The 72089-nt window shown below is 42.1% G+C and overlaps 1 protein-coding gene and 3 long non-coding RNA genes across 5 annotated transcripts in view; 3 read left to right on the top strand and 1 right to left on the bottom strand.

Annotated features, from left to right (window-relative positions):
- Positions 1-16151, top strand: part of LOC310675379 (uncharacterized protein) — a 148479-nt gene extending 132328 nt beyond the window's left edge. The window contains exon 4 of the transcript XR_014510077.1: positions 16085-16151. The gene's annotated coding sequence lies outside the window, so the exon portion shown is untranslated. The remainder of the gene's footprint in view (positions 1-16084) is intronic.
- A 29435-nt stretch (positions 16152-45586) lies between these two features.
- Positions 45587-52254, top strand: LOC310675392. The gene is made up of 2 exons (XR_014510095.1): positions 45587-45842; positions 51675-52254. It is a non-coding gene; the product is annotated as an uncharacterized lncRNA (long non-coding RNA).
- Positions 52255-60750: 8496 nt separating this feature from the next.
- On the bottom strand, positions 60751-62900 carry LOC310675395. The gene is made up of 2 exons (XR_014510102.1): positions 62717-62900; positions 60751-61031 (listed from the first exon to the last, which is right to left on the bottom strand). It is a non-coding gene; the product is annotated as an uncharacterized lncRNA (long non-coding RNA).
- A 47-nt stretch (positions 62901-62947) lies between these two features.
- On the top strand, positions 62948-68601 carry LOC310675390. Of its 2 annotated transcripts, XR_014510092.1 has the most exons (4): positions 62948-63031; positions 63643-63718; positions 65693-65789; positions 66644-68601. It is a non-coding gene; the product is annotated as an uncharacterized lncRNA (long non-coding RNA). The 2 variants fall into 2 exon arrangements; XR_014510093.1 differs by lacking the exon at positions 65693-65789 and having other exon boundaries at positions 62950-63031.
- The last annotated feature ends 3488 nt before the right edge of the window (positions 68602-72089 follow it).

The raw sequence follows: 72089 nt of genomic DNA, 5'->3' as shown, positions 1-72089 counted from the left end.
AATTTGTTTAATGCAGGATTGGGAAATAATGAAAATTGTAGTCCACTCACACCTGCAGGGTTACAGGTTCCCCACCCCTTTTTCATGATTTATGATTTTGCTATTTATGTATTTCTAAGTGTGGGCTATTTATTTTCTCTGAACTACTTTGAGCACAAATTTGTGAAACATGCAGAATATAAATGAATGGACTAGTTGAGAAGCTGTACAAATAAATACCTACCCTGCATGTAAAGAACTTATTTGGGTTCACGTCAGGGAAAGCCCACATCACCAAGCATCTCAGGGCTAAACTACATGTTACTTCAATCACATAGTTTCCCCTCAGGAAATTGCCAGTGTTGCCTTCACCCACTCCTGATCTGGAATGGGACCCTAGTGTGGAGGACAGATAGTTTTGGCCCAGGTCCAGGTGACCTCACTGCACCTGCTATTTGGGTGAGGGAAAGCCCACAATTTGGTCCAATTGTTTCCAGCACACAAATAATAAACACAAATAGTCAAAGAGAAATCAGTGTTCCTCTCGTCCAGTGTGCACGATGCCTTAACTTTAATAACAGTGTCTCCGAAAAATCTTACACATCACTTGGGAAGACAGGCGAACAAATATCTGTGTACTGGATGAAGCAAAGATCACCAGTGTTGAAGCAATGATTCTTCAACATCAACTTCATTGGACTGGTCATGTTGTGCGGATGCCTGATGATCCTCTTCCAAAGCAACTGCTCTATTCCAAACTTTAAAATGGAAAGTGTAATGCTGCTGGTCAACAAAAGAGTTTTAAAGACTGTCTCAAAGCAAATCTAAAAAAATATACTATAAACACCAACAACTGGGAAACACTGGCCTGCAAGCGCTCCAGTTGGAGAACAGTCTTTACCAAAGGTGTCATGGTCTTTGAAGACACTTGAACTCAGAACGCAAGGGAGAAACATGCCAAGAGGAAGGCACACTTGGCAAACCCTCACCATGATCAACTCCCGCCCGGAAACCTATGTCCCCACTGTGGTAGGATGTGTGGATCCAGAATTGGCCTCCACAGTCACTTATGGACTGTTTGTTAAAACCGTGTTTATGGAAGACAATCTTACTCAGCTACGAGTGATCGCCAAAGAAGAAGAAGAAGAAGAACTTTAATACAAAAAACATCATTGTTGGATTCCAAATTAATCAGTCAAGAAGAACTACAGCTACTCAATTAGATAGTCACTATCAAAGCCATGGATTCGTAGAGGGACCGGGACCTGCATGCTTCTGGGCCAAATCCAGCTAATTGGGGGGTGGGGCAATGCATGATCTCCCCACTTGCCAAAAGAATGAAAAGGGGCTATGGAGGGAATAGCAGACTCAGGAGTGCTAGCTAGCCATTTTGGAGGATTGGAATTAGGGCCTGTCCTCCCCGCCGACCTTAGTTTCTTATCAGGAGGTGAGGATGGCCCCATGAACAGGGCGATTAGAGAGCATTTAGAGTTAACTAATCTATTCAATTTAAAAGACTATGTACCCTTGTGATAATTCTGATGTGAGGCTGTAGCTTATAACCATTGATCAGCTGGGGTAACTTAACCCCTGTATTTTAAAAAAGAGACACCTCCCCCAGTGTATGGATGCTTCATACCATGACACATTCAAGCACGAAATTTCACCTTTTTTGTTTCCTGTAATCTTTTTCGCACCGTTTGGACTGAATATTGTCTTTTAGAGCACTGCCTTGCAAGCCTCCTGCTGATTTCTTACTTTGGCGCTAAAGCAAAAGCAAATGTCAAGCAACCCAAGTCATAAACTTGTAGATGTCGCAGTATTTATATACTAATGCCTAGACGATAGGATTCAATTATCGACATTTGGAAGAGGCATCCTTTTTGCTGCCACATAATACTACTCTCAAAAAAATGTTAGGTCCGAGAAAGCGGGGGTGGGGGGCATTACGGGTCTGAACTTCATAGTAATTAGTAGTAGCAATTGCTATCTTCCCACTCTCCACCTGTGAAAAGTCTCTATAGGGTACATGAATTTGATTAATGTAAAGTTGAGAACATTTGTTCCTTTTTCGGTATACAAAATCACCATCTGTGCAAAGAAGCAAAGACCTCTGTTAACAGATTTCAATCTAGGATGCCAACTTTTTTTAATTTTAATAGGATCGGAGGGGGGCAATTGCTACCCTGTACCACCCCTGGTGGAGTATACAGGGTTCTGGGGGCGGGGCAGAGTGGGCGGGGCATAGATCCAATAAATCACATGGTAGAAAGGGTTAAACGGCCATTCATTTAGCACACCCAATGAGTGACCATCTGTAGCTGGTGGGATCCATTCAGCATTCTGGGTGACAGGTGGTCCCGGCCTGGTTTCTTATCTTGTCATATGAACAATCACCCGCTTCCCTTTTCTAATATGGTGCAAGTACTCAGAGCTCTGTCACATTTCCTTCCATCGGGATAATTGCATTTGCCAAGCTTTTTACTACACTTCTCCATTCTATTTCCCAAAGTGTGCGTCTGGGAAATCAAGCGGAAACAGAAATGTTATTATTGGTAAACCATTATAATACTGACACCATGTAAAAAGAAGCTGCTCTGAATAGCAGGGTGATGTCGCTGGAAGTCGAAGGGGTGGGGAACTGAGATGCTGCCTGATGCGCCAGCCTGACAGAAAATGATACTGTTTTAAACCACGGCCCTAATTCTACCAAGTTCACTCAGAGTCCCACATGAAGTGAACCAGAGGGTGTTACTATTCAAAAGATGAAAACCCATCAAGTTTGAGAGAGGAGGTGGAACGTTCCTCTTAGACATGGGTAGGCAAACTAAGGCCCAGGGGCTGGATCCAGCCCAATCGCCTTTTAAATGCGGCCCATGGACGGTCCGGGAATCAGCGTGTTTTTACATGAGTAGAATGTGTCTTTTTATTTAAAATGCATCTCTGGGTTATTTGTGGGGCATAGGAATTTGTTCATTTTTTCCCCTTCAAAATATAGTCCGGCCCCCCACAAGGTCTGAGGGACTGTGGGGCCCCTGCTGAAAAAGTTTGCTGACCCCTGCATCTTAGATTAGGCTCCTGGCTTTTTGTTTGTTTGTTTGTGTGTGTGTTTGTGTGTGTGTATTGGGGGGCGGCAGTGGAAATTCAACACATTGAATTGTGCTCAGAAATGTACTGTGAGCAAATGTAGGTCTTATGTGGTCTCGGCGGCCGCTCCCAGTCACCAGTCTAGCTGCCACATTCTGGATTAGTTGTAGTTTCCAAGTCACCTTCAAAGGTAGCCCCACGTAGAGCGCATTGCAGTAGTCCAAGCGGGAGATAACTAGAGCATTCACCACTAAGGTGAGACAGTCTGCAGGCAGATAGGGTCTCAGCCTACGTACCAGATGGAGCTGGTAGACAGCTGCCCTGGACACAGAATTGACCTGGGCCTCCATGGACAGCTGTGAGTCCAAAATGACTCCCAGGCTGCACACCTGGTCCGTCAGGGGCACAGTTACCCCATTCAGGACCAGGGAGTCCCCACACTCACCCGCCCCCTGTCTCCCAAAAACAGTACTTCTGTCTTGTCAGGATTCAACCTCAATCTGTTAGAACCTGCTGTTAGTCTGCAAATTTCTAGGTGACCCCTGTAATCATGGCAGATTTCTTATTGTCCTCTTTTATTATTTGATTTGAACACCAATTGAGGAAAATTACTTTTATTTTTAGTTTAGCTGGAGGCAATGTATGCTAATTGTAAGAGCAATCAACTGGGAGATGAATACCTATTTAATTTTTGCTAGTGTGTTACTATGGAACCTAGTTTAAGGGGGCAATACTATGGCAAGATCTGCCGGCATGAGCAGCTTAGGGCACAACAAATCTCCAGCTCAGGTGACCCATTCCAAGCTCAGCCAGCATTAAGTCCACAACCCCAGCTCAGCCTAAGGCGTAACTTGCTCAGCCAAAACGGCAGCTCACAGTAAGCCCCCCAAAAGTGGTGTTCCAGGGTAATTGGGGGTGGGGGAAGTTTGGCTAGATTCAAACGTGTTTAGTTCAATCACGTGATCTGGCAACCACATAAAACACTATTTTAAAAGCTTCCTTTCCTTCTACCAGGTTTAAGGAGAAAAGTATGAGGAGCCCCACAGCAAAACCTTGTAACCTGGTGTTCTGGTATTAAGTTAAACCCCATATTTAAGCTAGTGTTGTGCCTATGTTCTGCCAAGCGATCACATCACGGTGAAATGTTGGGGTTATGTCACACAAATCATCAGAGCCCTCTTTCCCATTGGGCTTAGTGGTTCAATGTGCCAGGGCGCCGGCCTCTCTGGGGGGCCCCTGAGAGTGGGGGAGCTGCGTGGCTTTGCCGGTGGCCTCCCCTTTCCTTGCACGCCCGCCAGCTGTGCCCCGCCAACCATATGGCTGGGGGGCATGCAGCTTGCCTCCCAAGTCCCTGGGGGTTTCGCTCTCCTCCCGCGGAGGCTTGGGAAGGAAGCTGCATGCCTGCCAGCCATATAGTTGGAAGGGTGCAGCTTCCTTCCCAAGCCTCCGTGGGAGGAGAGTGATCCCCACAGAGGCTTGGGGAAAGGTCAACAACTCTGGGAAACGGGGGGTGGGGCGCCGGAGGGATCTTTGCACCACGGCGCCGGATATGCTTAAGAAGGCCCTGCAAAACATCACCCTGTGTCATGACTTCACTTCTTTTGTAACTTTCACAGATTTTGCAGCTCACAGAAAATCTTATTGCAGTGCATTAACTTCATAAAACTTAGGGAAGTGCTGGGTGAGATCCCATGGACAGTAATACTAAAAGGAAAGGGAGTTCATGATGGCTGGGAGTTTGTTAAGAGGGAGATAGTAAAAGTAAAAGCACAACTTCAGGCAATACCAATGAGACGGAAACATGGAAGGTGCCTAAAGAAGCCAGGGTGGCTATCTAAAGAACTTTTAACTGAGTTAAGATTAAAAAAGGATGTGTACAAAAAATGGAAAAGGGGGGAAACCACCAAAGAGGAATTCAAACAAATAGCCAGCACGTGTAGACACAAAGTCAGAAAAGCTAAAGCACAGAATGAACTCAGGCTTGCTAGAGAGGTTAAAAGCAACAAAAAAGGCTTCTATGGGTATGTTCGTATGTTCTATGGGTATGTTCGTAGCAAAAGGAAGAACAAAGAAACAGTGGGGTCACTCAGAGGAGAAGATGGTGAAATGCAAACAGGGGACACAGAAAGGGCTGAACTCCTCAATGCCTTCTTTGCCTCAGTCTTCTCCGATAAAGAAAACAATGCCCGACCTGAAGAATTTGGAGGAAATGATTCAGCAGAGAAAACACAGCCCAGAATAACTAAGGAGATAGTACAAGAATACTTGGCTAGTTTAGATGTATTCAAGTCTCCAGGGCCAGATGAACTGCATCCAAGAGTATTAAAAGAACTGGCAGATGTGATCTCAGAACCACTGGCAATCATCTTTGAGAATTCCTGGAGAACAGGCGAAGTCCCAGCAGACTGGAGGAGGGCAAATGTTGTCCCTATTTTCAAAAAGGGGAAAAGAGAGGACCCAAATAATTACCGCCCAGTCAGTCTGACATCAATACCAGGGAAGATTCTGGAGCAGATCATTAAGCGAACAGTCTGTGAGCACCTAGAAAGGAATGCTGTGATCACCAATAGTCAGCATGGATTTCTGAAAAATAAGTCATGTCAGACGAACCTGATCTCATTTTTTGACAGAATTACAAGCCTGGTAGATGAAGGGAACGCAGTGGATGTAGTCTACCTTGATTTCAGCAAGGCATTTGACAAGGTGCCCCATGATATTCTTGTAAAGAAGCTGGTAAAATGCGGTCTTGACTCTGCTACCACTCAATGGATTTGTAACTGGCTGACTGACCGGACCCAAAGGGTGCTCATCAATGGTTCCTCTTCATCCTGGAGAAGAGTGACTAGTGGGGTGCCACAGGGTTCTGTCTTGGGCCCAGTCTTATTCAACATCTTTATCAACGACTTGGATGATGGACTCAAGGGCATCCTGATCAAATTTGCAGATGACACCAAACTGGGAGGGGTGGCTAACACCCCAGAGGACAGGATCACACTTCAAAATGACCTTGACAGATTAGAGAACTGGGCCAAAACAAACAAGATGAATTTTAACAGGGAGAAATGTAAAGTATTGCACTTGGGCAAAAAAAATGAGAGGCACAAATACAAGATGGGTGACACCTGGCTTGAGAGCAGTACATGTGAAAAGGATCTAGGAGTCTTGGTTGACCACAAACTTGACATGAGCCAACAGTGTGACGCGGCAGCTAAAAAAGCCAATGCAATTCTGGGCTGCATCAATAGGAGTATAGCATCTAGATCAAGGGAAGTTATAGTGCCACTGTATTCTGCTCTGGTCAGACCTCACCTGGAGTACTGTGTCCAGTTCTGGGCACCACAGTTCAAGAAGGACACTGACAAACTGGAACGTGTCCAGAGGAGGGCAACCAAAATGGTCAAAGGCCTGGAAACGATGCCTTATGAGGAACGGCTAAGGGAGCTGGGCATGTTTAGCCTGGAGAAGAGGAGGTTAAGGGGTGATATGATAGCCATGTTCAAATATATAAAAGGATGTCACATAGAGGAGGGAGAAAGGTTGTTTTCTGCTGCTCCAGAGAAGCGGACACGGAGCAATGGATCCAAACTACAAGAAAGAAGATTCCACCTAAACATTAGGAAGAACTTCCTGACAGTAAGAGCTGTTCGACAGTGGAATTTGCTGCCAAGGAGTGTGGTGGAGTCTCCTTCTTTGGAGGTCTTTAAGCAGAGGCTTGACAACCATATGTCAGGAGTGCTCTGATGGTGTTTCCTGCTTGGCAGGGGGTTGGACTCGATGGCCCTTGTGGTCTCTTCCAACTCTATGATTCTATGATTCTATGATTCTATGATTCTATGATTCTAATTTCCCCCACATTGCCTGAAGAGCAACACAAGTGCCCTTCTCTTCCTCAAAACCAGACAGCCAAGCACCAGAGATCATAAAACCCACTGACAAATACCCCTTCCTCTTGGTTCATGTGGGAACCAATGACACTGCAAGCAATAGCCTCCAGAAGATCAAAAGAGACTACGAGGCTCTGGGCAGGAAATTGAAGCAATTAAATGCACAAATCGTCATCTCATCTGTCCTCCCAGTTGAACGACGTGGCCCAGGGAGAGAGAGGAAAATAGTGGAAGTAAACAGCTGGCTTCGCAAATGGTGTAAACAGGAACGGTTTGGATTCTTAGATCACGGACTGCAGTTTCTTGAGGATGGACTTCTGGCAAGCGATGGGCTGCACCTCACAACGGTTGGGAGGAATGTTTTTGCCAAAAAACTCAGAAACCTCATCAGGAGGGCTTTAAACTGACTAATGTGGGGGAGGGAGACAGTGCTCCTGAAGGTAGGAGTCTATTAATTGATGAAGATGATCATCCAAATGTCATAGACCAAATGGAGCAAACAGCAAGCAGACCTAGTGGTGGGAGGAAAAAATCCTTAAATAAGAGACACGGGGGAATGACTAATGGACTTCAATGTCTGTACACTAATGCACAAAGCATGGGAAATAAACAAGATGAGCTTGAGCTCTTGGTACAGCAAACTAAATATGACATAATAGGCATCACTGAAACCTGGTGGGATAAGTCCCACGATTGGAATGTAAAAATGGAGGGATACAATCTATTTCAGAGAAACAGACCAGACAAGAAAGGAGGAGGAGTGGCGTTATATGTCAGGGATGTGTATACCTGTGAAGAGATCCAAGATTTAGAACCTCAAAGCCAAAGTGAGAGCATTTGGGTCAAAATTAAGGGAGAGAAGAATAATAGTGACCTCATTGTGGGAGTTTACTATAGATCCCCAAGCCAAACGGAGGACATAGATGATGCCTTCCTGGAACAGATGGCCAAGCATGCAAAAGGAAGGGAGATAGTAGTAATGGGGGACTTCAATTACCCAGATATTTGTTGGATGTCAAACTCAGCCAAGAGCATAAGGTCAAACAGATTCCTCACTGGCCTTGCAGACAACTTCATTGTCCAGAAAGTGGGAGAAGCAACAAGAGGAACAGCCATTTTAGATCTGGTCCTAACCAATGTCGATGACCTGGTTAATGGGGTAGAAGTGGAAGGATCATTAGGCGCAAGTGATCATGCTCTTCTGAAGTTTACTATACAACGGAAAGGAGCAGCCAAGCATACTAGGACTCAATTTCTTGACTTTAAGAAAGCCGACTTCATAAAACTTAGGGAAGTGCTGGGTGAGATCCCATGGACAGTAATACTAAAAGGAAAGGGAGTTCATGATGGCTGGGAGTTTGTTAAGAGGGAGATAGTAAAAGCACAACTTCAGGCAATACCAATGAGACGGAAACATGGAAGGTGCCTAAAGAAGCCAGGGTGGCTATCTAAAGAACTTTTAACTGAGTTAAGATTAAAAAAGGATGTGTACAAAAAATGGAAAAGGGGGGAAACCACCAAAGAGGAATTCAAACAAATAGCCAGCACGTGTAGACACAAAGTCAGAAAAGCTAAAGCACAGAATGAACTCAGGCTTGCTAGAGAGGTTAAAAGCAACAAAAAAGGCTTCTATGGGTATGTTCGTAGCAAAAGGAAGAACAAAGAAACAGTGGGGTCACTCAGAGGAGAAGATGGTGAAATGCAAACAGGGGACACAGAAAGGGCTGAACTCCTCAATGCCTTCTTTGCCTCAGTCTTCTCCGATAAAGAAAACAATGCCCGACCTGAAGAATTTGGAGGAAATGATTCAGCAGAGGAAACACAGCCCAGAATAACTAAGGAGATAGTACAAGAATACTTGGCTAGTTTAGATGTATTCAAGTCTCCAGGGCCAGATGAACTGCATCCAAGAGTATTAAAAGAACTGGCAGATGTGATCTCAGAACCACTGGCAGTCATCTTTGAGAATTCCTGGAGAACAGGCGAAGTCCCGGCAGACTGGAGGAGGGCAAATGTTGTCCCTATTTTCAAAAAGGGGAAAAGAGAGGACCCAAATAATTACCGCCCAGTCAGTCTAACATCAATACCAGGGAAGATTCTGGAGCAGATCATTAAGCAAACAATCTGTGAGCACCTAGAAAGGAATGCTGTGATCACCAATAGTCAGCATGGATTTCTGAAAAATAAGTCATGTCAGACTAACCTGATCTCATTTTTTGACAGAATTACAAGCCTGGTAGATGAAGGGAACGCAGTGGATGTAGTCTACCTTGATTTCAGCAAGGCATTTGACAAGGTGCCCCATGATATTCTTGTAAAGAAGCTGGTAAAATGCGGTCTTGACTATGCTACCACTCAGTGGATTTGTAACTGGCTGACTGACCGGACCCAAAGGGTGCTCATCAATGGTTCCTCTTCATCCTGGAGAAGAGTGACTAGTGGGGTGCCACAGGGTTCTGTCTTGGGCCCGGTCTTATTCAACATCTTTATCAACGACTTGGATGATGGACTCAAGGGCATCCTGATCAAATTTGCAGATGACACCAAACTGGGAGGGGTGGCTAACACCCCAGAAGACAGGATCACACTTCAAAACGACCTTGACAGATTAGAGAACTGGGCCAAAACAAACAAGATGAATTTTAACAGGGAGAAATGTAAAGTATTGCACTTGGGCAAAAAAAATGAGAGGCACAAATACAAGATGGGTGACACCTGGCTTGAGAGCAGTACATGTGAAAAGGATCTAGGAGTCTTGGTTGACCACAAACTTAACATGAGCCAACAGTGTGACGCGGCAGCTAAAAAAGCCAATGCAATTCTGGGCTGCATCAATAGGAGTATAGCATCTAGATCAAGGGAAGTTATAGTGCCACTGTATTCTGCTCTGGTCAGACCTCACCTGGAGTACTGTGTCCAGTTCTGGGCACCACAGTTCAAGAAGGACACTGACAAACTAGAACGTGTACAGAGGAGGGCAACCAAAATGGTCAAAGGCCTGGAAACGATGCCTTATGAGGATCGGCTAAGGGAGCTGGGCATGTTTAGCCTGGAGAAGAGGAGGTTAAGGGGTGATATGATAGCCATGTTCAAATATATAAAAGGTTGTCACATAGAGGAGGGAGAAAGGTTGTTTTCTGCTGCTCCAGAGAAGCGGACACGGAGCAATGGATCCAAACTACAAGAAAGAAGATTCCACCTAAACATTAGGAAGAACTTCCTGACAGTAAGAGCTGTTCGACAGTGGAATTTGCTGCCAAGGAGTGTGGTGGAGTCTCCTTCTTTGGAGGTCTTTAAGCAGAGGCTTGACAACCATATGTCAGGAGTGCTCTGATGGTGTTTCCTGCTTGGCAGGGGGTTGGACTCGATGACCCTTGTGGTCTCTTCCAACTCTATGATTCTATGATTCTATGATTCTATGATTCTAGGAGAGAGTTGTCCAGATGACCAGGTCGCTCTTTGGATGGGCAGGGAGGAATCGGTAGCTCCCTTCCTTGGATGATGCATGTCAAGCATTTGATGAGCATCAAGCAGCAATACAGGGATCAGCTCAGCAAGGGGAAGCTGTGCGTTTCTCTGTGTGTGAGGGTGCATGTGCACCCTTATTGTGCATGTGTCACACCCATACTGACCCCAGAGGGTCAGCCAAGGGTGAATGCCACCCTCATACGAAAAAGGTTAGCCACTCCTGGCTTAAATATTAATACAACAAACTTGTTTCCTTTTTTAAAATACAAAGCTAAGGCCGTCTTAGTGCACTAAAGCTAAATTCTCCAAGCTGAGGGACTTAGCCTGGTGCCTGGAAGCCAGTGGGATATTGGTCCTCTTGCGAAAACACCATGCAGTCCTTTTGCTGTGCGGTTGTGGAATCACTTAGGGTGTCCCTGAAGACAGCAGCAAACATTTCCTTATCTCATTTCTCAGCTCAGTTCTGCAATTTGAAGCATTATGCTTCCCATTTTGAAGAAGAACCAATGTATGCATATCACTCAAGGGCAACAGTCTTCATTACTTTCCCCTTGATGACTGAAAGTGTTAACCAGCTCTACTGAAAAGCACTGTGTGTGCCCCAAGATGATGTGGACATCCTATCTGGGCTTGATGGCCTAGTAAAAAAAATGCGAGCCGACTCTTGAAGTTGCAGTTTTCAAATCATGAACATGGATGTGTAAATCAGACCATATGCTACGAGAAACGTTCCTAGCAGAGGTAATGATTAAGCTGAGGACTGAGATTAAAGGTACATCTATCTCAAAGGTGAATCCGCTGGGATAATTGAAATTTCGGCACAATTTAAATATGGATGCTGAGCACATTATCCATGTGAATTACCATGTACCAGCCATTTAATTTAAATTGGATCTTCTTGCTTGTGTGTGCCATATTAGGATGCCAGTATAGTTCCTGCCCAGGCCAGAGCCCCGGCATGCTAACAAGCCATATGCAAGGTAGGCCATCTGGATGAGTGCAGAAGGTCTTATCTATCACTTTTTTTTTATTACTGGAGTTCAGGCATGAATGCCAATGCTTTTGTTAGGCAGACTGACACCCCCCATGCACAAAAAGGAAGGTACCAACAGACTCAGGAGCTGTGAGCATACTCAGTGGCCATGAAATAGTCAGAGTCTGCTAGCAGGTGTGGAGGAAGGAGGAATGGAAAACTATGTGGGAGGAGGACTGAAATGGAGTATGCTGGCAGAGGGCATGGCTGACTCTCCAAAATGAGCAGTGAACTGGAACACTCCACAGGCAACAGGGTGTTGCAGATCTCATTTGTTGGTCTGTACCAGGAGTAGGCAATGTGGTGCTCCTCCAAATGTTGTTAGACTACAACTCCCATCATTTGTCACCACTGGCCATTATGCCTGTTGCTAATGGGTGCACCCATCTGGTCTATACTGTGAATGCCCATTGCTTTGCATTATGTGGCAACATGAGCCCTGCCCTTTGGATGAATCAGGCCAAAAGTCCATGAAATCCAGCATGGTGTCAGCCAATGGGGAGCTCAGAAGCAGGACTTACAAGGCAAGCCAAACTCCAAACTTCTGCCGGTTTGTCCTCCCATCTAGTATTCTGATCTGCCTTTGAATGTGTAGGTTCCACTTAGCCATCACAGCTAATAGCTGTTGTCAGAGCTCGGCGTATGTATGCATTATGGATTTTTCTTTTCTGCACCCCAAAGATTACTGCAACTTTTCAAAGAAGTGAAATAAAGAATGACAACCTTGATTATCTAGCAAAAACATAATTGTATTATATTATGTGAGAAGTGTTTGGAGATGGTGTACAAGATAAACAATAAGACTGAAGGGTAATTACCACATTATTATTCTGGCAGATGTGTGTATGCCCAACCCTGGCAAGGTTTGGTCCCAAAGGAATCTTTCAAATTCTCTGGGAGCTGAATTTATGGCAGCCTGATTGATTGCTTATCCTGTTGAAATTATAGCAGGATGCTTTCTTTCTTTCTTTAGCTATGATCTGTCCATTGAACGGCGCTGTTCATTAACAGGGTGACATGCCGATTCCACATTCCTTTGCGTTTTCGCAAAATGTCACAACTGTTAACAATATTTAACAACTGTGGCAGAGTGAGGAATGAGAGAAAGCTGGGCAGTTCAGAAGAACCGAGGCACTGAATGTGGATGGTAGGCAGGGAACAGGGGGGGAAGGAGTTTCTCAAGCTTCTGGTTCAGGAAGCACCCAGTTTGGCCAAATGGATATCGGTGGCACACTTCACTCTTGCAGTTGAGGAGCTGGCTGATCAGATATGTGCCTTGTGGTTGGAAAGAGACAAGCTGAAAGCAGCAGCTGCTGCTGCTGTACAGACCACAGAAATTCCAGGTATATACACACCACTGCTTCAGCCAATCACAGTTCCCTAATACTTGAGCAATACTTGTGTCTTCAGATACCTGTTCATTGTATTCCCATCTTGCATGTTTAGACTTACAAAATCTTAGATGTACTCTGAAATAATTGTGTGAACTAGCCATTTACATGGTCGTTCATCTACATTTATTAGTGGCTGACTGATGCCTTTCTGTTGTTTTCCTCACTTCTCCCTGTTAGGTCCCCCTCTATATACTGCTCATCATTTCTTTTTGATGCATCTGCAGAGGGCAGTTCTGCCAGCAGGACTCCTAGCCAGCACCCTAAAAAGGAAGGTTCAGTGTCCTTGTTTTACCTGCAGGCACTTTCCTTCAAGTGACAGCCAAAAGACAGAGCCTTGGGGGTGTCATCTGTTGTTTGGCTATCAGTTACTGGCTGCAGCAGAAGAGATGGTAGGAGGTTAGAAGGCCAGACTTTTGTAGAATCCCCAAATCGACATTATAATAAAGGGCCTTCCACATAATAGATGTTTTCTGTTTGATTTGCTTTCTAACACCAGGTGTTTTACTTAGCACTGTCTCTGCACGAAGTCCGTAACTGAAAGCAGAGGCCCAGGGAATGCTGGACACAGCATCAAAATGGGACAGAAGACTTTGATTGTGTTTTGCAAGCTGTTAAGAATATAAGAAATGCCCTGCAACCAGGGCCTGTGTGGCACGTTTTGCTGATGGCACAAGATGGCACCCCATCCCCATTGCACATACAGAGCACACTTCAATGGTAGCAACAGGATTGGGGGGGGGGGGAAGGAACCCTGGATGGTTAAGTCCAGTCAAAGGCAACTATAGGGTTGTGGTGCTCATCTCACTTTCAGGCTGAAGAAACCGGCATTTGTCCACAGACAGCTTTCCGAGTCATGTGGCCAGCATGACTAAACCACTTCCAGAGTAATGGAACACAGTAATGGAAGCCAGAGCACACGGAAACATCGTTTAGCTTCCCGCCACAACGGTGCCTGATTATCTACTTGCACTGGTGTGCTTTCGAACTGCTGGGTTGGCAGCAGCTGGCCCCCACCGCACCTGATTGCAGTGGAGTAGTCATTGGAGTGGAGAATAGGCCACTGGCACACATAGCTCTGTCTTTCAACAGAAGAGTTTCAGCCAGGGGAATCAGAAAAGGTGGGAGGCTGCATCTGTTGCCCCTGGCACCTGTGACCTGATGCACCCCCTGTCGTAGTCCCATGCTGCCCAGCCACAGCAGAGCTCAATGGCAGGAGAGGCCAGCCAACCAGCAAAGAAAGGCTCAGGGGGGTACTTTCTGGAGGCAGAGTTGGTATGCAAGGTTCAGTCCAGTCTTAAGGTAATGAGTATCTCAGTTCACGTAGTCAGATGGTCTGGGGGTCAAGGAAGCCAAGAGTCCAAGGTCACAAGAAGCAGCAAGATCTAGCCAGGGGATGTAAGGAACAGATAGGAACATACTACCATATGTGGTGGTCCTGTCTAGAGATACAAAGGTTTTGGAACATGATTTATGAAGAGATAAAGAGATTGATAAAAACTACATTTAGCAAGAAACCGGAAGAATTTTTACTAGGAATAGTTTCAGATAATATTCCCAAAAACAAAACTAGGCTATTTATGTATGCAACGTCAGCAGCAAGGGTTATAGTGGCAAAACACTGGAAAGATAAAAATACACCCACTAAAGAAGAATGGGTAGTCAAATTGTGCGAGTACTTGGAGCGTACTTGGAGCTCGCAAAGGTAACAGATGCAATAAGAGATAAACCTAAAAAATTGGTGAAAGAAGAATGGGAATGTTTAAATAATTATTTAGGGGACAAGGGCTCAACAAGAAAGATCTATGTTTAGAATGATACCGCATAGAGAAATGTTCCCTGATACCAAGATGAGGGATTCCTTTGGAATGCAGATAGAGTTAATTGATAAGAATAATGATCTGTTGTGAGCTTGATGGAAGTGTACAATAGATGAGCTTTCCTGCTTTGGCTCATCTTCCTTTTTCTTTTTTTCTTTTTTTCTTTTTTCTTTTCTTTTATCTTTCCCATAGTTGCTTACGTTCTGTGTCATGTACTTCGACATTTTTTGTAGTTTTTTTAGTCCCCCCTCCATTACTATTAAGGAATTTTCCTTTGTAATGTTGGTTGTCTATATTTATATGTTACCTGTTTAAAGCAAAGTAAAAGTTATATATATATATATATGTAGCCAGGAGCAACAAATGTTGTTCCCAGCAACTGACTGAGGCTGGAAACCCATCTTAAGAAAGCTGGAGCCAGCTGGTTCCCATCAGGACCAAGAAGGCCGATCAGCAGCAGGTGGAGTCACACTGCCTTCTGCTTCTTCAACCTGCTGCTCAGCAGGTAAAGAAACTCCCCTGATTCTTCCAAATGGCAGACCAAACACCCATCAAGTCCAGCACCCTGTTCCCTGTAGTGGTGAGCCACTTGCCTCTAAAAGGCTCAGAAGCAAGGCAGATCGCAAAAGTCCTTCCCTGATGGTATACGGCCAGATATACTGCCTTTGTCTACACAAGTCCCTCTTAGGTTAACTATTATGTTTAATTGCCATTTGTGGCAGAAGGGTGCTATGTGAAAGCTGTAGCATTATCACTGAACACTTTCAGACTCCACAGTGTTCTTTCTTAGAGAAGTACAAATGCTTTGGCCGTAAAGTATGGCTTCTCCCTCTCAATGCCTCCTTTACTGAGCCCACGCAATAAGTCAGTTTTGGGAACTAAATTTCTCACTTCCAACAGATGTGTGGAAAGAGTGGCATTTGTGGGAACAGGTCTTGCCAGAAAGTAGGACCAAGGTGTTGGCCTCCTACTGCCTTCTCAGACTGTCTCTATGGGGACAAGTGATGACCATTTAGTGGTAACCATTTAGCCAATCTTCAGGTGCTCACTTTTTCTAAACCTTTTCCATTTCAGGAGAACTGACACTTACTTTCATAATTAAATATGGATTGCAACTGTGCCTGTCTTGATCTCTTGTGCTCATTAGATGTTAATCATAAGAGAAGTGAATTTCTTTTCCTTCCACCGGGTTTTGTACAAGGTGAGGTCAAGTACTACAGTGTTTTGAAGGACAGTCATTGATCTTTGCCCATCCTAACCGCACTCGTGGCCTGCAAGCAGCTTGCATGATTGACAGGGGTATCTGATCCAGACTGACCTGGTCCCTAGTGAGAATGCACCAGAAAGGGCCTTGTGGAGGAAATGTTGTGACATATTGTACATTGAAAGAACCATCTGCCGACAACCTTTGTTGCCTTTCAGATGCACACCAGCATTTCATTGGGGACTTCTGTTGAATGGTCCCTTCGCAGAGGTCAGGAAAGAGCTCTGGTGATGATCTTTTAACAGGGTTTCTTCTTCTTCTTACCTAACTATAATTGCAGAATAAAAGAAAACTTAACATATTACAGCACACCCAGATCTTTTAAATATTTCCAGCATGTTACTGGTGCATTATAATTTCTTTATTACAAGGATGCTCATTTGATGGTCCCATGGCCGGTCCTAGCCAGTAAAAGAATTTTATTTGCAAGTCCTGTCCATTGATTTAACGCAGCAAATATTTAATCCCATAAACCTTTGAGTCCACACCCAAACACCAAAAGGTTCAAAATGTTTGATCTTTAAACATGGTAAGCATCTAGTAAAGACATTTTTCGGCCCAGGTGTTTCCTGACTCTTAAAGATTGGTCCTTGTTGTGTTTATCTTTAAAATAAAGATTACCCCACGTTGTTCCTGAATTCTAGTTTTTAATCACATTTTTATTGGCTTTTATGTTATAGATCGGTTTTTATGATACTATTTTATTTTTCATGTTGTATTCTCCTTAGAGATTTTATATTCAAAATATTAAGCCATTTATAAAAGCTTTTAAATAAAATAAAATGTGTGTAAGACAGAATACATGTTTTAATGTCATCTTTCTCTGAGTTTTGTATGACATTCCTCAACAGAGAGCCACACTTTCTCAATTATACAGATTTATATTGTGAGGACTGATAATCTTTGAACACTATCTGGAAAACAGATCACCTCTTTCAAAATTATAGTTAGTTTGGTTTTTTTGTTATAAGACAAGCCAAATTCAGCAGTCAGAATAAATTTTGTAACTGACAATATTAGTCTTTATTTCTTTGCTTTCTTTTGCATAAAATGGAATCTTTTGTCAGAAATTGCAGTGGTGGAGAGAAGGGAGATATGTGACTCCTCAAGTATTGGTGGACCTTGGGCTGCGATAGTAGACATTGGCACAGTACAGGGGCAGACCATGGTGTAGATTGGTGGCAGACAACATGTGGCACCACTGTGAAAGCTTCCGCACTGGCTGCCCATACACTATTGAGCCAGGTTCAGGACCCTTATATTACTTTACAACTTGTGTCACCTTCGGGATTGCCAGAACTCTTATATCTCAGGTTAGTCATCGGCAGGAGTGTCATTGGTTGTCCCCTGAGCTGGTGATGTCAAGGTTCATTTGACATGGATATGAAACTGGGTCTTTAGTGTAGTCAGCCTTGACCTGCAGCGTATTCTTCCAATAGAGGTTCAGCAGTCATATTCTATTTTAACCTTCAAATGTTTGCTGAAAACTGCCAGGCTTATGCAGACGATTAGGAGAATATTTTTTGGAACAGTTAGCTGATGAGCTCTGATTTTAACTTTTATGTGGTTTTTATAGTGTGTATGCATTTTTGTATTTTTGTATGAAATTGCTTCGATTTTTAAAATGAAATTGTGGTACACAAGTATTTTTATAAATGAAAGAAACTGTTAAAACTGTGTGAGGGGTAAAGGCAGATGAAAGGGGAAGACCCTAAGCAAAGAAAAACCTCAGAAAAATTGTCAGAAAAATGTCTCAGAAGAAGTTTTGGCTCAGCTCTACTGGTCTTTGTTTATTATATATACACTGTCAATGATTTTCTACATGTTCGGCTTGAGTAGGAACATCTTGCTTTACTTTACATTTCTTGTATGAGATGGCATGCCTGCAAATTTCACTTTCATGCGAAATGTCAGTAGCAACTCTGGAATAAGCAAGGGGGAAATGTCTCACAATGACCCTCATCACCACCTAAAGTAATGGGTGAATCATTGCTAAGTTCAGGCACAAGGAGACTTAAAGGTCATTTTTTTAGGTGTAACGGAATTGGCAAACATAGAAATAGCTTGGGGGGGAAATACCTAATTCTTTTCTCTCAAAAGGCAAACCTCACCTTTATGCCTCTTCCAGTGTGGCTAACAGAGTGTTTGCTGTACAATATAAAACATCTGCACTGTTATGCTGCTATGGGGAATTGTTAAAAGTTGCTGAAGCAAAAGGAATAATACACTTGAATACTAAACGCTGCTTGAGAACCGCAGGGCATGCAAACAACCCAGACTGACAACTATGGTGTTTATCAGAATGCTCACTAACCTGAGTTACCCTGGTCTTCATTACTGCTATTGGAAGAAGAAGAAGAAAAACCTTAAAAGAGATTTTTTTTTTAAAGAAAGGGTTATTACAGAAATTGAACCTTAATTGGAACTTAATCTCCATAATTATGCATAATTATCCATGTTTATGACTCCTACAATGAGCATGCAAGGTGTTTTTTTCTTTTCTTTCCCCCGTTAGCAGGAAGACAAAATGACTTAAGACTCGCCGGAATCATTGGGTAATATGATCGTATTCACTTCAGTGAGTTTATGAAGCTGTATAGTTTTAGAATTCAATTAGAAACGGCGTGTCTTTTCAGTACTTGGCCTTTGACTTCTCCAAAGAACATGAAAAGAATGACGGAGCAGACAAAGATTTTGTTCGTTTTTTGGTTTTTTGTAACGTTGACCAGAAATTGAAAGTATTTACATCCTCTGCATGCCTCGGCGTTCTTTCCTGACATGCCTCTTTCAAAATGGTTGGATGGACAAGTACTGTTCAGGTAATCACTTTACTCTTCAAATGTTGGCACGATAGAATCCTTTTCAGCTCCCACTTGGCTCTGCATAAAACATTAACAACAACTCAACACTAAGCGCATGACAACTGCTTTACTGGAGCAGTCCTGAGGTTCACCTTGATTAGGGTGCTGTCTCTCAGAGGTGCAGTTAGGTTATTTTAGACTGGATTTAATCTTCCCGGGCTGTGTGTGTTGCTTTTTAGAAGATAATGTGCATTTCTTTACTTATTCAAAATGTGTTAAGCCAGCTGTACTGCGTTTAGGGGCCCTCTTGCTCATTCTTCTGAATGAAGCCTGGACTTCTGCCCCAAAGGCCTCCCTGAGGCACCTCTGCTGTCCCTTGCAACAGCTAACCCTGCCTTTGGGAAGCTCATAAGCAGAGCCTGAAGCTCTCTCTGCTCGCCGATTGCTCATCCCCAGCACTGGGTACTCACCGTATACTGTTCTGAACCATTGTGACTAATAGTCAGGAGCTAGTGAGACTTCTCTGGGAAATAACTATGTTGCCGGGCTTGCCCATACCATTGTTCTCCTGTAAATGTTATTGATAGCCACTATTCACTGTTTGTTCCCCTATCTTCTTCTTACCCTTCCTTTGCTGCCTCCCCCATGTCTAATTTGATTGCACATTTGTTGAGGTAAGAAACCATCACTTTGTTTGTTACTCACTAAATCACTATGCTCATTTATAGTATTTTCTCTCTCTCTTTCTCTCTCTCTCTCTCTCTCTCTCACACACACACACACACACACACACACTCGTTCAACTTGTAAAGGCCCAATATATGCAGCCTATACTAACCATTGTTGAGAGGGATTGTACCTTATCAGACCTTTGTGATGTACGTACTTGCATTTGCATCATTTTGATACCTTGAATTCATGGAAGAGGCAAAGCAGCCATTGCACAATCCTGCTGTCCGATGATACATTTTCAGTTATCTGCAATTACTTGAAGCATGTACAATTTGCAGGCCACTAAGCCAAACACAGCCATGTATTGTGGCCTGCTAGGTGCCTTAGCCCTGCAAACCTATCTTTGCAGTCTCAGGCAGCAGTAAAACCAGGAGGTTTATCTTGTCCCTGGATTCAGCTATAAAACGTTTTAAGTGTGTTTTAAGTGCAATATACAATGGGACACTAGGTGGCCATGGTGAGCCTTATGGAAAAGTCAATGTATTTTTAAAAATGCTTTTAAAAAGGCATTTCCAGCATGGTTTTAATATGTGTGTAAATTCCACCCCTTTTGGCTTCCATATAAGGCTTGTGTGCTGCATTTTGCTTGGCGCAGTAGCAGTTAGGACTCTGAAGTTTTCTACAGTCAAGCAATGTATAACTTTTATGAAATATTATGGGATTAAGTTGTAATAAACCTGGTATAGGCCTTAAAACAGGCAACCCTAGATCTTATTATGCTACTGTCTTTGTGTTACGCAAAGTTCTTGACCACACAATCTTCTGACTTGCTTGCCTTTTCTTTTCTGAAGAATATTTATGCAACAAATTCAAATCTAGTCCCCATATTGCCTGTGGGTACTCCTAGAAAAAACCAGAAGCCACACATGCATCTTTCAGCCTTTGCACAAATGCGGTAAGCCCATGCGCAGCCACAGGCAATTGTGCATGTAGACCGCCAGCATCTGGGCCTCTGCCTTATGCATCCATGGCCCAAGACAGGGTCGACGACTATGCAAACAATACATTAAGAGAAGCACTAGCTAATGTGTTAGAAGATGCATTATAGATGTGTAGTCAAACGGAATGACAAGTAAAGGATAACAATACAATCTGTTCCTAGTAACCTTATGGCTGCACAGAAGGGAATACTGAGCTGCATGTACCAATATGCTGATGATATTATTAAAACGATTATTCATTCAGCTGAAGGGTAACGAATTGAGACAGGCATGAAAAAGACTTTTACACTTTTGCAAGGTGCAATAAATTCAGACTTCCGTTTCGGTCAGTTAGCCTCCAGATTGTAAAAGATCACAATAGCCTAGGTAGGCTTATGTTGGCAAAGCAGAAGAGTTAAGTTGCTGGAATAGCTTCACTGAACTGAATACATTCAGTTATCTTTCAGGAGAAGCTTTTCGAGAAGTCACTTTATCCTGTCTTGAAATCTTTATCTAGCAAATAAATCCTCTCCCAGGTCAAAATGAAAAGAGGAAAGACCTTTTCTCATGGGTGTCAGGACCAACACCCTGATAACTGCACCCACACCTATACTTTGGGCTTGCCCCTGTTGACAAACTGTCAAACTTAAGCTTCTCAAGATTAGCTCACTTGAACCTTGGCAGGGGGCATGTGGACACACCAAACGCAACATTCCTCAGTGTGCTGCCTCCTCCTATACCACCCGAAGTTTTGAAGGCTCATGGTAACTGCATTGAGTTGAACAGGGTTAGAATCCCCTGCGGTCAGACTCCTGATCAGAGGGAGCATGCCAGCTGAATCTCCCTGCAGATATTTGTGATCAATGTGCAAATGGGAGAGGAAGGGCAGGGTGGCACAAACGGGAGGTGGACCCAGCATGTGCGCGGCCACATCCCCAACCCTGCCTGTGCCCTCATGCATTCTTCTCAGTGCTTGAAGTGGGAATTGACTGAGCTGTCTCTTTTCAGTATGTGTCAATTTCACAACTCTTCCTTTCATTTGAGTGCAACCAGGCAGCTGCAGCTAGCTCCCATTTTTATTTCCCCCAGTGCCCTTGAACTAGCGTCACGCTGAGGAAATGTGGTAAATTTAAAGAGTGCCGAGACTCAGCTGCCCAGCACTGCCACCATGGCCAGGTGTCCACTGACAGAGGGAACACACCAGGGTACACTTGCTTTAATGTACATGGCATTTAAATGCACATTGTCATACCTTGCATGTAACCATTTGGCAGAACAGGGAGCCCCTAAAGATGGCCAAAGTACCACCAGGCAGTATTTGCAACATCTTGACAAGCAACATGAAGAACTGCACCACACTTCAGGTGCAAATGTCTGACAGAATAGTCACTTGTATTGAACCCGACAAAGAATTTACTGAATAGTTGCATGCACAGTGTGGCAAGCTGGTAATTGGTTGTCTGTGTTCAGCTATCGCTGTCAGAGGTTTTATACAACCTCAGAAAATATAAATAGTCCTTGGAGAATCATGGAATACAATAGATGCAATTCCTAACATGAAGGTTTGTAGCTCAGGGTGGAATGATCTGTCTGAAGATCAAATTCCCCCTTCTCATTCATGCTGCTTACATTGTTGGGTCTTTTTAAAACATTTATTTTAGCTTTTTGTTTTGTTTTGTTTTGAAAATGTATAACGCAAACTGCATCATTGATGCTGGCACAGAAATCCCATGGGCAATTTCCTGGAAGCAAAAGATTTCAGGTGATACAGTCATAGCAGTGGAAAGTGACTGCAAAATAATGTTATTATTTGGGGGGGGGGGAGTAGACTGTAAGTGAGATCTAACACCAGGATACCGCAAGTGTTAAAATATAGGCCAGCTTAGCTTTCTGTGTTGAGGTGATAGCCTGGGTGATAGGCCACTATGGGAAGGGAAGGGAAGAGAGGAGAGGGGAGAGGGTGAAGGGGAAAGGGGAAAGGGGAAAGGGGAAAGGAAAGGAAAGGAAAGGAAAGGAAAGGAAAGGAGCCCTGCGTGAGACAGCAAATGGCTGAGGTCAATGTTACCTCTCTCGCCCTGACCTAGCCACTGTGATCCACGCGACGGTCACCTCTTTGTTGTTGTTGTTGTTTAGTCGTTCAGTCGTGTCCGACTCTTCGTGACCCCATGGACCAGAGCACGCCAGGCACCTCTAGACTGGATTATTGTAACTCGCTCTACGTGGGGCTGCCCTTGAGACTGACCCAGAAACTCCAGCGGGTGCAGAATGCCGCAGCGAGACTCCTTACAGGCTCTTCGCTGCGAGATCACATTCATCCGGTGCTATACCAACTGCACTGGCTCCCGGTGGAGTACAGGATCAGGTTTAAGGTGCTGCTTTTAACCTTCAAAGCCCTATACGGTGTAGGACCCTCGTACCTACGGGACCGCCTCTCCTGGTATGCCCCACAGAGGAACTTATGGTCCTCAAATAAAAACATCTTGAAGGTCCCAGGCCACAGAGAAGTTAGGCTGGCCTCAACTAGAGCCAGGGCTTTTTCGGCTGCGGCTCCAACCTGGTGGAACGCTCTGTCACAAGAGACAAGGGCCCTGCAGGACTGACATCTTTCCGCAGGGCCTGCAAGACAGAGCTGTTCCACCAGGCCTTTGGTCAGGGTGCAGCCTGACTCCCTCCTTTGGCAATCTTCACAAAACTTTACTTTATGGTTGCCATTTGATTTTAATTAATTTTATAATGTTTTATAATGTTGCACTATTTTAGTGTTGTTAGCCACCCTGAGCCCGGCTTTGGCTGGGGAGGGCGGGATATAAATAAAATTTATTATTATTATTATTATTATTATTATTATTATTACTACTACTACTTAGGAGACCAAAGCCAGAGTTTGGAGTTGGGTTACAGTGATGTGCACTAGAAGCAAAGCAGCAATCTGGGGAGCAAGAGGCAGAGCAATGATTGATTTCTGTTTGAATCCACGGCTTTGGCTATGGGAGAAACAAGACCCTTTTGGGAGAAACAAGACCCTCCATCGCAGGCTCAAGTTGTATATACGTATGTGTAAATGAATCATATATCATAAAGACAGCACAATCTCCGCTGTGCCTCACTCCCAAAGGAAACACGAACCCCGAGTAAGTGCCTGAAAGCCCTGGAATCTAGCACCGTTTGGAGACTGGGGTGATGTGCAATAATAATTTAATCCAACCCACTGCCCTAAAACATCATTAGCTAACACCAGGATTACATGATCCAGCGTTGTATCTGAAGATCAAATGCATGAGGAAATTAGGCAGAAACAAGCCAAGGAAGGGAATTCAGATGAGAGAAAGAAATTAATCACCACCAAAACTAGATAGTTAATTGTATAACTTACTATGCAATTGGGCACTGAAGCAACAAGTAGGGGAGCAGAATGTGTTTAGAAGTGTCTGTCTTCTATGGGGATTCTGAGCACCTGAAGAGGGCTTAAGGCTGCAGTTTTAGGCATACTTGGTTCTTAGCTAGGTTTCATTTATCTCCAAGAGGTTTCTATAATAGCATAAACATGTTTAGATTTAGGTTTTGAGACTAGAAAACCTCCAATTAAATATTTATTTCATTCCACTTAGGAATTGCATCCATAAAATATATCAAAGCAATTAACAATCAACAATAAAACAATGAAAAGGGGTTCCATTTATACAAGCAATTAATAACAATTCCATATATGAAAAGAAAAAAAAGAAAAAAAAAACCATTTCATATTCGAAAACAATTCACACCCTGTAGAGATGCCAACTAGAATAAAGGTCTCCACTTAAAAGGCTTGCTGAAAGATCTTCAATAGGCAAAAGACAATACACTCACTGTCCCACAAAAATGCATAAATCAAAATTACAGTGTGCAAGAAAAGCACTAGGAAAATGCATTTCAAGACATAAACGGCTGCTTGCAGGTTCAGATGTGGTGTCATCTATCCCACATTCTGTTTTGCAGGGGGTGGCCCTTCCATTAGGCAGTATGAGACAGCTGCCTTTGGGTGTCACGAAAGTGCAACAAATTCTTAGTTATTTAATTTACCAGGATTGTATTTTTATAGCCAGGGAAGTGGAGAGGTGCTTGTGAGATTTTCTGTCTCAGGTCTCACAACCACTAGCTTATGCGCTTTGACTTTGGAGGCAGGGAAATACAATTTCCTCCTCCTCCTCTGGATTCAAGATGTCTTGGACCAGCCTTGGTTTCCACCAGTGACCAGTGACCAGCCAGGTGGCTTTGGAACTTGTGTCTCGCTGTTTTCCTCCATCTCTATGTCTAGAGATCTTTTCAAGGCCATTTAAGCTGCCTTGCAGGACATCTTCAGAGAAGAAAAGGCTGAAGAGTAAACCCTACACAAATCTGGAATCCCTAAGATGATTGGATGGTGTCTTGTATGCCTTCTTCTGGCAACTCCTGCAGCCAAGCTGGGCCAAACATTTTGCTCTGCTTTCCTTTGGACCACATCAGAGAGGCAAAGGGGAAGGGCCTTGTCATCCGGGCAGCCCAGGAACCTCCCCCCATGGCTTCTGCCCAAAATAGCTATGGCCAACCAGCAAAACACAAACAAATAAGGGAGCAAAATAAAAATCCTTCCAGTAGCACCTTAGAGACCAACTAAGTTTGTTACTGGTATGAGGTTTCATGTGCATGCACACAATAACAAACTTAGTTGGTCTCTAAGGTGCTATTGGAAGGATTTTAATTTTTGTTTTGTTTTGACTATGGCAGACCAACACTGCTACCTACCTGTAAATAAGGGAGCAGACAAACTCCGGCTGTTTGGATATCTGAATCAGTCATTTGTGTCATAAGGTTTGGGTATAATTCTTTGTGTTCAGATAACAGATGTCAGATAATGAATGTTCCAATAGAAGGACCTGCACGTATAAAGCTGTTTCATGTGTGCACATAGACAGTTCAAATATTACATTTGAGACTTCTGGGTAGTGCATCGTATGACTCTGTCTTACCAACTTTTCTAGCATCTTTGCTGAGTGAATTGCCTCAAAGATTTGTTCCTTTCCTTAGGATAGTAGTTAATTGATAAGCTGAGAGTGCGTTTCTTTTATAAGCTATTTGCACATTTTATTGGGCATTAAATGACATCATGGTACCGAAATGAAAATGAGCATTTGTAAATATGCTTTGAGATTAAATAAAAGCTCCGCATTAACAGCTTAAATAAATTACCTGTTTCTTTTTAGAACATTCACATGAGGGCAAAAGAGGCAGTAGATAGTGACACTGAATGTCAAATCAGTCCTGCAAGTGATACATTTCATGCTTTTTGTTTTGATGCAGTTACATGCTCCCCACTTCCCTAAGTGGTAGGGGGTTCTGGGCCAACATTACAAGGTTTAGAAGTTTCCTTTGGATGAGAAAGCCTTCTGGAGAAGATGGGTATCATTTTTAGAGTAGTTGCTTATTTACAAATATACAAGCAGAGCATGTTGGAAGCAAAGATGCACTCCGACAGCAGGCAGCAAATCCAGAATCGCAGCACACTACACAAATTTTCACGGCAATTTCTAGCCAGCTCCAACTAGAACTCTTTCTGTGTCAGTTCAAATGCCAAACCTACACCCCTCTGTATCTGTGCCTCTCTCTCTCTCTCACTCTCTCTGTCTCTCTCTCTCTCACACACACACGCACGCAAACACAGTCTTTTTCTCAAACCCCACACATGCAGGTATATTGCCCATTTGGAGAACTATCAGTAGCCATTAGCAATCTTTTGTCAACACTCTGATCATCATTGAGACCAGGCTAGTCGAATTCACAGCAATACTTAATTTTCTTCAATCTTTTATTTTCATTGTCTTCAAATTATGTCTTCTGACTAGCTCAGGTCTGTGCAACTTACAGCTCTCAAAGTTGAACTCAGCCCATCAACCATATTGTGTGGCATTCCAGGGTCCTGAACGCTTCTCACAACCCAAATCTCACTGTATCTCACTCCTAGGAAGGCAGCAAAAGCTCTTGTTGGACAAATTTTGTGGTTGGTGGGTCACAAATTATGCAAGTCTGAAATAGGAGAACAAGGTGTTGAAGACTCTGAATGAGACACTTTCCATTACTGCAAATGGAAATGGAATATGTGAAGCTATTGTGATTCTGAGGACTATGGTCAAATCCAAACAAACCAATAGGGAGATAGCTTGTCTCTAGCACAGGATTTCAACCTCTCATTTCTGAGTCACAGTGCTTGCTGATTACACTGAAACTGCTTTTAAAATGCCTTCACTGGACGAGGTCCAACGGCTGAAGCTCCATGTATGTTTCTATGAGCACCAAGATGAAAAATGGTGAGATATCTTTAAAAATGTAGTAAACAGTAATAAATATTTGTAAAATCAAAGTAGGGTTTGGATAGGTAACTTTTGTTCCATAAATACCAGCTACCTGGCACAAACTAGGGGAAATGCTATCTAAAATCCCAAATGAATTTTTTAAAATTTAAGATATTTGTTAGGTGTGTGTGTCAATATACATTTTATGAAAGAGTTATGTGTGTGATGGCAGGTAGATAAAGCTGCTAATTCACATGCCTGCCTGCTGCAAAAGTCCTACTAGTCCGAGAGAGATGCTCTGTGTGCTGCTTTGGAAAGCAGTCATAAGCAGTGCAACACTGATTTCTCTAGCATGGTACAGTTGTGCCCTCTCCTGCTCTGCTCTTTTAACAAACGAAGTTGTCTTTGTGACACTGGTTCACCTTTAAGAAGTATGTGACTTTGTATAACATAGCTAAGTAGATCTCCTTCTGGCTCCTTCCATCTTCAAGATTTTTCTATTCTTTATCCCTGACAAGTAGGCTTGGTTTTGTTCACCCTGGCACAATTAACATGTAGATCCTGCTCACATCCTCACATGCAAGTCACACATCACAAAATATAAGTAGAATTTCTGTCTCAAACTTGGGACCTTTCCATCTGTGGTTGAAGTAGGAAACAAAGCAGCCAGAGTTCTTCCAGTCTGTTCCTGCACTGAACCTCTTGTCCAGATCCATTCTTGCTTGCTGAGATGGGCATCACCCCAGGTTACTCCTATATAGCAAGTGACCAAGGCCCAAGGTTAGTCATACTGCATGTATAAATTATGTACATTAATCATGTGCCTTTGGATTATATGTTTCAAATCTGTATCTTTTTAGAGTTTTCTTCCTCTCTAAATAGTACCAGAAGAGTTCTCTACTGGAACGTGATAGTGGTCCATCTTAATTTAAGTGGGAAACAAACATCATAAACTTTGAATTAAGAACCCTGGATTCAACAAGGATAAATTAATTATCGCATACTATAATTCATAGGTAAATCCATAGTGCCCTACAATTAATGTACACAAAGTATTGGAGGGTTACAAAGGGTACAGACCATGAAATTATACTCATATACTCAATTAACACTCACATCACAGTTAATTATGGTGAGGACATTTTAACAATGCCCTTTTCAACCACCTTGTGAAGGTTCCTTGATATGTGTGAAATAAATGATCCCCCAAGGGTGATTAAGGAAGGTCTCTCTTAAGTTTGCCGATGCTGACAACTTTTCTAATGGATGTTATCAAGCATGGAATGGCAGCATACGTCCATTTGACTGGGTGGAGGGATCAGCCAGTCCTTCAGCATCGATTATCTGCTTACTGGCATACACACAAAGAAGAAACATTCTCATGTAGCAGAAGCTTTTAATGACCTGAAACGTGAAGTTCCATTGATTAGGACCTATTAACAGAAGCAAATTGAAAATCTGAAGGTGGATTGTGTATGTGTGCTTTGAATCGTGGTCCTGGAAAGTGGTTGGAGAAATGGCTTCCATGGGAAACAACAATTCACAAGTCAATCCATGCTTGTAGCATCATATTGAAAAGGGCTGAAAGCTGTCAGTTGATAAATGGCATTGGCCCGGTTGAGATGGCGAAGCAGCCATTTCCCCCTTCTATGATGGCCACAATTTGGCCTCATTTCACACTTTTTTGTGTACTGGTTCTTAATGATGCTTTACTTCTTTCCTTTTATGGATGCTTGCTTAAGGTTTTTTTTAGAAATGTTTCCTTCATTCTTCATTTAAATGTCACATGAACTCTAAATCATTACCCTAACCCAAAAATCTAATAGCTGATGTTGGATAGCAATTTAGCGTTTCGTACATTTTGCGATAATTTTACGAATTCATTAAATCAATGACTAGTTTTAAAAAGCAGACAATTTTATGTCTAAATCTGATATCATGTGCCAAAATCCAGACTGCAAACATTGTGAATTCTTCAAATTAAAATTTCTCAAAATACGATTAGAGATCGAAATGTAAATGGGTACGACAAGCAAATACAACAGCAACAAACACATCTGTTTATGTATGAATAGTAGGGGTGGGGAAAATTTGGGTTGCACAGTTCCTGGAAAGGTAAGCGAATCAAAGTGAAATTTTCACTCCTTTAGCTTTTGTGATGCAGTTGTATACAGCGTATGTGTGTGTGCCCATGTGTATATAACACATACAAAATTGCATCATGTTAGGGGACATTGCTTGCAAAAATGTGGATATTAGGCAAAAGTGTATATATACATAAATGTGTATATTGGGGAAATGTGCACTACAGTGTTGAAATGTGCACTACAATGTGCACTACAATTTTATGAGGAAGTTTTTTTATTGAAAATAAACCCACAAAAATCAGAATGTGGGAAACCGATGACTGGAAAATTTAAGAACTGGGAGGAACAAAAATTTGTCCATCTGTAGTGAATAGTACATAAAGTTAAAGGGACCCCTGACCATTAGGTCCAGTCGTGACCGACTCTGGGGTTGTGGTGCTCATCTCGCTTTATTGGCCGAGGGAGCCGGCATACAGCTTCCGGGTCGTGTGGCTAGCATGACTAAGCTGCTTCTGGCGAACCAGAGCAGCGCACGGAAACGCCGTTTACCTTCCCGCCGGAGTGGTACCTACTTGCACTTTGACGTGCTTTCGAACTGCTCGGTTGGCAGGAGCAGGGACCGAAGAACGGGAGCTCACCCCGTTGCGGGGATTCAAACCGCTGACCTTCCGATTGGCAAGTCCTAGGCTCTGTGGTTTAACCCACAGTGCCACCCGCGTCCCAGGAATAGTACATACATGGGTCCAAAAAACATTTCATCCTTACAACTAAGTTCTCAATTGCTCTTTATTTCCATTTTACACAAGGAGAACCGAAGCTGAAAAAATTTAACTTACCTTGTTTCTACCTGGGAAATTGTGCCTCTGTTGTTTTTTTCAACACTTGTCTCCCAGCCAAAATCTTCCAGATCTGTGTCTTAGCCTTCACATTTCGAATCCGTCAAAATGGACCCCTTTTTTGTTCTCTGGAGTCTTGGAAAGACTTTTCATTATGCCATACATGCTACAAAGGACTACAGGAAGTAAAGTCACCTGCCAAAGAGGCTAAAAAAGGAGAGTCTATTTTGTCTTAACAGATGCTGCCGGTGATTAATTAGCTCCTTTCCATAGCTGTCAAGTTATGCAGTTTGACTCTATGACACATGACTTTGAACCTATTCACCTGAGTATATATGCACAGCTCTGCTGTTCAGTTGATATATTCCTTTCTTTTTCATTCTTGTGAGAGAGGGGAAATGAAATGAATATTTTCATCAAGGTAATGGCTTACAGTTCATGGCTGGCTTGCAGAGGTTGCACACCTGACCTATTTTCCAATAAGACTAAAAGCAAATAAGGTTCTTTAGTCCTTCAGCGCATGACAATCATGCAAAAGAGTATCAAATCGATAATAGGAATCTAATAATTTAATTGACTGTGGGCAAAATGAGAAAATAAAAATTTCCAGTTTCCTTTGTCAAAATTTTGTGAGGACAGTTTATGTTTCTACATTAAAAAATAAATAAAAATCAATATTTCCCCCAACAAATGTATTGAGCAAATCCTCATTGGGGGAAAATGAGACTAACAAAACAAGCAGCCATCATGGAGGTTGATAATGAAACCAGTCACACCTGTCATAAAAAATATATCAATCTCCTTTTATCACTAGCATGATTTATTATATGTAAAACCCTACTAAGAGATTTTTCCCATTTAATAGCCTTCCGTTTTCACTGAATTTCCTCAAGGTGCATTTCTGCTCAAGCTGACTCACCTTGATTTGATTTGATTTTTTTTTAGGCCAGTGATATGCAGGACCTCACCCACAAAGTTTCATTAGTTTTGATCAAACATCTCCCCAAAAGTTTCTCTCAGTCATTTAAAATGAGGAAGAATCTCTGTATCTGCCTCAAATTCAGCTGGAAGGAAATGAAGTGGTAACTCCAGACGGAAAAAACGAAGTCTGCTCCACGAGCAAATTGTGTTGTTTGGGCATTTATATCAGCACAGAGTACATACTATGGAGAAGAATTGCTGAGAAATACTGCTTGACTCATAATACAGCAGAGAATTACAACCCGGGCAAATTCATATATTGAACCAGATATTAATCAAATGGTGTTGTGGCCATCAAATGATAAACTTGCATGTGTGAACCAGGCATTAGTCATTGGCATTTCTATTTCTGAATTTTCATGCAGCGCCGCAGCATTGTGAAGAGATGATATCTAGTGGGAGAGATTTAGAAAAAGCAACCAATAACTCAGTGGCAGATGGAAGGCAGCAACTTCCAGGAAGTGACTCAGCTCAACAGCAGGGAAAACAGAAGAGACTCAGAGCAGAGGAAATTAAGTATGAAATGAACCAAATAAACCTTTGCTTCATATGGGGATGTGTCAATTCACCTTAAGGGGGCTCAACCCTTTTTCGTGCCTCAGACAAGGGTGCTCAAAGGACCAATGATTTGCTCCAAGACACCATGCTCAAAATGTTGGGGAATCCTCAACTGCTGGCCACTGAGTTCTGCAGCTGCTGTCTCCGCGTCCCTCCCTCTCAAGGGAAAGCATGGGTGTGCTGTCCTGGTGCCAATTTCAGTGAGAAGCACATTCAGCCAGGAGCTGGAACTGCTTCTGCTGCCTCCTCTTCGCTCGAGTAAGCTGAGAGGCTCCTTGCTCAGGTGATAGCAACTATGGAGGCACTGAGGGACGCTTGAAGTGCGGTTGACTAGGACTTGGACTATAACACTCACCAAGCATGACTATATTAGGTCCACAACTCCCTGCAAACTCCTTGATAAAGTAGCTGTGATGTCCCTATCTCTCTATAATTCCTGAATTATTCTTGCAATATGAATAGAGCATCTGTGCCCTCTCAGCGTGAAGAGATTCTGACTGCCTTTTGCCTTTCTTGTTAGTCAGGCTGGAGCTGAGAGGCCTAGCTGTTCCGTTCTGGGCTTCTCCTCCTTCCCACCAAACACAAAGGCTAAAGGAAGTCAAACTTAGAGTTCAGTTGCCATCTCCCTGCAAGGCTGAGGAGGGATGGTGGGGACAGAAGCAGCCGGAGTGGACTTAGTAGTATCTACATCTGTGTCTCCTCATATGGAAAGTCAGATTGGTAATAGCCTGATAACGGAAATCATCAAAAGTTCCTAAGAAGGAAGCAGGGCTTACTAATGCATGGAACATTGCTTTATTGGAACATATGATCAGACAAAGACATGCAGCTTAGGGTGAAGCCCAGTCAGAAAGTTTGGGTGTGGACTGATTTCAATTTTTAAATTATATAAATAGCGAGAGTCATGTAAGTACTCCTTCCATGACTCACTCCTTAAAACAACCAAAATGCTTGGGCTGCATAGACCCATCTTAAAATCTTGGCCATATGTAACTGCATCTCTGTGATTTGTTTGTTTGTTTATGATAAATCAATAAAAAAATCAAAAAATAGATTGGAAATGAAAAAGGGGAAGTCAGAATAGATTTTTTAATAACAAAAAAATCTCACCATTTCTTTCATTTTCATGGGTGTTCGTATCCTCATAAGCACACGAATTTCACACCTGAAGTTTTTCATGTGGATAGAACATAGGATCCTGGGAAGGAATTTAGCATTAAAATTTCTATCCCACTAGGAATATGTCCCACTGTTTCTATGACACAGATTAATGACACTTTCAGATAATTACAGCTAAGCTAAGTTCCTTTTCTCTAGCACGCTTAGCAAAGAGTTCATCAAATGCTTCCTTAGTGGTGAGAGGAATGATAGATTTGTATTCCATTATTCAGACTCCCGGAAAACTTTTTTAATAATAATAATAATAATAATAATAATAATAAATCTTGATTGAGCCTGCTCACCCCTCCTTCAAGATTTCGCAGTATCCGGCCAATTCCCCCCCCCCCCCAATCTCTGTAAGCGTTACAGAAGCTAGCTTACTGGTGCTCTGTGATTTTACATGCAAATCTGCTTTAGCCATGAACTTCCAGATAGCAGTTTGCAAAGCTGTAAGAAAAGATAAACAGTTTATCCAGTTTAATGATATTTAATGCAGATGTCACCACAATGGTGGCTGGTTGGATCTGTGTCATTAGAATCAAAAGATATGCATGGAGGTTGTTTTTTTTTTTACTGGTCTCATTACTGATGCTAAGTCCAAGGAGTGTTGATATTACATTGCTAAAGCAGAAACTAGAAATGAAGACTGGGGTGGGGGGTGGAATGAACCATTTCAGTTAGAACCTTAACATAAACTAAAGGGAGGGAGTAACTAGCCCAGAGCCAAAGTTAACCTTTTGTCTTTTAGTCATTCCAGTGTGGCAGCTACTGCTATACAAAAATCATTTCTTTGGATTTTCAATGTACTTTTGAAATCTAGGCCGTTGTATTAGAGTACAAAGAAGGTAATAAACAGCAGCTTTATCTTTCTGTTTTTTACAAGAAGTAAATGAAGTCCTTTGAAATTAGACATATGAAAAGCGGCATCAAATACGTGCCTTTTGTGTTTATGTAACCCAAGACTTGATGTAATTTGCACATGAGCAATTGCCTGTACTTTCTCAAGGTCCTTCTATTTTAGAATGTTCAGTTTCTAGAGATTTGATAAAGCTGTTAAAAGATGTCAAACAGCTTCTTATGCAACTTGAATGCTGGAAAGATGAATAAGAGGCAAACTGCAAATTGCATAAAGTTTGGGTTCAAACAGGGTGCGTTGGAGTCAATCTGGTTGCGATGTTCAGGACCTTTGCAAGACATTTCTTTAATCTGCTTGAAGTTCTTTTTTTTTACTCCCCTCTAAGATCCTCTGAATTTATTTTACTCTCCCCTCCCATAAATTCACCTCAATATTTTGATTTAGGAGAAATTCATTGGCAATGTCAGGATGTTGCTCAATTCAGAACCTGAGGAAACCTCTGCGAAAGTGGTCCTGAAAAACTAGAAGAATCTGGCATAGTTTCAAGGCTTCATCTCATGGATGTCTCACCTACAGATGTAAAATTTCTGGAAATGTTGAAGCCGGGAGGGAAAAAAGCTTTGGGTTTTTCCTGGTACCTTGGTTTACAACCATAATCCGTTCTGGAGGTCCGTATGTAAACCAAAACAGGTTGTAACCCAAGGTGCACTTTCGCCAATGGGGCCTCCAAAAAAAAATTGTTCGTAATCCCCCCAAAATGGGTTGTAATCCAAAAAAAGGGTGCAAACCGGGACATGCCCTTCCGGGTTTGATGTGTTTGTAATCCAAGACGTATGCAAACCAAGGTACCCCTGTATATGGAAATTTTCAGGAAAAGAGGGTGGGGTGCAATCCTTTTTTAAAAGTGCTCTTCACACATCAAAAATAACTTTGTTACTTTTAGAACATAAAACGCATTCTGTAAAACTTGGTTTGCTTTACAGTTATCATGTCTGGTATATTAAAAGTCCAGTTTATTCTATGCCAAACGAAGTGCGGAACTTTGGAAGCAACTTAGAAGTGGGTATTTTAAAGGTCTGACAGCCTACATTTCCACACTTTGCTGCATGTTTTGTGGTTTTAAATCTCTGCTGGGGCTCTCTCCAGGCAACCAGGGAATTCTCCTTTTATTATAGCCAGCATTGATGCTTTTAACCAAATAACAATTACAAAAACCAACAACAGCAAACAATGGGGTGTGTCTTAGTTTTTGATCAGCTGACTTCCACTGCTGCTGGGTGGCATTCTTTGCTGATTCCTCCTCTCCTCTGCAGCTTCCTGCGCTCCCTTAAAAACTGCTCTGGATGTGGTGCAGGAAGAGTGGGGGGCTGCAAGAAGACAGGGGAGTTGGCAGAAATCACCACCCTTACCCCTTCCTTCTTGAGAAGACTGTTGGATCCTGGTTCCCTGCATAAATGGAAGAAGTCCTACCATTTGCTCAAGAGGATGGCTGGACCCCATCAACTGGTTATTCAAACCAGGTAAGAGAAGAAATGTATGTGCCTGCAACATGACCCCAGTCTTTCAAACCATGATTTGGGGAACTGGAGATGTCACATTCATGGGAATTAAATGTTTTGGTTTAGTTGGGTCACTATGAGCTATTGGCTATGTGCACTTATTTATGATAAACTTTTTAAAAAGTTATTCCACCCAAAACTTATTAGGAGTTGTTACCCCAAAAGTCTAAAAAAAAAAAAAAAAGGCTGCTAGAATTCAACTGTATATTTCCATTGAAATGTGGAATAATTAGTATCCATATAATACAAAAGGCCCATTTTGTGCACACCTTAAAGCAAAGAGATTCACAAAGAATAAGTTTGTAATTTGATACCTTAGGTAATATACTATTGCCCTACTTGTTACTATTTTTCCGCAAAAGCATTTTTAAACTCTTCCTTTACACATCAAGAATATTAACTCCCAAACATATTTTCAAAATCACAGATAACTTCTTCTTCTTCTTCTTCACCCAAATCACAGTTATTTGAGACGAAGGGGAGAAAATGAAAACTGCATAATAATTATATGTAGATTGAAATCTCCTTCTCATAAAATTGTTAATGCTTGAAGAGAGACAGAGCTTATTCTTGGGAAGAAAACGTACAGAAAATCAATCAGTCCAATTTAGTAACAAAGTTCCTTATCAACTCCTACTTTTGGAATTAAAATATATAATACCAGTCAAGCAAAACTAGTCAATAAAGATTTGTAGATTCCTTTTCTAATTGCACCAAGGCCACAAAGAGCCACCATACATGGATCTCTTAAACACAGGATAGGGAATGGCTGTTGTCTGTGAAAAATTGATTGTGCCCAGTCCATTCCCAGAGCAAGCACATAATCCGCACCCGCTACCTTAACTGCTTTGTTACATTTAGGGGTATGCCAGTGGCAGAGATGAACAAATTTGTCAATCTTGGTTAATCTCAATTTCTTCTTTTTCCAATTTAAGTTCAGCTCTCCACATTTCCGCGGCACGTTCTGAAATTTTTTTAATGTCCTCATGAAAATTTATAAGTGGTTTACGGCAAATGTCTCCTAATACACCCATTTGTGTGTACAAATCTGCTCAATATAAACATTTCTGCAAAGCAATTCTCCCTCATGTAATGCATTTTTGCATGATATTTTCATTTGTTGTTGTTGAATCGTTTAGTCATGTCCGACTCTTCGTGACCCCATGGACCAGAGCACGCCAGGCACTCCTGTCTTCCACTGCCTCCCGCAGTTTGGTCAAACTCATGCTGGTAGCTTCAAGAACACTGTCCAACCATCTCGTCCTCTGTTGTCCCCTTCTCCTTGGGCCCTCCATTTTTCCCAACATCAGGATCTTTTCCAGGGAGTCTTCTCTTCTCATGAGGTGGCCCAAGTACTGGAGCCTCAGCTTCACGACCTGTCCTTCCAGTGATTAGCATGTGCATTTTAGGCACAATTTACCCCAGTATATGATTATTGGTAAACTTTGGTTGGGTGACAAACTGCATTGCAAAATTAGGAGAAGTGCAAATTTCAAAGGATGGCTGTATTTCAGTTCTCATATTGTTTCAGAAAGTGCAAATTAGATAGGTTCACTTTTAAATGTGAACTGAATTCAATTTCTCCTCATCCATAGTCACGACTAATATTACATGTAGGTGGAGCTTCTGGTTTAGCCATAATTTGGAAACGGGTAGAAACAACTCTGAAAACCATGGTTTATAGAAATCACATTTAGGCCTATCCATGCCTATTTATTTATTCATGTTATTAGATTTTGTATACCACTCAAATTAATAATAATATTATTATTCCTTGGTTCACATTCAAACTCAAGCTTTTTATTCTTCTTTTTTATTTTTGTAATATGTTGAAATGTCAATAAATATCTTTAAAAAACAGCAACAAACTCAAGCCAAAAGCCTTCCCAAAGGCCTTCCAGCCAGCACCCAATCCCTTAAAACAACGCCTTCCTTTTCCTTCAAGTAGGGAGAGACAGTGTGCATGAGGAGTAGATTTGAGAGAGGTGTTTATTATTATTATTTATCATTCTTTTTGTCTGCCATTCTCATGCTTTGAATAATGGAGGAGTAGGGTGCCAAAGCAGGGATACAGCTGCCCTAAAGACTGCCGCAGGAGCTTTTAAATTGGAAATTGGCAGTATATATAAAGTAAGATTCCCCTTCCCACCCGCCTCATTTGCAGATGAGCTCTCCAGAATGGAACAGAAAGACAGACAGTGGAAATGGAATACAAGTTATTGCTAGACTTCTGTGCGATCCATGTAAATAAACATGGATTTTGAGGAAATTCTCTCCACATGCAGTCTCTCTCTCTCTCTCTCTCTCTCTCTCTGTGTGTGTGTGTGTGAGAGAGAGAGAGAGAGAGAGAGAGAGAGAGAGAGAGATACCATTTGTCTCTGTGTCAGTCAGGTTTCCAACCCAGAAACTGTGGAGTTTACCACTGTCATTGCTAACAAAAACATCTAAATTCAGAAATTCTAAAAAAAGAAAACCCCACAGGGCACAATCAGGTGTCTGTAAAGACTTCTAGCTAATTCCTTTCCTTCTTTTCAGCTAGCAATGGCAATGCATGGTTAAATGATGAAATTTGCTTCTGCAAGATGTGGTGAGGACCACCAACTTAGATGAATTTAAATAGAAACACATGGCAATAAAGGCTGTTGACTACTGTTCATGAGGGTTTTGTACTATCTACCTACAGAATAAGAGGCCCCATGCCTCTACATACCAGTTACTGCATAACAACAGCAGGGGAGGCTATTAGGGGCTTCCTATCGGCTTCTGGGTGACCATTGTGAGATACAGGATGCAGGACTAAATGGACCTTTAGTTTGATCAGCGGAGCTTTTATTATGTTAGCACCACACCTGCCAACAGTAAATGTTTGATGTTCCTAGTCACTTCAAAATCAGTATGCAGTGGACATCTTCAGATTGTTTTATTTCTTAAACAAAGTTATCTGACACATTTCAGAAGATAAATAAGAAAGCACTTTCCAATGTTATCTCAACTATATTTACACTGATTCCAGGTAGTAAAATTCAAGGTTTTCAATATCAAGGAAAGCATCTTAACAGGCATCTATCTGCCTGTTAAGACGGTTTTGTTTTCAAAACTCTTCTCTGCCTCCATGGCACTTCAATCAGCTCTCACCCCAGTTGTGTTTTTAAGGAATCAGAACTCTGTATTTTAATCTCCCACATTCCAAATTCATTCTCTGTTTTATTCAAAAGAAGATCACCACTGTGTGGTCCAAAAACTCATAGAAAATGACTTTCTTATTACAGGTGAGCATAAGTATTTGATTAGTTAGAACTGCTGGGTTCCCTTTCTCTGTGGGCACTTAAAGCTGCTGAGTGACATTCAGAAAAGAAACAGGCAAGCCCTTTTCTTAGAGATATCAATACTTTCTCTGTATGCAATGCATTTAGAATGATGCATTTACTCTCACAAAGCCATGTGGCCTAAAGGAAGAATGCTTTTCCATGATCGTGTATTACTAAGATTTAGAAAACTTTGAACTTATTCTTACCTACTCAGCCTCTAAAGGTTTATTTCTTTATATAAAAGACAGTTGTGAATTAACCATTGGATTTATATTGAATGATTAAATGATAAGATCTAAAAATATTTTTTAGCAGAACTGAAAAAGGTGGAATATGTCATAACTGAAGACACCTGCTATGAACTAGGAGGATCTCTGATGATTCAGAAAAAATATGTCTTACAAAAAGATAATTTTAAGCTGTTTTTCAGAGATGAGAACTTTCAGCTAATGAGGAGACACACATTACTCATATGCTACTTATGTGCAGGGTACAATTGTGTTTATTTATAGTGAGGCAGTGCTTTTAGTCCTGTCCTGGACTTTGTGTCTCCTTTCTCAAAAAAGCACATACTAGTTTGATGTGAAACTGCAGTTGCTTGAAGAGGAACCTAAACACATGATCTCTTGCTGTCATGTAGAGTCTCTGCATGATGAGGACACCTGCAGAGAACACCAGTTTCTCATGTGTTGGGGTCTCTCTTCAAAGAAAAAGGCAATGTTTGAGGAGATCTGACATCGAGGAGCAGGGTTAAAAGTGCAGCCCCACTCCAAGGAAGCAGAAGTGCGCCGTAGATGCAAGCAATGTGTTGGAAAACTCCAGGGCGGAGGTGCTAGGAGACTTCAACCTTTACACTGAGGCTTCCCTTACTGGGCTATCTCAGGACCTCATAACCTCTAGGACATGCATATCCAACTCCCAAGAGACTGTGATCTACTCCCAGTATAAAAAAACTGGCAGTGATCTACCCATTGTCATTGGAGGGAGGAGAAGTGCGGGTGGGGTGGGTGGATTGCCCAGAGTTGTTGAGCTTTCTGGGGGAGGATTGCACAGAGTTTTCTTGCTTTTTCCCTGTAACTTTTTGTACATGATAAGGATCACGCGATCTACTGGGGTCAGCCAGGGATCTACCAGTAGATCACACTCTACTGGTTGGACATCCCTGCTCTAGAACGACTATGGTGCTCTCTCAGATTGTTATCCAGAAAGTGAATGAGACATGTTGCAGTTTCTCAAATTGCCCCAGGGCTTGATTTCCTAAAGGCTGGAGAGTGGATGTGGAAATACTGTTTCCTAGTGAGCTCCCGTCTTTCAGCACTAGGTGCCCCATACCCTCTCCTCAACCCTCAGGCATGAGCGTTCAAATAAAATGGTCAATTTCTGAAGTTCTTAGGAAATCTGATGGATTCTTGAACTCTGGGGGATTTTGCAAATTCTGCCTAAACATGCTTACAAGTCTTTCTGGAACTGAGAACCCTCATGATTGGTCTTCCCAATCATGAGTCTTTTAAGTGTGTTCATGGCAGCAAGCCGCCTTCAGACCTTGCCGGCCAACATGGAAGGGACAGGATATATACCCTGAGTCTCCTACACATTTAAAATCTTCAGACTTTGCTACGTGGAACATGCATCTATATTGGGAAGGCTCCTCGCCTGGAATGTTTGCTTTTTGCATTTTGATGTGAAGGATGAGCCCTACTTGTATTTAGCTCTGTCCTGAAGGAAGATTGGCCCCTTTCCACTCCTGCAGCACTTCAAATGGACACAAGATGGAATTGTAGGCATATGTTCTCAGCTCAAAATAATGTAGACTGAGGTTTGGTGACATGGAAACAACATTCCTGTACATTCCTCCTGCTGCAGTTTAAGGGCATGTTCATACTCTAAGAAACCAGTAGATGGAACCAGTGGTACCAGTGGTTCCATCTCATGTGGAATGGGACAATGCTGCAGGGAAGAAGGAAAAGGAATGTGTTTTTCTTCTTTCTGTTGCTAGCAGGGGCGAAAGAAGGCTAACCAGCACCTCGTGCAGGGTGTTGGAGGCAGGGCAAACCGCCTGGTGGCGCATGCATTTGCAGCGTACGTACGGCAGATGCACGGTGCTGCTACATATGGCACATGCACATGCGCCGTACATAGTGGCTCTGCACATGCACCACCGGGCGGTTTGCTGACGGTGCCGCTCGAGCGCCATACAGACAGCGGCGGGATCCTCTGCTCGTGGCTACAGCAGCAGCAAAGGAATCCTCCGCTCACGGCTGCAGTGGTGGGATCCTCTGCATGCAGCTTCGGCAGTGCAATGGCGGCTCACGCCCAGGGGCAGTGGGCAAGCCTCCCATGGGGTGCCTTCTTGTCACCCCCTCAGAGATGGCTCCCAATGTGGGCCCCCCACCCTACCCCCTTCCTCTGCCACTGGTTTCTAGCACCTAATTTGAAGTTAAGGAAAAGGGGAAATCTGGAAAGGGTAGGGGGGCAGATAGACATACAGACAGGGAATGGAAGCTAAGTCTGTATTATAACATACCTGTGCCCGAAACAGATGTTTCACAGCAGTTCTTCCACTATCAGCTGCTATGATTACCTTCCTCCAGGATATCTTATGTTCTACTATGGGCTACCAATGTGAACCTTGTTTTAGCACGAAGTCATGAACGGCATTTGTTGGTATACTCATAACCAGCATTTGCTTTCAGTGTAAACTTTTGAAGAAAATAGACCACCACAGAGAAAGAGACTAGATAGGCCTTTTTAATGAGATCATCATGATTACATTGAAAAGGTTGGGAAGTTAATTAATCAGAACAAGCATAACAATGCAAAGCATTCAGGAAAATCAATTAGAGATTAGGAGAACACTAAAGTAGACCCGTAAACCGCTTAAAAGCCTGGATGTGAGCTGAATCCATGAAAGGTGGAACTGCTCTCTGCCTTTGGCTATATCAACCATCTTCAATGAAATCTACAAAAGTCAGAAAAACAAAACATTTAAATATAAATGTCATTTTGTGCATACATGCTATGGAAATACCATCAGCATTAACATCATATGAACACAAAAAGCTGTGGTATAATGCTTTGTCCCATCTAATTCTCTATCTATCCTACTATATTGCAACCAGTTCATTTTTTAAAGAACATTATTTCTGATTATATCAATACAAAATAGTAATATTAGCATTATATTTATTGGTTGCTTTAGTTGCAGAAATGACTCAAAGCAACTTACAAACATGATAGAATCATTAAAACCAATTACAATAAACCACCAATAAAAACCTTCAAAAATCAATACAAATAAAAGACAGAATTAGCAGATCCTGCTCTGCAAAAAGAGGCAATAGCTACTTGAAAGGACATCAGATCAATGGCCTTTTCACTTGGTGCCTAAAACTACACAAAGATGGTTCCACGCAAGCCTCCCTGGAGAGAGAATTCCATGAGTGGGGAGATATCAGTGTATAGGCCTTTCTCCTACTGCCAGCATCCAGGCCTCTTATGGAGAGGGCACAAAAACAAGGGCCTCAGATGACGATTGCAAAGTCCAGGTTGGTTCATGTCAGTAGAAACAGCATAATACAGTTAACATCTGAATGACAGAGCATTATGTTGTTGTTTAGTTGTTTAGTCGTGTCCGACTCTTCGTGACCCCATGGACCAGAGCACACCAGGCACTCCTGTCTTCCACTGTCTCCTGCATTCTGGTCAAACTCATGTTGGCAGCTTTGGGAACACTGTCCAACCATCTCGTCCTCTGTTGTCCCCTTCTCCTTGTGCCCTCCATCTTTCCCAACATCAGGTTCTTTTCCAGGGAGTCTTCTCTTCTCATGAGGTGGCCAAAGTATTGGTGTCTCAGCTTCAGGATCTGTCATTGAGCACTCAGGGCTGATTTCCTTAAGAATGGATGTGTTTGATCTTCTTGCAGTCCATGGGACTCTCAAGAGTCCCATGGACTGCAAGAATAATTCAACAATAATTCATCCAGCACCATAATTCAAAAGCATCAATTCTTTGGCGAACAGCCTTCTTTATGGTCCAGCTCTCACTTCCATACATCACTACTGGGAAAACCATGGCTTTAACTATACAGACCTTTGTCGGCAAGGTAATGTCTCTGCTTTTTAAGATGCTGTCTAGGTTTGCCATCGCCTTTCTCCCAAGGAGCAGGTGTCCTTTAATTTCGTGGCTGCTGTCACCATCTGCAGTGATCATAGAGCCCAAGGAAGTAAAATCTCTCACTGCCTCCATTTCTTCCCCTTCTGTTTGTCTCTTTCGTGATGGGACCAGATCAGTGGCCATGATCTTAGTTTTTTTTATGTTGAGCTTCAGATGCTGAGCATTATAAATAGGGTTACATTTTCTGTCATTGAAGCTGTGGTTTCTAAGTCCATGCCTGTGATGAGTTTACTCCATGACATGATTTCAACTTTGTCTAATACTTTAATTAGCTTGTCCTTAATTGTGGTTAGTCTTCAAAATGTTAGAGACACCTATTAAAACCAGTTGAGTCTGGGCAAAGATGCCTAACAACAAAAGCTGGGATGCAGGAGGGAGAATCAACTGAACCTTCTGTTTAGCCTAGCTGGAGTTAAATGTACACCACCTTACATCAGGTTTTCCATATACAATAACAAATAGAAAATATGCTAATAATTCTAAAACTTTGGATGAAATATTACGTGAAACGGTAGTTATGGGAAGCCTATATCCCATATTATCTTATACGAAACTTTTTCTTTTGTTTTTGCTTCAGAATTTAGTATTGGTTTATTTACTGGTGATAAGGCAATACATTTTCTAAAGTCACTCTGAGGATTCAAGTTCATAAAATGTTGCCATTGAGGAAGGCAGCAAAGGAATTCCCCTCCCTGTTTTGTGATTATTGGGGTGGGTGGGGAAATCAAACGTCACTGGCTACAACAATCCCTGTAAAAACCCATGGAGAACTTTCCCATTATCTTTGAAGGTAGCCTGAATTTTTCAGGAATAGTTTCAACAAAGAAACAGAGAACAAAATATGATAAGTACCTAAAGTATCACATTAAAGAGCCCTCCATTCATATACAGAAGAAGAGTTTGGATTTGATATCCCACTTTATCACTACCCTAAGGAGTCTCAAAGCGGCTAACAATCTCCTTTCCTTTCCTCCCCCACAACAAACACTCTGAGGTTAGTGGGGCTGAGAGACTTCAGAGAAGTGTGACTAGCCCAAGGTCACCCAGCAGCTGCATGGGGAGGAGCGGAAACGCAAACCCGGTTCACCAGATTACGAGTCTACCGCTCTTAACCACTACACTACACTGGCTATATATAGAGAGAGAGAGAGAGAGAGAATTTTCCTTGTTTACAAAAGCACATGCACTGTCTCTTTCTTCAAGTTGTGTTTTCTACAGATCAGTTACATTTGTTGTGAGACATTGGTGTTCTATGCACTGTAGCGAAACATAACAAGTGAATAGAAAGAGAACCTACCTAAGTGATACTGACACAAAAACCCCATGCATACACTTGCTTACATAAGCTTCACCACCCCACCCTCTCTCTCCCATCCTATAACACTTGTCCTTTACTGAAGCCCATGCCTATTTCATGGGTGATTGTTTTATGATCAGAGGTTGCTTCTGATGAAGTTGATCTTTGATTTGTTTGCTTGTTGTACAATTCTTTCAGAATTCAAGCAGCCCTTCAACACCATCTTGACATGTACTCATCTTTAGAAATGTTCTACTGAAAATAGTACATCAAGCATCTAGGAAGCTTATTAACTGAAGTACTGACAGGCAGGGATGCCAACAGGATTTCCCGGGCCTGGTATAATGATGGATGCTAATCTGGACAATTCACATGGTTTATATCTATGGATCATGGCACTGTAACAGCTGGCATGAATTTAATATAAAATATACCCCTTATGAACTATTTGTGATCCTGGTACAAGTACCTATCTCCAGCGTGACCTGGAAAGATCAGCGAACATCCTGACCCTAATAGTTGCAGGAAAGATCAGAGCACTAATCCTTGTATTTGCAAGGAAAATCTGTTTACTATTTCTCAGCCACCTGTAAGCAGGAACCAGACTCCAAACAGACAAGTAAGAGCTCTTTTAAGGTAAGTTTATAAGTCAGGAATTACAGAGATAAAATTGTTGTCTTCCTTAAACCAAGGCATTGTACTCTTTATTTTAAACTTAGACCCTAGGTTTTCAATTATTAGTTACCGCACAGCTCCAATGGGATGCCTCTTTGCTAAACTCTCTCAGCCCTACATGTCTCTGAACCACAGACACAAAGAGCGGTTGAGAGACTCTGCTACCTTGCCATCATGGGGTTTTGAAGGAAGAGCTTAACTCTCACAGAAGACACAGATCTCAGATCCATGGCTTGCTTTTTCTACTTCGTGGTATGACAAGTTCTTTATTAAGCATAAAGGTTAAATGTATGTGTGTCTTTTTAATGTACACACATCCTGACTCCTTACAAAAGGCTCCATAACTCTCACTTGTACATGTAGGATTTATGTGCACAGTGGACTGCATGTGGGTTCAGATGTATACCTTGCAATATTGGTGTAGAACATGAATTGGGCCCCTTGCATATACACCCAGCACTGTGTTGTAAAGAAACCAGGGTTGGCTCCAGTTTTCTGGGGGGTCCTTTGGGTATCTGTGGGCCCCTTGTTTCCTCCTCAAACCACACGCCTCCTCCATCATGGTCTCACCCTTTTAAAATATACGAAATTGTTATGTACTGAAGTTCTCACCCTGGGCCAGCAGGGGGATACTGTAGATAGTTATGCAAATAAGGGATCAAAAGTGATGTTCAGTGATTGGATAGTTTTAGAAAGTTGTTACAATTATGTGTACTGGAGCTCTATATAAACAGGCTGAGCCCTTCAGCTCAGTTCTGTTCTGGCCTCTGAATAAACAAGAGCTGTTTGAAGAATTGCTGTGTCATCTGATATGTTCATCCACAACTTAACAGAAATCTTGACCAATATGGTAATTCCTGCTTCTCAGGGAATAATATAAAATTTTGAAAATCTTAATTCCTTGGGGTAAATTTATACAGAGGAGTGGAGAAAGGGTCTGGGCCCCAGAGAGACAGTGACCATTGCCTACTGGCTTTCTTGGAATAGGCCTGGGCTGGCTTCCTCCTGCACACAGCCTTTAGCAGGAAAATGCGCTGGACCCCTAGAAGCTCCTTGGTCCACAACTTATAATTTACTTTTAAAAAGAAAAAAGCTAAAATTCCAGGCCCTCTGCTGGTTTGGAGCCCCGTAGAACTCTCTCCATTCTGCCTGTTTGTGCCATGTCTTTCAGCATCCTGTTGCTATTGTTTCAAGCACAAATGTAAAGAAAAACCCCTCATTCCATTGTCAGTTGACTGAGTTTGTTTTCTACACCCAACCAAAGATAACAAGGCTGCCCCTGGCAATTCCTCTGTGGATTCAGAAGTAAGGTGAAGGCTACCGCAGTCTAGCTTCCATCCCTGGCTGTAGGCCTAAAGGCTGCAGGGATGTTGCATCCCCTCACTGCCAGTGAGAAAACCTGCAATGGGAAACAAGCTCCCATTTGTGAGTCAGAGGACTAACAGAGGCTCTGTCACAAAACAATGAGGTCATCCGGACATGGTGACACCTTCTTGATGAAAATCATGTGATACCAGCAATGGAGCACTCTTGCAGGCCCCACAGCCTCCTCTGGCAACTGGAACAGCTATGCAGCATTCCCAGAAAGGGGTCCTGGTGTTCTGGGGCTCACAGCTGCTCTCTTGTGAGCACCCGGTCATTATAGAGTAAAAGCAGAGCAGACGGAGGTGAGGAGGTATCTGGGCAAACCTACTTTATTTCTACTAATTACAGATTAAAGAACATAACAAACATGTATGAGAGGAGCAGCCCTCATATGGACATCCTGTCTCGTCGCAAGACAGAGCAGAAAGGAAAAACACAATAGTACCAGAGACAGAAGTCACACAGACAGGCTTCCTTTCTCACGGAACAGAAAGTAAACAATAGGATCAGATGATCCTTGCAATGGGAGGAGTGAAATACTAACAACTAGCTGCCCACTATATTGTCAAGAACTTGGGCTTCATGAGGAATTTTGTCCTATCTATGATGGACAACTCTAGGAGAGTTGGTGTGTTAGGATATAGTTCCGTTCCACCTTAAAAGGAACAGGCATGACTGTTGTGTGTCACATGCCTGTTTACTTCCAGCACAGTCTGCTGGGAACTTCTGTTTGCATATTGCTTTTGCTATACTGCTGCGTGCTTGGACAGAAAGGGAAGCAGACATGATTTTTCCTTTGTTCCTGAACTATGCTGAATAAACGCCTGTAAATAATGCTTACACATGTCTCTGTCCGCCACTTCTGTTGTGAATATTTATTCACTCTGCTGATAGAGCATGCTCAAGTTTCTGAAGGCTTCTGAAGCTATGAGTCACTGATTGATGCTGTTCCAAGGGAGACCGGAGTTCTCCCGGCTGCCGGTCGGTGGCTGGGGGCCTGCCTGATGCCCCCATCTCCCTGGCAGCATCCCAACATGGTGGGAACTTTAGCCTTCTTTTCGTATTCAAAGTGCATAGGCTAAATGGACAGGAGGTGAATGGGAGCACTCTGGCAGTTCTACCATGTTGTTTCTAAGGACAGAACACCAGCAAGACATAAACTGTGCATGTATAGGATTCTCTCTGCACATTTGGAAACCATGTTTTTAAAGAGGTAAGGAAATGGGACATTACACACAGACCTACTTGCAGGCCCATGTTTTCATTGAATGTGTGAAAGGAGTGCCACTCATCTCATTTTTTACATTTGACTTGTCCTACCCATAGTCCAAAATGGGATTAATTTTACTGCATCCAAAACATCCGGCAGATAATCTCTGTGTTTCCAGAATGTGATAATATTTGTAATGTGCTAGATCATGGGCATTTAAATGTCTTTTCCCTTTGACCTACATTAATCCTAACATAATGCAATATACAATTTTGAGAAGTTTGTAAAAAATGATCACCCAATTTAGATGGGATAAGAAACGTCAGAGGATTATTTATTCCTCAGTAAAAGTGGTGTTTTATTTAATTTCCGTTAATTTACAGCTAAATTTTGGAACCAATAGTCATTATGTTTGTTGTATAGGGAGTGTTAAAAGATTGAAACAAATGTTTTATCTCATTTCAGGCATGGTTGACTAAATGTTGTGGGTTACTGAACTGAATGAAAAAAGTCAGTGTCTATCAATCACATGCAGCTCTTAATGAACCAGATAGTGCAGAAATAACAAAATGTGTGAATTACATTTTGGCGATACTGGCATCGTAATGATACAATCTTATTAGAAAGTTGTTCTAAGAATGTAAGAATGTTGTATGTTGTTATTAGGGGTTTTTTGTGTTGTTGTTTTTAAAACAATTTAAAGAATAGACTAAAACTCTGCCTAAGGAAGAGAAAGTGGTCCTGTTCTCAATCCTTCTGCTGATCTTTATTAGACATTCAGCCACTTAACAATAATAGTTTTAGAGAGTAATCAGAACTAAGGCCAGGGCCAGTTGTAGTGGAAGCACCCCTCTCTGCCTGGTTTATTAGAGGACAGGGTTGCTCTCCTGTAACTATGCTGCACTAGCTCTTGACAAAGTGGCATTTGGTGGCAGAAGGGGTGGCAGAATTCATCAACACTAAAGCCTGGGTGAAGAAGGGTTTGGGGGAGCATTCTGCATTGCTATCTTCATGAACAGGAAGCTTTGCTGAGAGAGACAGTGTTTGACTGGAGCTACTGAATTAGGCAATCCTTCCACGGTCTTTAATCATGGAAAACTCAGTTGCTATTGCCACAACGAAAATTCTCCTGTACTCTATAGCCACAATGCACAAGTCTAGTGACTTATATTAGCCCAATATTTGAACACCTTGAGTGATGATGACTGATTGCTGTACACAACAAAATGGTTCCAGGTACTCAGTAAGCATGCCAAACGCTGAAATCCCTTGCTTGAATTTTCAGTGGTAACGTCAGAAAACTGTATGTATGAGCACAGAAGGGCAAGATTGCATTTCTGGTGATGGACTGTGGGTGTGAGTGTTATTTTAATTTGATGAAAGAGATATAACCAATATATTTCAAATTAACGTTCACATCCTCAGGTGGGCTCCTGAGTTGCTCGTCTGGTTGGGCACTTGCCTCCTGTGCCACCATCCCACCAGTTAAAACTAGTTTTCAGGTTGTTTGGTCTGTGTTGATAACATTGTTGCAGCTGTTATAGGGTATATATAGTAAGGTAGAGGTAAAGGTACCCCTGCCCGTACGGGCCAGTCTTGCCAGACTCTAGGGTTGTGCGCCCATCTCACTCAAAGAGGCCAAGGGCCAGCGCTGTCCGAAGACACTTCTGGGTCACGTGGCCAGCATGACAACGCTGCTCTGGCAAGCCAGAGCCGCACACGGAAATGCCGTTTACCTTCCCGCTGGTAAGCGGTCCCTATTTATCTACTTGCACCTGAGAGTGCTTTCGAACTGCTAGGTTGGCAGGCGCTGGGACCGAACAACGGGAGCGCACCCCGCAGCGGGGATTCGAACCGCCGACCTTTCGATCGGCAAGCCCTAGGTGCTGAGGCTTTAACCCACAGCGCCACCCGCGTCCCTATAGGGTATATATAGTAAATGCTTTTGACGTAGGTACAATGGTTATGGCAGAATGGTTGCCTTTCCTTGGGTGCTCTTACTGTTTTATCTCCCTCACTTCTGAGCTGGTGGCTTTGCAGTTGCCTCTCCTCTTTCCCTCCCCTTCAACAGATGCCTGAGGAGCCACATGCATTTTGAGTCTCTAATCACTAGCACATATTCTTCTTTGCTCGCTTCGAGAGGGAGCCACCTGAGACGCCGGTATTACAGCCACCAGCCCATAGGGGCCCCTCATTCACGGTAGAGGAGCATGAGGTGAGACAGGTATTGAGGATGGCGAATCCGAGGAAGGCGGCTGGACCTGATGGCATCACTGGAAAGGTGTTGAAGGGCTGTGCGGATCAGCTGGCGAGGGTCTTTACTAAGATCTTCAATAAGTCCTTACACCAGTCTATTGTCCCACCCTGCCTGAAGTCGTCAACTATTGTCCCTCTGCCTAAAAAATCCACAATCAGTAGTTTGAATGACTACAGACCAGTTGCACTGACTCCAATCATCATGAAGTGTTTTGAGAAACTGGTGCGCCGTCACATTATTTCCTGTCTTCCATCAACTTTTGACAACCACCAGTTTGCATACAAGGCAAATAGATCCACAGAAGACGCTATCACCACCACTCTCCATGCTGCTCTGTCCCATCTGGAGCAGCCGGGGAGTTATGTGAGGCTGCTGTTTGTGGATTTTAGCTCTGCTTTTAACACTATCCTCCCCCATAGACTGGTGTCCAAGCTAGAGGCGATTGGACTCTCCAACTCCACCTGTCTCTGGGTTTTGGATTTTTTGTCAGAACGTTCTCAGAGGGTTAGAGTAGGGTCACATATGTCCACAGCCCTTAGCCTTAACACCGGCTCACCACAGGGTTGTGTGTTGAGTCCCCTGCTCTATGCTCTCTATACGTATGACTGTACAGCCATCTATTCCAGCAACAAAATCATCAAGTTTGCTGATGACACTACGGTGGTAGGGCTCATTTCAGGAGGGGATGAGTCCGCCTATCGGGACGAGGTGGAGCGGCTCTGTGTTTGGTGTGGAGAGAACAATCTGGCTCTTAATACGGCTAAGACCAAGGAATTGGTGGTGGATTACAGAAAAAAAAAGGCGGACATTCAGCCCTTGTATATCAACGGGGAACGGGTGGAGAGGGTGGCGGAATTCAGGTTTTTGGGAGTAACTATCGATCAGGGCATGACTTGGAGCGCAAATACCACTGCTCTGGTGAAGAAGGCCCAGCAGAGAATTTATTTCCTCAGACTTTTGAAGAAGAACAATCTGAGTGAGAGACTGCTGGTGTCCTTCTACCGAGGCTCCATAGAGAGCATTCTTACATACTGTATTTGTGCTTGGTTCTCCAGTTGTACAGCCAGGGAGAGGAAGGTGCTCCAGAAGGTCATAACCACAGCCCAAAGGATTATTGGTCATCCTCTCCCATCTTTGGAAGAACTGTACGGTTCCCGTTGTCTTAGGAAAGCAAACAACATCCTGCAGGATTCATCTCACCCGGGACACAGTCTGTTTGCACTACTGCCTTCTGGCAGGAGATATAGAAACATCAAGTCAAGGACAAATAGACTGAAAAACAGTTTCTATCCAAGAGCTGTGGCCTTTTTGAATGCTGTAACTCGATAGTGTGACCTGGGAGTTTGATGGGTGTTGGTGTGGGTGTGGCTGGAATGTGGTTTGTTTGGTTGTTGTTGTTGTTTTGCTTTTGTTGTTTTTAAGGGATGGCATCCAATTTCGTTGCACTTGTGCAATGTTGCACTTGTGTAATGACAATAAAGAATCTATTCTATATTCAAAATGCATGATGAAGTATGTTGAGGTAATGCTCATCTGCATTCATGATTGTGAGAAAATGTTCTTGACTGGCCAAAAGAACAAAATTTATATGCTTGGAGGGAGGGGTGGAGACACACGCATGCATAACTTAACAGCAGCAACAACCGAAAAACCTTTCATAGTGGACAGCCCTGATCAAAACTTTGTGACTAACTCAACAATTAATACACGAATAAATCTTATTAATGTTTTCTGCTCCAGTTAAAATGATATACTTTCTGGTAAAGCAGGTGTTGGAAGAACCAAAGGGCAATAATGGGGTAAGATAAATCCCTTCCTTGTTTTCCAGTGATTAATGGGATAGGGGGAATTATGTGGTGAAGGGAAGCAGAGACAAGAGAGTTAGGACTGTCCCCTGACCCTCTTCCTAAGCTGGAGGTTTAGGAATGTCTGATGCACGGAGTCTTCTCTACTTGTCAAGGCTTCCTGCCTGGTTTAGAATTCTGATCTGATGTTGTGCCACGGTTCTACGCACAGGTCCAAGCTTTAAAGCTCTGGGAATATCCACACTTCCTCTTGTCCCCCTGCTTTCCCCCAGTTGGAGCCAACAGCAATTCATATTTTCTCCAGCTTAATGTTGGCTCCAACCTAGCGCTAAAGGGTGGGTTTTCCTGGGGAAATGAGTGGGGCGAGGGGAAAGGCACTTGTACCCATGTCTAAAAAGCATGTGTTAAGCAGAAAACAGCTCAGTCCCATGCTTTCTAGGGACAAGCAGAAGTGTGGATGAGCCCACTGTGTCCAAGCATATGTTTAAGCTTAAATAATCACTTCTGTTTTATTGCCACTTGGATTCCTGTAACTTCGTGTTTTCATCTCTTATGTTCAGTGTCTCCTCTATTGTCATTTTTTAATTATTTGTACTTTTACACTTTTGTATGAAGATGACACTTTTCTGGCGATTTCATGCTAAATCCATAGGGGTTTATCACCAATGTAAGGTTAGCCTATAAACATCATGTTATTTAGTGCTACCACCACATGTCGGCCATTCATGTGTTTCCAGAATGCCCATAAAAGGAAAATAAGATGAATAAAACTGTAATTTGGTGACGTTTCTCTTGAATTTCACAGTGGTGGAAAAAATAACGATTGTTTTGAGAATAACATCCAGTTTTTTTCTGTACGCAGGTTTGCGAAGACAAAGGCTTAGAAATTGCCTGTCTTTGCTATAAAAGAAGATGGCAGGGAATGAAATTTTCAAATGCACTGAGCACCCACAACTAGTCGAAGATTCTTTAAACTAGGTCATTTGTAGCTTGCTTATGATCACACAGAAGCTAGGAAGAAACTCCAAATTTCCAAAGTCATATTTCAAAAATATAACCATGGGCTCATTTTACCTCTTTTGCTGCAGTACCACATCAACTCTATCATAGTCTGCTACCTGGATAATAACACCTCCAGGAACCATAACTGCAGCTCTGCTCTTTAAAGAACTCACCACCACCACCCCTTGTTTGTAAATGTTCTTAAAATATGGGCAATTTTAAAGGGGGACCAAAGAGTCCATGCAGAACTATCAACGCTGTGTTAGCAGAGGGCCATTTCATTAGCAAGAAAAAGCTAGACATTTCCTGCAGGAATATCTGCCCTAACAAAAAATGTCAAGGAGTGGGGGAGATAGAGCTGAAGAAATACAAATGGAAGGTTACAACCCTATGCATGCATATTGTACACTGTTAACTATGAAAAATGGCTTTCAACACAATTTTTATGAGTGTGTGTTAATTTACTTCTAAAGAAACTGAGAATCTGACATAAAGTCATTCTTGTTTAATTGAAATTGCTTTTTTAAAAAAATAACATCGCTAATGCACACTTCAAAGCAAATGCAGTTCGCTACCTCAATATTGCAAGTTGGGAGGGACCACGGCTAGGTGATTTACAACAACCTTGCAGAGTTGCCCAATGGTATTTAAAGCCTATGGCAGGTTGGGCTGAAACTGGGAGAGTAGCTTGCAGCCTACTGCGACCATTTTAGAGAGGCTCTGCGTTTCACCAACATATGACGTATGGCTGGTGTGGATGTGGCACAGGGCCTTTTTGGTTGTGGTGTCTAAACTCTAAAACACAGATGGGGAACCTCAGGCCCAGGGCTTCTTTATCTTGAAGCAAACTGCCTTGCCTGGCTGAATTGTGCCTGGAACTCTGATAAAGCTTCTTGCTCACCTGGATAGAGGACAAGGAAGTGAGTGTGACTGTGAAGACGCTAGCCTAACAGAAAAATAATAACTTTCATTGCTCTGCGCAATTTTGTATCTGGCCCTGCCAACCAATGGCATGTGCCCCTTCAAATTTTTTTTAATTGCCCCAAAAGGCACAACAGTTCTCATGCTATAAAATATTCCTCACCCTTGCTCTAGAACTCTTTCTCTTCCGATTCTCCACTAACCATTTAATTCTTAACAAGTAGAAAAATGTGAATGCCATCTTGTTTCAGCAGGCTTTTAATACCAGATTATGGGTTTTGCTGCCTGATCTTGTAGCTGATTGTGCTTTCTTCTGCATAGCAAGCTGTTGATTTCCTTATTGTTTTTGATTATATTTTGTCTTTTATGATTGCATGTCACTTTGGCTGAAAAACAATGGATATATTTGAAAAATAATTTAATTTAAAAAAACTCCTAGCATTTGCTTACCCCATGTGGAGACTGACAAACATAGCATGCCTAGAGGCAGAAATGTGAGACTGCATCAAGAGCTTAGCATTTGTTATTGTCTTGTCACGTGACTCGGGTATTTCCCCATGGGGGGGGGCATACAATTAAATGATGTATAGGCTGACTAGGTCAGGCACACCTTGGAAGGGAGGGCATTCCACAGACCTTGCACTTTGCAGCCTTATCTTTGCACTTTTCATAACATTCATCAGATGAGAAGGAACCTCGTACTTCTGCTGAATCTCACTTCAGGCCGCACATCAATAGAAATTCTAATTTTAATTCTAATGCTTGTATATTGGGAAGTTAGTAAACAATGTGCTTTTGGGGGACAAATTCTCTCTCTCACACACAAGACAATTCACTTTTTCCCTGGTCTGCTCTTTAGTTTTCTGCCCCCATTTCCAAGAGGACCTGATGCACGGGAGAGAACTTCCAGAGATACGTGAAGCTGAAGGCATAACCTCTGCATAGATTGCTGGAACAGAGCAATTATTCATTGCAATAAATGGTTGTATTAACATTCATTGTACCAATTGCGGATTTGAGTGAATGATTTATTATGCTCACTTGAACTGTGCGTTAAGACATATATACATGAAGTTAATTAAGAAAATAAGTCAAATAAGAGCAGGATATTTATAGAGTAATGGTTGTTGCAGAGATTAAATAGATTTTCTCTCTCCTTTGTATAATTTAAAAATTTGTGGGTTATGCACTGAAGTTAAGTGGCACAGAGTCAGAACAGAAATTATAACTACTACTTCACTCAGGACACCATTAACGTTTGTTTATTAGCTGTACTTACAGCCCCCCCTTCACCAGATGGTCCTAGGAGGACTTACAAAAATGTCACAGTTAAAACAACTTGCATTAAAACAACAAAACCACAAAACTTTTAATGGCAAAAAACAAAAACCACCAGCAGCATGGCTGCCTTGGGGGCAGGGATGGCATAGAACATAATTAGAGTGTTACAGTCGTGGTTAAACTTTTCCCGTAAATGCTAGTAAAGGTTTAACTCGTTGACTTATTCTTGTCATGCAACTGTTAAAGGCACAAGAATCCCCTTCCCTCATGCCAACCCAGAAGTTTCAGACTACTTTTTCAGGGGAAGAACCACCAATATATTTTTCAGGGCCCTCCTGTCCAGGGGATGCAGCTACATGACAAGTGACTGGAAGTTCTGCACCTGTTAGGTGAAAGTGATGGTTGATATACGTGCTTTGATCCTAATACGTGCTTTAGTCCCCGGAAAAAAGTGAAGCACAGAATGTGATGGTAACACTAAATGATTCTCCTTTCAGCACCATACCTTTTTATACGTTCAAGACTCTGAAGATTATATTAGTTTGAACTATAGATTCACTTGTAAAGCTCAATGGTCTCTGCACACAAGTTTAATACTGACTTCTAGGGCAGTATCTTCTCATTTTGGCTATATATTTATAAGGCTTTCTACTGGGAAGGAAGCCATCAAACAGCATTTCATCTAGCAATAGATGGGTTGTAACTTATGTTCCTCTTCTGTCAGAGTTCATCTAGGCCTTGCAACACTTTCTTCTTGCCAAATATTTATAGCTGAGTTATAAGAGTCACTGACAGGAACTTCAAGCTTCCTCCAAAAAGTCCAGACAAGGGTATTTAGAGTTGAGGTGTCCTGAATCTTCACTAGTTTCGTGTATTTTTATGTTGTTTAAGAAACCAGCACTTTGGGTACAAAGAAGTATTTTCCATAAATTAAACGGGGGGCCCAATTTCAGAAGTTTTGTCTGACTACCAGTTGCTTAGTAGACACCTAATTGAGGGAGGGCTGATGTCTCCATATCTAACTTGTAGCTTCCAGGTAAGAAAAAGAGGATGCAACTTTTTCCTCACCGAGAAAGCGTGTTCTCAATAAAGGAGAGCACATGTTGCGGATGGGGACGGCCAAAACACCCTGTGGTAAACAGGCAGGTTGGTATTAATGGGCCTGTGAATGAATGCTGTTGCTGGGGCAAATTTGATGTTGCCAATTTAGGGGTGGGATCAGAAGGTATTTAAGCAGGGTCCGCAGCTAGCTACTTTCTCTTTCGCTGCGGACATCGGATCACCCGCCCGCCCTCCCTTGTTTGGGCTTTCGCTTTGACCTTGCTATTGCCTGTCTAGGGGTCGCTCGCATTGATGCGGGGGCCTGGTAGGAATTTTCCCGATTGGCTGATTAGTGCGTGCCTTTTGGGTTTTGCCTACTGCATAGCAAATCGTCACAACTTGTAAGGTTGGTGGTTAGGCATTGGTTTAAATTGGTTGGTGGAGGGGTATGGATTGGCTGTGCCTGCCCCTCCAATGCTGCTGCTACACGGGAATTCCGTTAAAGGAATTCAGGGGCTTACCACTCTTTCGTTCAAACCCCTGGAATCGGGTTTGGGCCGTGTAAGCCCCTAGGAGCATGCGGGGAGAAGCTGAGGGTCTGTGCCGCAGCTCCAGTTATCCCTGATCTTGTTCCTCCACACTGGCTTCCGCTGGAATCCGGGAGTCAGTGCTGTCCCCAGGCGGGGGGGGGGGGGGACAGATAGTCATAACCAATGCCTAAGCAACCACTCACAATTTGTATTTTAATAAAGTTGTGGCCAAAATTATGCCAAAAACCTTAAACAAAAATCATGTGTGATGTGTGAGTTATTGGGGAAGGGTGTTTTGGGGGACCTCAGCACGCAAATGCTGAATTTTTTTTAAAGCTTCAGCATGTCTTTCTGTTTTCAGTTCTTACCAAGGATTGTTTTAAAGAAGGCTGTCATGGCCATGATGGGGTATTTAAGAGTTTTCAGTGGGGCAGAGAAAGTGGTGTTGAACAATCAGAGCTACAGAAGGAGTATAAGCAAGTACGTATGGGTGTTGGGATTTCATTCCTTCCCACTGCTGATGTGTGATTGTTCTCATCACATGTCTGTGTTGACATTCCACACTGTTGGAGTCATGAGAACATAAGTTGAGTTAGACTGTTCTGTTATGTTATGCTTTTGCATTTTCTGTTCTCTCTCGGACGAGAAGGAGAGAAGAGCCATGATTTCTTTGTTCTGTAACACTTGATCTTGTACATAATAAATTAGCTTAGTATTCTACACCTCAAGTCCAGCTTCTGCTTTGAACTCGGCTATGTTTGTGTGTGCATATATCTTCAGATATATGTCGCAGTAGCAACTCGGGACAGAAGAGTGATGAATCATCCCGAGGGCTGTTTTGGAGGGAAAGACACAGTTCCCTGGCATTTTCCTAACAATGGGGAGCTGAGTTTTTAGAAATGAAGCAACAAAGCAGACTGGAACCAGGATTGCTGAAGAACTAAGTTATGGCACCCCCCCCCCCCCCAATTTGAGGAGTTGGCACAGAGAGCAGTGAACTTCCTTCCTCCTCTTTCTTGATTGCATAAGTGCACCTGCCATCATTCAGAATATGGGGCCTTGCTTTGCAAGCTGCTTCCCTCCAATCACTGGCGGAGAAAGAGGAGTGTGGGGGGAGCGTATCGCACCCGGCAGCGCAATCCCCAGGGTGCCATTGTGGCTGCATCCCCTGCCCGCGCCGGGCACCCAGCCCCTGCAGGTGGCACGCCCCGCCCATGGGACGCACACCAGCCGCGCCCCTGCCTGCTCTCTCCCCCCCCCCTGCACTGCCTCCAATGATGCTATCTGCTGCCCTGCACTGAGACCATGCAATCTCAGGCTTCTTCAGATTCTGAAAACAGTTACTGAAAGGGGCTTGCACTGAAATGGATAGTATTCACTAGGTGTAATTAAAGTTAGAGCTGTAAATCAAAGAAGCTTCAGTTGACCATGTGTCGGGAAAGTTCATTTTAAAAAAGAACTAGTTTCATCCTGTCCAAAAAGGAACTAGTTCAAGTTTGTCCTATTGCAAAACAAACTAGCATTCCCACCCCCAGCAATCAGAACGTTACAAGCTGCTGTGCTAAGGTATAAGGTCCAAAGGTAAATCAGGGACCTCACAGAGGTAATAAGATGTCTGACAGACATAATGCCAACTGGTGAAGCTTTCCATATAGTATTCTAGTATTCCATATAGTATTCCTTATAGTATTCTAGTATTTTCATACTAGAAAAGGCTTGCCTTGTTTAATTTGCATTAGCTACACAGCTTTTAAAGGCACAACATATTGTTTGTTTGTTTCCTGTACCTGTACTTGCTGCAAGTTGTTCCTGTTTGAAGAGAGTGAAAACCTTCAGCAGGAAAAATACAGGAAATACATCATATTTAAATAGCATTAAATTACAAAATCTCTGATCTACTAAAGGAATTGTAAAAAAAACAACCCCAAAAAACCACTCAAAAACATATAATTTACAAGAAACAAGTCATTGTTAAAAGGAAATGAAGGAGCATCTTGGACACTATGTTTCAATCCCAATTAAAATAACAAAGTAATGTGCCTACTAATTACAATTTATATTTACTGAAAACTGGTTCCCACCAATGAAGGATGTGACATTAAGCAGTAGAGAGCAATAGTAAGAAAAAGTGGGCTGGTGGCATATATTTTTAGTGATTAACATTTTCCTGCTCCATTTAAAATTCCATGTTGATATTTCTTGTTGATGTATTTAAAATCATTTAGTAAATCCTAAGTTGAAAACAAGGGTAAATTTAATATTACATGCTCCAGATTCAAAGGGCAAACCAATGTAACTGCTTGTATATGTTTTGCTATCTGGGGTTTTGTATGCATGTAGGAATATAAAATACATATTCATGCAAACATAATTTTGAGACAATTTACTGGAGAGAAATCTAACTTGTAAGAAAGAATTGCCTTGTGTTAGAATGCCATACGTGATGCCCAAAGGTCATACCATAATTTGAAAACCAAATTAATCCAGTGGAGTACTGTTACCTTCCTTATTAATATGATTTAGTGTGACCTTGTTTCACCATTGTTTCAAGATAACTTTGTTATTATTCCTCCTTTGCATTTTTGCCTCTATGTTCCCACCTCCCCCAGACAAGAACTAAAATTCCAGCTGTACCCTATTCAGTTTACCATCTGTTGAACATTTGGATTCATTTGCTAATACTGGCATCTTTCGTCTGCAGGGAATTTTTCCTGCCAAATGACCACTTTCCCCCCACACATCATCTTAAAGGTTAGATTCCTCTGTGGGCAGTCAATCTATTGGAGACCATTTGTGTTATTTACTTTAGTTCGGGAAACAATGCTTGATATAAACAACTAGGCACTCAGGATTTATTAAGGCTTACCATGCAGATAAGTGCATGTCAAAGCTAAAGCTACTGAAAAAGATTGCTCCCCGTCTTCTGTCACATAAATCAGAATTGCAGTGCCTTCTCTTGAACAATATTAATAAAATTTGCAGTTAAAAAATAATCAAAGTATGTGAGAAGCTGCTGGTTTAAAAGCCTTGTTTATGTGAAGTTACAGTGACCTTTATTTGCTGCCCTCACAAAAGTGCCTCATTTCCCCCTCTTCTGTTAGTATTTCCCTCCTCACCCCCCCCCCCCAGTAGGACGCATACAGAAATCATACAATGTTGTGAAAAATATTGTTGAATATGTACTACAATATATATGGAATACTAGGCATGAGCAAATCATTTTGAAAGTCTTCAGTGGACAGAACGGTGCTTTATAGAACAGCTGAACTGCCATGGAAAAGCCACGCCATGTTCCCCCTTTGTTCCACATTAGGAAGTCATTAAATCAAATTAGTCATTAGTTAGGTTGTCAAGCCAAATTATGCAATGTTGTCAATGGTGAATACCGGTATTTATTTTATTTGAAATATATTATTCAACTCATAATTTCCAGAGCAAATTCCAACAACTAATAAATGTAGTAATGCCATTTTCAGTGGTAAGAGGCGGTATTCAGCAGAGAGTTAAAAATATATATGTGAGGGTAAAAGTCTGGGGAGATATAAAGGGTCATTGCTGGAGCCTAAAAAGCATCCACATGGGGGCCAGGGGTCCCAGAAAATGCGTTCACCAACAGGCCAGCCCCTCTTAACCACCTACCACAAACTCTTGGTGTATGGTTACCATTTGGTAAAAGTTGAATTCAGAGTATTGATAAGAAAACACAAGTAAGTTAAGTCGCATGACAACTTTTATGTCAGATTGGGGCAGAAGAAGTGTGATGCTGTAAAACTCAGGTGTGGAAAGTGGCTGCATTGGGTGGCCGGCGGTTGCGGCCCCTTGTGGGCTGCCATCAATTCCCTGGTAGCAAGGAGGCACATACTATGTAATGAAAGCAAAAGGTGCAGAAAATGTCTTTTTCCACAAATGGAAGGGCTGTTTTACTTCGTGCATTACAGCACAGTGCAAGTACAACTAAACTCTACAAGGATTTTATTCCATTCTCACAAGAACCTATGCAATTGAAACAATGAGAAATGCTGCAAAATCTACCTGTTATAGTGATGTCTGTCCTCTTGTGCAAGCTCTTAAGAATCTCTAAAACAGTGCTATAAACTGTTCTCCTCCATTCACAGAACTTTGAATCTGAACCAAGTCTTTGAACTGGCCTGACTCACCTTTTTTTTTTATTTAGAGTTGGAAACCTTGCTGAATTAAATTGCTAGGCAGATCGACATCTTGGGCATCAATTATTTAGCAAAGGCAGTGAGTAATGCTTAGCTTCCATAAAAGCCAAATCTAAATGGTTGCCATGTGTAGGCTATGAATATGGTGATGTATCGTCTAATGCAACAAAACAGCCTGACTTTAGTCAGCCAATTTGTAAAAGAATTAATGCTTTCCAGCTCATTTCATACAGCTACGGCACGTGGATATGACAACTCTAGCTATTTCTTTAATTAGGGAAATTGCTACTGCTATTCAAACTGTTTGCCTTGTGTTCCATTTTACTAAGGTGACCCAGGAGACTTAAGAAAACAGAGAGACCCCACGGCACCCTCCTAAACAACTACATACAGTTCTCAGTTGAATTGAAATACCTGGAACTGTGTGAATCGTTTTGGAGGAGGAAGATAAAAATACACCGCACAACAATAAAAGATGAATTACATTCAGTTTTGCTTTCAGCTAACAAACCTAGAATTACTCGCACTGACGAGGCCTTACCTTGAAATGAACCCATAGAAACAGCATGTATGAAGGCAGCCAGGAACTTAAGCTATCAATTATCTAAGTACAAAACACCTCAATGCAGCTTTAATACCTGGATAGGGCATTTAGAACTGGAATTTAAGGCACAGCATGCTCAGTTTAAACAAAGTTTAAATGTAGATTTGGAAGGAAATACACCGCTGATGATACTTCAATGATTACGAATGTAGCTGGGAAATAAAAGATAAGCTTGACAATGGGACAGTAGGCAGTTTGAAGAAAAGAGAAAAACACTGTAAAAGGATAGATGGTAGAGAAGACTACAGAGATTTAAAGCCACTGAGGGCTGGACAAATAGGCATCAATATAGCCTAATTATATACACAAAGCAGCAGATGAAGCTTATACAACTCAACCCCTGAAGAACTGGGCCACCTATACAAACATTATTGAAGCAACCATAGCTACAGCTTTTGTCAATGCTTTTAATGCTATATTGAGAACTGTTGTCTAGATGTTGTACAGTGCAGGTACAGCATGGGATGCCCAAAATGCACCAATATGCTCAGATCTGCCATGTAGCATCTGTTGATATTCAGTAACCAGCCTTCTGCAAGATCAAGTTGCAGAAGTCAAGTTCTAGGCAGAAATAAACCGCAACGTGGTCCAATTCCTTTGATCCTCCACACCACTGAAAGTTTGGATATTGTTTTGCTTTTGAGGCAAAGATTGTACAGTAGTCTTTTCCAACCCTAGAAAAGATGCCACATTTACTGAGTAATAGCAACATATATGACTCTTAAACCAAGACTTTAAAATCTTTCCTGAATGATTAGTTTCTATTATCTGTGAATATTTATAGCCTAAGTATGTTTTCTCAAAGTATGGACTAGTTCTATTACTATATGCCCCCTGACTTGCGTTGGAGAAATTTAAAAAGGGGGTTTCCAGACTGGAGCGTACACTCACAGAAACCCAGAAGAAAAGGATGCAAGCTCCAAGTGAAAAGATAGGTCTTTATTGAAATGCAAATGTGCACAGGGACAGCCTCAAAAAATAAGGAGGAGGCTGCAAAGAACCACATACAAAGCAATTTTAAAAAATACATTTCCAGAATACACATGCCATTTCTATTCACCAATCAAAGGATCACAACAAACAATACTTGAAACCCAATGTCATCATCCTGAACCAATCAAAATCATTTGGCTCTTCAGATCAGCCCTCATCATAATATCATGTGACTACATATAACCATTTTTCAGGGTCTTTCTTTATTAAGACTTTGACTAATTTTCCTGTTCATTACATGTCCCCCCAATGTCCTCTTTCATCTGTCTACAAAACGATTCAAGAATAATCACAATTGCCATGTCTAGCTGATTCTCTTTTCATGCTTACAATGGCCATCATAGAGTCTAACAGTTTATTTTTCTCAGTGTTCTGGATTAGACATTCACTATGTACAGTACCTAAAAGCAGCTCATTCTGTACTGTAAAAGGCAGGTGCAGGCCCTTTTAGTTTATCTAGGTCACAGACTCAAGAGAAAATGGAATAATGAAAACACAGTTTTATGAAATTATTATTTTCTCCAACGTTTGTGACTCTCAGAGAACATAAGAAGAGCTATGCTGGATCAGTCTGAAGGCCCATCTAGTCCAGCAAACTGTTCTCACAGGGATCAACCAGATGCCTATGGGAAGCCTGTGAACAGGACCTGAGTGCGACAACCCTCTCTTGGCTCCATACACCTTCAATTCATCAAGCACTCCCCACCCCATACCACTCATCATCACAAGGACATCACTATTCTATGTTATCCAACATAAAGAGAAAGCAGGGGACCATTATGCAGCTCATTAGCTACTGCCCTCACGGGATCCTAATCTTCAGTGAAAGAACTGGGACTGAAAGACCAATAAAACATGGGGATGTACTGGAGCTAAGTTATAAGCAAGCACAATATGTGAGTCTGCATAATCTATTTTTCTGCTTCTGTTAAGCCGGGGGAACTTAATTTGTAATTACTGTGCTTTTTAGAGAACGTGTCAGTCTATAAGCACATGAACCCTCCTCTTTAATCCCAGGTATTTTGGTCCTAGAATAACCTTGGTTTCAGATGAGTTAGAATATTGACAAAGTGTTAAGCCAAATTTTCCCATCAAAGCAAGTGCATTAAACCATGCAGTGAAATGCAAGAATAAACCACGTCAAAAATATTATTATGATCCATGGGCTTTCATATTATAGGGACGTTCACTTAAAACAAAGAACCGGTATGAGTAAAAAAATAATTAATAAATCTTCAGAACAGGATGTATAGTCAAGGAGCTATCATGAATATAAACACTATTACTACGATAGATTCTGTTTGTGAAACTGGATCACATTTGAGCCTACTCACAGCAAGTGAGACCACGCCTTTCTTTGGATCACCTTGTTTCACCGGATCATTGTGTTTTGATTTTAAGTACTAGAAGCCAGCTTTCAAGTTATATATATACACGTAACCACTCTTCAAGCTTAGGTTATGAAAACAAAATTAAACCTTGAACTAGTTGTCAGGCTGATGGCTACCTCCTTGCAGCAGTTTATTGGCAACTGCTGTTGGCATGGAAACAGCTTAGTTGAATGCAAACATAACATCCTGATATCATTCATGATGTCACAAACAGTGTAAGCTTGGCAAAGTCTGATATAGCTAACAGTTGGACCAAGTCTACACACTGTCATGATGGATGCTCATAGCAGGTGATGAAGGGGTTTATTTTGGAGCTATATTAAGTTTTCATATGGGTGTAGTTTTGATCTGATCTGCAGATTGGTTTGTCAGCCAGTACCCATAAAAACTGAGGTCAAGGTCAATCAATACTAAAAAGCTTTGCTACTGATTCAAGACATAGCTTTGCCAATGTCATGGAACAGCCAGTGCAGGAACAGTTACCAGCCCATATTAAGAAAAGCTGGAAAGGAAAACACCTTTATGGCTATCTCTTGTCGAGGCTATTACTATTAAGAGAGTTAATATGGACAAACAGTGGGCAGCTTACAGGGAATTGCTGTGGGACACAAACTGAAATCAATGGAAAATGTAAGGAGCCATGTTACGGACTGGTTACAATATCATAAGTTACACGAAATGTTTAAATTAGATAGGGAAAAAATGGGTTTTTGGACCAAAGCTCACAATTCAAAAAAGAACTTCTACAAAACAAAGAGAAACTTTTGTCTAAAATGTATAATCTGTTACTAGACTGGGAAACAAAAGGTGGGCAGTAGATATAGGACACAATATAGATTTTAACCTCTGGGGAAAACTCTGGAAAAGTGACTTGAAGTTTACAGCATGTTATTCTTTGAAGGAGAACTACTTGAAAATGATTCACATGTGGCATTTAACTCCGAGTAGGCTTGCTAAGATGTATAAGACTGAATCAGGTAAGTGTTGTAGATGCAAAGAGGTGGAGGCAACATTCATTCATATGTGGTGGACTTGTAAAAGGGTAAAAGAGTATTGGAAAATGATCCATAATGAATTGAAAAAAAATGTTTAAATGTACTTTCCCTCCCAAAATAGAGTCCTTTCTGTTGGGGATAATTCAGACTGAAATTCCCAGGTGTCAGAAAAGGTTATTTATGTATGCTACTACTGCGGTCCGTGTTTTGTTAGCCCAAAGATGGAAAACGAGCGAGGTCCCAAACAAAGAAGAATGGCAACTTAAGTTGATAGAATATGAACAACTTGCATTCTTAACATATAGAATAAGACAACAAGAACATATGTTTAAAGAAGATTGGGAAAATTGCTAAAATGTACAAAACAAATTCTAAAATGTGTTGGAAATGTAAAGAGAAAGAGGGCACTTTCTGTCATATGTGGTGGACATGTACCTTGGTAAAAGCTTTCTGAGAAATGATATATAATGAGTTAAAGAAAATATTTAAAAATACATTTGTCAAAAAACCAGAAGCCTTTTTACTAGGTGTAATAGGTGAAGAGTTCCCAAGAGAAGATAAAAAACTTTTTATGTATGCAACGACGGCAGCGAGATGAAAAGAAGGAGAAGTACCAGCAAAATAAGAATGACAGGTGAAACTGATGGAGTATGCGGAAATGACAAAACTGACATTTCTAAAGACTGGAGTAAATTTGTAATTTATTTAAAAGACCACAGTAAACAGTTAAAATCTTTGGCAGGGATGTAAAGAAACTTAGAATGTGAAATTTAAAATGGTAATTATGGTTACATATTAGACAAGGGTAAAAGATGCAGTAAATTTAATCTTAAAGATGGAACCCATGAAGGGAGGGAAGGAGGTCTAAGGGTTTGAAAGAACTCTGTATTTTAATGTTCGACATGGTTTTGTTTTACATGTATAATTTTTTTCAAAAACTTAATATAAATTATTTTAAAAAGGAAAATGTTTATTGAATATATGGGAAATAATTGTGTACAGCTGAAAACGCTGGCAGCATTAAGATAAATTCAACAGTATAAATAAGTTTTGATGGATTCAGTATGGAATACTGAATGGTATAGCTTTTGTAAAATATGCAGGGATTTATGATATGTAAAATGAACCACGGAAAGAGAAGAAGGGAAGTCACTGATATCTTAACGATGTAAAATGAGTATTTAAAATTGTAAAACAGAATATATATATAGAGAGAGAGAGAGAGAGGAGAACAGGAAGTATGGAGAAAGAGCTTGTTTAATTCCCCATTGTTCCAAAACAAAGGTGAGCTGTTTTAGGTGAGATATTCAGGGAGAATGAGCTATAGGACTGTTATGAGTTTCTCAGATACAAATGACATAATATTGTATATACAAATAGTTTATGTTACATATATATATATTTATAAACTCTGTTTTTCTTGCGGAAAAAAGAAAATGAAAATTGAGAAAAATAATTAATTCGGAATGAGTTGGCAGAAATGTCGTCGCTCCCCCCCCCCCCCCCCGTGCAGCTGCAAGCATTTTGTGGTTGTCTTATCTGTGTTGCTGGGCAAACCTGCATGTACCACTGGGTAGAAAAGAACTCCAGTTATAGCATTCATAGTCGGGGAGCACAGGAGAATCTGTTGGAGATGGGAGACTGATGGAATGATCCTGTGAAAGCATGGAATACTTTGTGAAGAGCTTGTCTGAGGGATGCTGGACAACTTGCAAGACTTCTGGACTCAGAGAGCCAAGGCAGCTGCAGAACTTAGCCACTGGGCTTTGCACTTGCTGTGTGGACTAAGGAAGGACTTTGTAAACTAGAACCCTCTCTGGGCTCAGAGAGTAAACCCTTGTAGCAACTGTAAATAGTGTGGATTATAGCATCTGTGTTTCTGTTTGCCAAGTAAACACCACTGTTGCTTCCTGTGGTAAGCTTAACCGCTTAACTGAATGTCTGTGATGCCAACAGGCCATTCTGGGCAGCCAAGCCGCTACTTGATAGGGCAGCAAGACTTCTTAAATGGTGGTGGAGCGGAAAACCCTTGACTGCCTTCTATTTATTAAAGGTGAGACAGGTTTTTAATGTTTTAATTAGTTTTTTTTTAGTACTGTTTTGTTGCTTTGTTGTTCATTGACTGGAGCTTCTTTGGCAGGAAGGGATGGATAAAAAATGGATTGATTGATTTAAAAGGTATTTAGATTCTTGCCGTCTGCTGAAACCTCAATGTTCTCCTGTCCTTGCTACTCACTCCTCGCCTGTCCCTGCCGAAAATTCTTCAATATCTAGTGACTGACATAACCAGTGACTAGAAGTCAAGAAAAGAAAAACTTCCTTAGGTGGCAGGCTTCAACCTAGTTATAACAAGCTGTAATGAAATAAAACAGTGAAATCTTTGCATTACATTGCAATTTCAATCAGATGTAACCTAATGAGTGAGATGAGTTCCTTGGCACCAGTGAGGATCAGCTGAGCTTCAATTAATGCACTGATTCAATTAAATAAAGCTTGAAACTCAGAACGTAATCCATGCTCAACCCTTGAGATTGAGTGGGAAGAAAACTAAATAAATAGTTTGTAGCTATTGGAAAGAAAAGTAATTAATTGAATGTTAAAGGTGATTCCTTCCTACCTTGGCATTTCACAACTTTAAAGTTACATTTAGTTGCATTTGAACTAAGTATAATTGTGTTTCAGATTACACAGAAAAGAAGAAGAAACAGCAAAGATTTGTGCAAGATGAGCTGATTGGCCCAATTCACACCCATCATTTCTACAAGGAAAAATGAATCGCTGTTTCAATTATTATTGCCACCAGTTGAAGGAAGGAAAGCTGAGGCTTCACTTTTAAAATAAATATACTGATTTTGATGTTTTGAAGTAAAGCCTTTCCCTACAATTGTATATAAAAAAATTTTTTAGGAGCAATGCCCCAGAAAAAAAAAAATGGAAAAGGCAACCCCCCCCCCCCAAATGAGGCGAGAAATACTAACAATTTTAAAGCTATTATTAAGAAGACACTTCAGCAGCTGATGGACTTTGTAAGTGGCTATTAGCTTTTTGTCTCTGCTAAAAGGCTTTTTATAAAAAATGGAGGCAGAATAAAGCGAGAGAAGAGTGATGAAAGCAACATATTAGAAACTACCTAAGAAGCAATGACTAGCAATGAAGGATCATTTTGAAAAAAGCAAAGGTTAACAGACTCTCATCCTCAAGTCCTTGCTTTAAAAAATTTGAAAACATTTTAACACCCCCAACTCGCCATGCATAGGTTTCACTTCACTCTACTATGGGTTTACCATTAGTTCCTTATGTGAAGCAGATTTTGGCAACTGAAGTCTGTAACAGTTCTTGATTTCAAAACACCTGGGAGCAAGGTGAGCTTACTACAATCCTGCATAGCTTAGAGCCCAGTGACACTAGTGGTCGGTGGCATGTTATGGTGGAGATGCTAACTTCTCGGGGGGGGCGGCGGTGATGGTGCTCATTTGGGGAGGAGGAAGGCAACTGCATGGTGCAAACACAGCATTACAATCCATCCGGCGTTCTTCCTAATGCTTTTCTAGATTATTATTTTCTTTTGCGGACAAACATAGAGAGAACATTGTGAAACTAGTGGGCACCAGTGCAGATCCAAACCAGAACCTCACTTCTGCCTCTCCACCTTCTTAATGAAGGCAGGGGCAGGAAACCATTTTTCCCAGCACAGGACAGGTTAAAAGAAAGTTACCAGATATTTTTCAAAGAATCTGGGGTCACCTTTAAAAAAAAAATATGAAAAAAGAAGTTATTAAAAAAAGTTATTTTTTTAAAAAAATAATAAGTAATACCTTCTCTTCTGTGGTCTCATCTGTCGCGTGGCCTTCCTCTGAGCCCCGGCCTGCTCTCTTGGAGCACTAGCTGCCATGGAGTAGGTTCGGGTCGGGCCTGGGCTCAGCCACGTGTCCATGCCTTCCCAGTGCTCTCCTACCTCTCCTCCTCAGTGGCAGCGGTGGCAGTGGCATGGCAAGGTTGGGGCTCCCCTCTTTTTGCTCCTTCCTCTTTCTCTCTCTTCCTTCTCCTCCTCCTCTCCAATGTCTCCCTGCGTCAGCTCTGGGGTTTATCTGGCCCTGGAGCGCTGCTGGGCAATCAACCGGGCGCTCTCACACCCGGCTCAATTTGGGTCAAGGGGGGGGGTGTCAGCAGTTCCCCCAGTTGACGTGCCAGGTGTCCCTGGTCCCCCCTCGCAAGTGGTGGTGGCAGCGGCAGTCTCAGCAGCCCGGAGCCAGCCTGGTAGCGCAGTTGGCTCTGGCTGGCTTCAGGAGCTGCTCAATGCCATGGCGCCCGCCATTTTGCTTCGCTGGAAGTCCCCATATGATGTGTCTTGTGCCGTTGAACCAATCACACAACATTCATTCCCTACTAATAAATGTACAGCACTTAAAATATAAATCCGGGGACATTCTGGGGACAGATTTTGTCCGGGGACAGATTTTTAAATCCAGGGACTGTCACCAGGAAATGGGAATGTCTGGTAAGCATATGTTAAAAGGCAATTGAAAGTGATATGTTTGAAAAATAAAATAGTATTTTCTGCTTTGAAAGCTATTACTCTGAAGCATATAATGGCAGACATGGTGATGAATATATAAAGACAGCCTGAGAAATGTGATATTTAACCCTCATTATATACCTGCATGAATGGTGTCACTACAGAATGCAATACTTTAGTGTTTATCAAATTGAAGTGTGGTGTATGCTCAAGGGCTGTTTTGTAAAACAAATCTTGTTATTGCTTTTCACTTAGCATCTGAATCATTGAGAAGGCTCTTCAGATCATCCTAAACATGGTATATTTCACAAACCATGAGCATCCTCCTCTATTATTTTAATTTGTATGTTGAATGCAAATCAAAGAAGTTCAATAAAAAATGAATAAAATATTACTCAAGAGGCTGGAATTTCAAATCAACACTTTAAAGCAGTGGCGTAGCGTGGGGGGTGCAGGGGGGGCCGGCCGCACCGGGCGCAACATCTGGGGGGGGGGCGCTCGCACTCGCAGCTCTCTGCCCCTCCCTGGCTCGCTCACTCACTCTCACTGCAGTGCTGGCTGTGCGAATCCGATCCGAGCCGCCGGGTCGCCGCCCACTGTGGAGGGGAGGGTGCCAGGCGTGTGGTGCGGTGCGGAGAGAGAGTGAGGGACTATCTGGGGGAGGGACAGTGCAGTGGGGGGGGGGCGCAAATTACTTGCCTTGCCACGGGTGCTGACAACCCACGCTACACCACTGCTTTAAAGCAGGGATGGTGAGCCTCCAGGCCTCCATGTCTTCTTGGACTTCAACTACCATGAGCCTTGACCAGTATGGCCAGTGATCAGGGATGCTGGGAGTTGCAATTCGGTAACATCTGGGAGGGTCACAGATTTCCTATCCCTGCTTAAAAAGATGCACATTTTTCATAATAACGGGGTAAAATAAGACAGGGCAACAAACAACGAATTGGACAACTTCATAGTTTACTTCTCCCACCCATTAGTCGAGGGGCTGCAATTGAAAGAACGGAACAACAGGACACTGGGAGTGCTGGGAGTTTATGGAGCCTTCCCCAATTTGTGCCGGCAACCATGAGAGATAATTCAAGCAGGATTCAGGAGTATTATGCATGCTGGTGCTCTTGATATAGAACCATAGAGGGGAAGAACTGTGGAACTAGAAAGAGATCCAGGGATAGAAGGTGGAGGTTTTCAGACTTTCAATTGTTTTGTGAGACCCCTCCACAAAAAAAAACATCCATCCTTATACACATTTCTGTTTGGCCCTTAAAGCACCTGGCAATCTTATCTTATCTGCATGGTGACAGGTAAAGGAGGGATTGTTAAAAGGGCAACCATGTGTGAAAAGGGTGATAACCATAAAAGCTGAGGAGGCTAGGAAGAAACATACCATTTAGGGCTCATCCAGACTTAGGTCTCAGCTATACAGATGCAAATAAAACATTTAAAGTGTGTTGTAAAGTGCATTATACAAATTTGACACTAGATGGTGATGGTGAGCTATGACAAATTCAATCTATTTTTCAAAACTTTTTTTTTTTTTAAAGCATTTTCACCGTGTTTTAAATGTGTGTCTAGATTCCACCTTACACATGTCCCACCCCTTTCCCTCTGGAAAAACCCAGTCTTCACCATTGAATCAGAGCAATTGTCAACTGGGTTTTCCATGGGTTGATGTTTGCTTCGATTCAGCACTAAAGAACAGGTTTTCCCAGGCAAAGTGGAAGCACAAACAGAAAACCACTCGAACCCATGCTTCCCAGGCATGGGACTAGTGGAAGTGAGGACAAGCCCTTAGTCACCCATTGTAAGTTTGGCAGGTTAAAGTGACGCGATCGTTAAAAATAATCGCCCTTTTAAGTTTACACATTCTTCCTGTCAACTCCTTGCAGTACTCACAATCGTATTTTAAGAGTTTGGGGTCCTTCCTTTAATCAGGTATCCTAGGTGAGGCTCAGGGATGGAATATGAATTACTGGCACGGGAATGGGGCACAATATTGCACTGGTAACACTCTCTCTCTCTCTCTCTCTCTCCCTCTCTCTCTCTCCTATTCTAAGGCCCAATTCTTGAAATGGAAACCCTTGTTTTAGGAGCTACAATGTTTTGCAATTAAAAACATGCCTCTGTTTTGTTAGTCTCTGTAATGCATATATACACACACACACACACCCATTTTTACAGTGGGAAAAACCACTGTTCCAAGTGAGGTGAGGTGGTCACATCCACTTGTCCCTCCCCAATTACAGCCCTGCATCCTACACAGGAATCTATTAATTAAAAACTGAACCTCAGTTATCAGGCAATTATGTAAAATGCATTCATTGCCAAAGGCAATTGGGGGAGAAATGTAATTTGTGATAATGAGTCTTTCCACTTATCACCTATGATTAATAAACACAATAGAAATATCATAGGTCACTAAATAGCATCAGGGTGTTTTAACAATAGAATGACTAGCAATCTACAGGTGAGGGGGTAATGCTAAAAACTGAAACCTATTCAAGTGTCACTCCACCAGGTGAATTACTGTAATCAGTGAATTTGAATTTGGTCTTTATGTATTTGCAAGGCCTTAAAGAGGAACATCTCCTTGCGGGAAGAAAAGGTTTCACACAGAGAGCAAACTCTGAATGAGGAAGGCTTAGAAGTAATCTGCAGACTGCTGATCTTTAATTGCCACACAGCGACACACAAATGTTCACAGAAACTATAGATAATTTTGCAAATCTCTCCTTTTTCATTCTCTTCCATTGTACCATCCTTAGCAAACTACAGCTCCCATAGTTCTATGGGGGAAACCATGGCTATTTTAAAATGGTACCATAGTGCTTTAAATATATGATGCAGATGTGGACAGAATCTGTCCACCCTTTCTCCTTACTACCCCCTTTTGGGCCTTCCATATCACACATAGATGTATGCCGATGGCACCCCATCTTATCCAAGTCCCCAGTATGCAAGCTATATATCTCTGTTTATATTTCTGTTCAGGCAAAGTGTATGGGGCTGGCAGTGAAGAGAATAAGGGAATGAGCAGGGTATTTCCTCTTGCATGTACAAGTCTTGCTTCGGGATGCTTGAGGAATCTGCACAGTAAAAAGTCATTTTCAGATGTTATGAATTTACACTATATGCAATTATCCATGAATCAGACTGCCTATTCCCACAAGTCCATGTGCCATTTCAAATCCTAAAATGCAGTTTCAGATATCCATGGTTAAACTATACCTATATAATAGTGCAACAACAATAAATCGTAGAATTGTAGGCCCACAAGGGTCATGTAGTCCAACCTCCTGCAATGCAAGACTCTTATGCCCAACATGAGGTGTGCACCTATGACTCTGAGATAAAGAGTCTCTTGCTCTACCAGCTGAGGTTTGCCGATCAGAAGGTCGGCAGTTTGAATCCCTGCAATGGGGTGAGCTCCTATTGCTTGGTCCCTGCTCCTGCCAACCTAGCAGTTCAAAAGCACGTCAAAGTGCAAGTAGATAAATAGGTACCGCTCCAGCGGGAAGGTAAACGGTGTATCCATGTGCTGCTCTGGTTCGCCAGAAGTGGTTTAGTCATGCTGGCCGCATGACCCAGAAAAACTGTCTGCAGACAAATGTTGGCTCCCTTGGCCAATAAAGCGAGATGAGCGCCGCAACCCCAGAGTCGTCCGCAACTGGACCTAATGGTCAGGGGTCCCTTTACCTTTACGGATCTTCAAAGACAGGCCTTTGGTTACACTAGAAATTATCAGGTTAAAGCCATAGAGAAAGGAGGCACCCTAGCTGGTCAGGAGGAGAGGAAGAGAAAGTAGGAGATGCAGAATTTTATTCAAGGGCATTC

Source organism: Podarcis tiliguerta (genome assembly GCF_965153285.1).
Source record: "Podarcis tiliguerta genome assembly, chromosome: 4".
NCBI classification, from domain to species: domain Eukaryota; kingdom Metazoa; phylum Chordata; class Lepidosauria; order Squamata; family Lacertidae; genus Podarcis; species Podarcis tiliguerta.
This window is presented reverse-complemented; position numbering and strand designations above follow the sequence as displayed.